At 41.9% G+C, this 71,091-nt stretch overlaps 7 protein-coding genes and 2 pseudogenes across 9 annotated transcripts in view; 4 read left to right on the top strand and 5 right to left on the bottom strand.

Moving 5' to 3' along the window:
* Nucleotides 1-4,016, top strand: part of LOC102721568 (calmodulin-binding transcription activator CBT) — a 9,199-nt gene extending 5,183 nt beyond the window's left edge. Inside the window, exons 9-13 of the mRNA XM_006658503.3 lie at nt 41-418; nt 837-1,528; nt 1,930-2,485; nt 2,653-2,970; nt 3,649-4,016. Coding sequence (XP_006658566.1) covers nt 41-418; nt 837-1,528; nt 1,930-2,485; nt 2,653-2,970; nt 3,649-3,693 — 1,989 coding nt within the window. The 3' untranslated portion in view covers nt 3,694-4,016. The remainder of the gene's footprint in view (nt 1-40; nt 419-836; nt 1,529-1,929; nt 2,486-2,652; nt 2,971-3,648) is intronic.
* A 10,387-nt stretch (nt 4,017-14,403) lies between these two features.
* On the bottom strand, nt 14,404-15,956 carry LOC102721292 (myricetin 3-O-rhamnoside 1,2-glucosyltransferase UGT709G2-like). The gene has a single exon (XM_006658502.2). It carries the CDS (start codon nt 15,940-15,942, stop codon nt 14,404-14,406), a length of 1,539 nt encoding a protein of 512 aa, XP_006658565.2. The 5' UTR covers nt 15,943-15,956.
* A 7,580-nt stretch (nt 15,957-23,536) lies between these two features.
* LOC102712646 (photosynthetic NDH subunit of subcomplex B 3, chloroplastic) lies at nt 23,537-25,497 on the bottom strand. The gene is made up of 6 exons (XM_006657647.3): nt 25,087-25,497; nt 24,872-24,982; nt 24,722-24,778; nt 24,182-24,244; nt 24,008-24,070; nt 23,537-23,746 (listed from the first exon to the last, which is right to left on the bottom strand). The coding sequence occupies exons 1-6, from the start codon at nt 25,369-25,371 to the stop codon at nt 23,693-23,695; spliced, it is 633 nt and encodes a 210-aa protein (XP_006657710.1). The 5' UTR covers nt 25,372-25,497; the 3' UTR covers nt 23,537-23,692.
* Nucleotides 25,498-27,035: 1,538 nt separating this feature from the next.
* LOC102720725 lies at nt 27,036-36,402 on the top strand (annotated as a pseudogene).
* A 3,653-nt stretch (nt 36,403-40,055) lies between these two features.
* On the top strand, nt 40,056-41,513 carry LOC121053203 (7-deoxyloganetic acid glucosyltransferase-like). The gene has a single exon (XM_040526306.1). It carries the CDS (start codon nt 40,056-40,058, stop codon nt 41,511-41,513), a length of 1,458 nt encoding a protein of 485 aa, XP_040382240.1.
* Nucleotides 41,514-45,751: 4,238 nt separating this feature from the next.
* On the bottom strand, nt 45,752-51,039 carry LOC102712372 (uncharacterized Rho GTPase-activating protein At5g61530). 2 transcript variants are annotated; one of them, XM_015839805.1, is made up of 10 exons: nt 50,794-51,039; nt 50,155-50,235; nt 49,366-49,610; nt 48,859-48,921; nt 48,753-48,771; nt 48,411-48,509; nt 48,255-48,332; nt 47,927-48,171; nt 47,146-47,302; nt 45,752-46,132 (listed from the first exon to the last, which is right to left on the bottom strand). In XM_015839805.1, exons 2-10 carry the CDS (start codon nt 50,213-50,215, stop codon nt 45,990-45,992), a joined length of 1,110 nt encoding a protein of 369 aa, XP_015695291.1. In that variant the 5' UTR covers nt 50,216-50,235; nt 50,794-51,039; the 3' UTR covers nt 45,752-45,989. The 2 variants fall into 2 exon arrangements, with proteins under 2 accessions (XP_015695291.1, XP_006657709.2); XM_006657646.3 differs by lacking the exon at nt 50,794-51,039 and adding an exon at nt 50,483-50,556.
* A 2,806-nt stretch (nt 51,040-53,845) lies between these two features.
* Nucleotides 53,846-55,041, top strand: LOC121055018 (chemocyanin-like). Its single transcript, XM_040526354.1, has one exon. The coding sequence runs from the start codon at nt 53,974-53,976 to the stop codon at nt 54,574-54,576; it is 603 nt and encodes a 200-aa protein (XP_040382288.1). The 5' UTR covers nt 53,846-53,973; the 3' UTR covers nt 54,577-55,041.
* Nucleotides 55,042-60,801: 5,760 nt separating this feature from the next.
* LOC102720445 lies at nt 60,802-62,871 on the bottom strand (annotated as a pseudogene).
* Nucleotides 62,872-67,129: 4,258 nt separating this feature from the next.
* Nucleotides 67,130-69,700, bottom strand: LOC107304623. Of its 2 annotated transcripts, none has more exons than XM_015839570.1 (3): nt 69,195-69,700; nt 68,188-68,431; nt 67,130-67,267 (listed from the first exon to the last, which is right to left on the bottom strand). In XM_015839570.1, exons 1-3 carry the CDS (start codon nt 69,597-69,599, stop codon nt 67,254-67,256), a joined length of 663 nt encoding a protein of 220 aa, XP_015695056.1. In that variant the 5' UTR covers nt 69,600-69,700; the 3' UTR covers nt 67,130-67,253. The 2 variants fall into 2 exon arrangements, with proteins under 2 accessions (XP_015695056.1, XP_015695055.1); XM_015839569.1 differs by lacking the exon at nt 67,130-67,267 and adding an exon at nt 67,342-68,075.
* Nucleotides 69,701-71,091: the final 1,391 nt, after the last annotated feature.

Below are 71,091 nucleotides of genomic sequence, written 5' to 3'. Positions count from 1 at the left end.
TTCTATTTCTGCAAACGTTTATGCACACATTTTTGCATAGGCAATACCATCATTCAATGTGGCGTCAGAAGTTTATAGTACAAATCATGGCCTTAATCAAGTAAATGAAGATCACTTCGGAGCTCTGAAGCATCAAGGAGACCAGACTCAATCTCTTCTGATGTCTGATGTAGATTCTCAATCAGATCAATTTACAAGGTCATTGGTGAAATCTCCAATGGATGGTAAAGTACCTGTTCCTAACGATGTGCCTGCTAGGCAGAACAGTCTTGGACTGTGGAAGTACTTGGATGATGAAAGTACTGGTTTAGGAGATAATCCAAGCTTAGTTACACAGAGCTTCCGTCCAGTGACCAATGGACTATTCAAGATTACTGAGATCTCCCCAGAATGGGCTTATTCTACTGAGACTACCAAGGTTTTCCTTTTCCTATCTGGCAAACTTACATGCTTTCTAGTTTTACGATACCATTATTGAACTGTTAAATTTTGATGGGAAAGTTGTGTTCCATTTTCATCTGTTTTCAGTTACAAAATTGTTGTTTTTATTATCTACTCCCTCCGTTTTACAATGTAAGACTTTCTAGTCTTGCCTAGATTCATATGGATGTTAATGAATCTAGACATATATATAAATTATATACATTTATTAATTGATAAATTTAGGCAAGGCTAGAAAGTCTTACAATATGAAAACGGAGGTAGTACAAGTTACCTCCTGGTTGGATGGTTGCTTTCATAACTGAATAGATACATGTTATGTAGGATTACGTGCATAATCCACATGTTGTATCAAATTGCAAATTGCTAAAGTATTGATGGCTGTTGAATTATAGGTCGTGGTGGTTGGAAACTTCTATGAGCAATACAAGCATCTGACTGGGTCTGCTATGTATGGTGTCTTTGGTGACCAATGTGTTGCCGGAGATATTGTTCAAACTGGTGTTTATCGTTTCATGATTGGACCACATACACCTGGACAAGTGGATTTTTATTTGACTTTGGATGGGAAAACACCAATCAGTGAGATTTGCAGTTTCACATATCATGTTATGCATGGTAGTTCCTTGGAGGGTAGGTTGCCATCATCTGAGGACGAGCACAAAAGATTAAATCTTCAGATGCAGATGAGACTAGCTCGTTTGTTGTTTGCCACAAACAAGAAAAAAATAGCACCAAAGTTGCTTGTAGAGGGTTCCAAAGTTTCCAATCTCATCTCAGCATCACCAGAGAAGGAATGGATGGATTTATGGAATATTCTTAGTGATTCAGAAGTCACAAATGTTCCTGCTACTGAAAACTTGCTTGAACTAGTTTTGCGAAATAGATTGCAAGAGTGGCTTGTTGAAATGGTAATGGAAGGCCATAAGTCTACGGGCCGTGATGATCTAGGGCAAGGAGCTATCCATCTTTGCTCTTTCCTTGGTTATACTTGGGCTATTCGATTATTTTCTTTGTCGGGATTCTCCTTGGATTTCCGTGATTCTTCTGGTTGGACAGCTTTGCACTGGGCTGCATATTACGGGAGGTACCCTCTCTCTCTCTCTCCTGATATTTCTATCCTTTATTTTGCTGAGTAACATAGACAGAATAATATAAAAAATTAAAGAACCCATTTACTGCATCAGTTCTGGCAGCTGTTATGTGTTCTGCTTATTTGTAAGTCAAACTTGATTGGTGCTGACTGATGATAAACCAATACCAGCTGTTAGACAAGATGAGCGATTTTTGTTATGACAACCTGCTACATCTGGAAGGGTCATAAAGCATGAGCAGTGTTTTCTATTGTAGTGTGATTTTAGACACGTTTGGTTCATGTTTTCTGGAGGTGACTAGTAATAGATTATCTCGGTTACACTTTTGTTGGAATAGATTGAGTCAGATTTTGATGGCTTTCTTGTGCTCAACTTTTTAAGTCTCATCTTCTAGGGAAAGAATGGTTGCTGCTCTTCTGTCTGCTGGAGCAAATCCAAGCTTAGTTACAGATCCTACTAGTCAATCCCCTGCTGGATTAACTGCTGCTGATCTTGCGGCAAGACAAGGTTACGATGGCCTGGCAGCATATCTTGCTGAGAAAGGATTGACTGCACATTTTGAGGCCATGTCACTCTCCAAGGATGCTGAGCAATCGCCGTCAAAGACGAGACTAACAAAAGTACAAAGCGAGAAGTTTGAGAACCTTAGTGAACAAGAACTTTGCTTGAAAGAATCTTTAGCAGCCTATCGTAATGCTGCTGATGCTGCCAGTAATATCCAGGCTGCACTCAGGGAGAGAACTCTTAAGCTTCAAACAAAAGCAATTCAATTGGCTAATCCTGAGCTTGAAGCATCTGAGATAGTTGCTGCTATGAAGATTCAGCATGCATTCCGGAACTACAACAGAAAGAAAGCGATGAGAGCTGCTGCACGAATACAGAGTCATTTCCGTACATGGAAGATGAGGAGGAACTTCATTAACATGCGAAGACAAGTTATCAGGATACAAGTAAGCTTCTATATCTTCTTGTTGCATGTTTTGATTTGTGGAAGGCCAAAATGATTTCATTCGACATTTCAATAATTCACTACTCTTATTTATGGAGGAAAAAAAAAAAGAAGTTTCTGTGCGTATCATGCGTATTGGACACTGTAATGACTATACTATTTGCTCAGGCTGCATACCGAGGTCATCAAGTGAGAAGGCAGTACCGAAAGGTAATATGGTCTGTTGGAATTGTGGAGAAAGCAATTTTGCGATGGAGAAAGAAGAGAAAAGGCTTGCGTGGGATTGCATCTGGAATGCCAGTAGTTATGACTGTCGATGCAGAAGCAGAACCAGCAAGTACCGCAGAAGAAGACTTCTTCCAGGCCGGCCGGCAACAAGCTGAGGACAGGTTCAATAGATCTGTGGTACGTGTTCAAGCCTTGTTCCGTTCTTACAAGGCACAACAGGAGTACCGGAGGATGAAGGTTACTCATGAGGAGGCCAAGGTAATTTTTTTAGTTTCTTCAGTAATGGCTAGCATGTGATGTGTCAACTATTGTTTCTTGTTTGAGTCATTCCATAATCCCTAATGATTTTTACATTCCCATTATATCCTTTGCAATTAGTATTGTAGGCATTCCTCACCAAATATAATTTAGTAGTTTAGGCCCTGTTTAGTTCCCAAAAATTTTTGCGTTCACGTGTCACATTAAATCTTTAGACACATGTATAGAGCATTAAATATAATTAAAAAATAATTAATTGCACAGTTTGAAAGGAATTTGCGAGGCGGACATTTTGAGTCTAACTAGTGCATGATTAGTCATAACTACTTCAGTAGCTCACATGTGCTAATAACAGATTAATTAGGCTTAAAAAATCGTCTTGTGGTTTCTTGACACCTTATGTAATTAGTTTTTTAATTAGTCGTAGAAATAGTCTTTTAACATCGGGTCGAACATTCGATGTAATATCCAAGCCAAAAATTTTCGCGAACTAACAAGCCCTTAGTTGCATGGCTTATCCCCCACCACCACTCAAAAAAGAAAAAAAAAAGTACTGCCGCGAGCCTTCCAGTGTGCTGCACACATTTACATAAATAAGTCGAATATGCTATAACACTGGCACATATTGTTGATACAATTAAACAATTTCTGAGTTGTGCTTGTCGCTGTGTTGCGCAGTTGGAGTTCAGTGAAGGGCAGCTAGGAGCAGCACGCAGGAGGTGAAATGGCTTCTAGGGACAGCTAGTTTCTCTAGTTCTTCTCTTGTACATTGGAAAGTTAGGACAACCTGCAGTTTGCCGATGCTGTACATTTTAGGACCATCTGAATTGATCTGATACTGCTTTGTTGACCCTGGCTGATGAATTTGATGTTAGCCTTGCAACTGTTCTGATTGTTTGCGTTTGGTTGGCGTTGAGCTGGGCATAAGCAGCGTCTGCTTCAAATTATATGTAGATGCAAGTACATGTCATGTTGTAAATGCTAATAAGATAGCAATAATCAGCAGCGCCCTGAGTCAGTGACAAGTGTGTGGTTTTTATCTGGTTTTTACAAACCGGGTTTCATAAGCTTTGACGGTGTCTTCTTTTAACATAAAAACAAAAATAGAAAATTGCTACGTAGCCAGAAATGCATGCATTTTGGAGTGGAAGGAGTACTAATAGCACAAGCGACATTCTCAAATCTTAACTTTCATATAGAATTAGGTGGAGTTATTTTATGCAATACAAGAGTATAAATTGCACTGGTGATACCATAACTTGATAGGTGCTAGTATATATTATCTAGTAAAACACTTGAAAAATAACCATACCAGTGTGGTTTGGTAAAAGAGAGGGTTGCATACTCCCTTCCTCATTTTTGGCCAGTCTGTCACATTTTTAGTAACTAGTCATCGTGCACGTGCAAGGCACACTGAGACCATTACAAATTAAATTGAACACATTATATATAGAGAGATGCTTACAATTAATATAAATTTATTTTTTTCAACATTACAATACGGCATAATTTTTAATATTTTATATGCCATACATTATTAGTAGAAAAACATAAGCCTAGGCCTAGGATATTTCCATAAATTAAAGCTTCATTTAAATTTGCATAATTTTAGGAAGTGTGCTGGTGGAATCCACGAAACTATTAAACCAATCATTATGATAATATTTGATAAATAGATTATCAATACATTGTCCGTCATGGGATGAGTTTGGCTAGAGACAAAAAAAAAAGCTACATACATGCTTGCAAAAAAAAAGGTATAATTATCTATTATAATTGATAAGTAAACAACATTACAGCAAGGAATAGAGGAAGAAGACCCTATATTTATATATTATAACTGATAAGTAAGCAGCATTAGAGCAAGGAATATCATTACAACAAGGAAGGGATGAAGCTGACCACCTCGTGATGAGCAATAACTAAACGTAGATCAATCAACTCTTTATTTCTCGGCTAATGATATTTGACTCATTCCAAGGGAGAAGATGGATTACATTGGGAATTGTGAAATGAAGAAATGGGACCGATCAGGCTTGGTAAGCTCTAAAAGATGAGGCATAAAAAGATTAACAGACTCATGACCTAAAACAGACAAAATAATTCATGATAACTGAGACACAAGCAAAAAATAGAACATAACATTTATGAACAGATTGAAGAACTGGCTAATGATTTGGGAAGCCTAAAAAGAAGGGTGCGTAATTCTGGGATGACGATCAGCTAAGAGCAAGTTTAATAGTAAAACCAACTTACTAGCTATAAGCTTATATTATAGTCAACACATACAATAGATTGGCTATAAAGTTGACTATAATTTTATCTCTTATCTCTTTTTTTTACCTTTGCATTTAATGTATTTTTTTAGAGTTGGTGTATAGCTGGCTCTTGCATGAGAGCCAACCCCACTCTTTTTTTATTACCTCTTTCCTCCACATCAGCTTATAGCCAACTTATAATCTACTATTATACATGCTCTAATGGTTAATTATTGGTGATACAGGATGATTTCACGTACAACCAATGTTCGTTAGTGTGGCTGCTGTGTGCGGCCGATGCAGGCAGCGGGCGTCGGCTTGGGAGCGCCGGGGGCTGCCAGCGGCAGCGGACAAGAGCGTGGGTGTGGTCGGCGGCGGACGGGATCATCGGTGTGGCCTGCGGTGGATGGGATCTGCTCGTGGGAAGAGATAGTACGAAGGACAACAGAGGGGAGGATTAATTAACGGCCTGGAGGATGCTGTTAGAGGGGTGTATCCTGGGTAGGATTGTAAGAGAGAGACATTTCTAATCATTTTAGGCCATTGGATATTTACATCTAACGGTGAAAAATCGATTTAAGTCAATCCTGTGTACATTTGTTGGGGTGGACATAGAGAAATTCTAACTTCTTCTTTTTATATTAGTATAGATTATTGCATTGAAGTTTAATTCTTGCATTGAGGTTTGGTAAAGAGGGAGACAGATGCTTTGATTTAAAAACGCAGGGAACATTTGTATGAAAGTTCGAAAAAATGAAGGACATTTTATTTAGTAGTTTTGTATTGGTATGTTAGACTCAAAATAAAGTCTTTTTGGGACATAGGGAGGATGATTTATTCTAGAGTAAAATTCGCAAAAATACATGTACTTTAACCAAACTATCATAAAACGATAGATTCAATAAGTATCTACAGATTTAATACTAAATTTATCATCAAACTATATATATTCAAGAGTAAATTGCCTGTATCAAATAATTTATTTTTGTTTTATATTATTTCTAATAATCTAGATTATAATAGCACTAAGTAGAAACAAACAGGGGTTAAGCACCCTCATTAATCGCTCATTGGTTTTTGAAATCATGTTGAAAACGTCAAGAAATACACAACCGGAGGGAGTAAAAAAAACAGAGTAAATAGGAACATACGCAATTATTGCACATGTTTGGAAGTAACGTTAACACATTTTTCCATCACCAAAAGTATACATAAATAGGGCATAGAAGTCATTTTACTTGAGTACTAATATTAGGGTGTGTTTAGTTTGCAAAAACAAAATTTTTGTGGTCACATCGAACGTTTGACCGGATTTCGAAAGGAGTTTTCAGACACGCATAAGAAAACAAATTTCACGGGTCGCTTGGAAACCACTAGACGAATCTTTTAAGCCTAATTAATCCGTCATTGACACATGTGGGTTACTGCACCACTTATGGCTAATCATGCACTAATTAGACTCAAAAGATTCGTCTTGCGATTTCTTTCGTAACTGTGCAATTAGTTTTTTTTTATTTCATCTATGTTTAATACTCCATTTAGGTGTTCGAAGATTCGATGCGATGTTTTTGAGGAAAAAAATTTGGGAACTAAACGGGGCCTAGCCAAATTTATCATTTATTTTGGGAGCATTTAACTTCTTGCCACTCTTAGAAATAACACCTAATATATTTGCCACCCGCTGTCTATAACATGTAGGCCCTCATATATCTATGACATGTGGGTCCAGTGGTAAATATATTATCACCATTTCTAACGGTGGCAAAAAGTTAATTATTCCTTTATTTTGGGACAAAAGCACTAATTGAGATGAAGTGGCTTCATAAGAAAAGAGAAGTACTCCCCCGGGTTTTCTAATTTAACATTATTGACTTTTGGATCTTCGTTTAAGCATTCATCTTATTAAAAATTTTATACATGTATGCACAATTATGATACATGTTTATAGTTCTTTAATAATAAATGAAATCATAACAATAGTTTCTTTATACATATATTTTAAAATAAAACGAATAACCAACATATAAAATAAAGAAAAAGAAGGGAGTGTAATTAATGGGTCAACGACATGGATGTATAAGAGTGAGTACAATAAGTTCTATATGCGTGTTCTAAAAATTATCATGTCATATTTATACTTACGTGGGGGAGACAAGAAATGAGAGGGAAGAAAAACGAACTATAGATTTTACAGGCAGCTACGACATAACATCCAAGACACCGTGGGTGGGTATAAAATATAGACCATATAATGAAGATATAATGCATGTAACTATTACCTAAGTTAGCTCTTAATAACATGAAAATATTTTAAAGCAAGTAATTAGCTTTTTTATTAAGCTTGCTCTAACAGTGCCTTGTAACACGATGGTCATTGAAGAAGCCAACTACGCTGATTCGTGTTGGTTGATTTATCGGTTAGCCGATATTTAGGAAAGAATATAACCACCGTAATCCTATCCGTAATCCATCTCTAACTCTGAAATTCGTAACCCTTATGGGTCGTAACTGTGATCGGTGGTTACGGGTCAGAATCGGAGTAGGAAAAGCCCCCGAGGCCCACCAGTGCTATATAAAAGAAGAGGAGCCCACGGGGACGCTCGTGTCGCTTATTCTCTAAAACCAGAAATTCGAAATCAAGCTCTCCCGATCAGAGACGCGCTGGAAGGGTTTCGTGCGGCGATTCCAGGGAAGTGCCGTTGGAGACCCGAAGGTCGGAGATTCAAATCAGATCACCGGCGAACTAATCTTGCCGGAGACGAAGGAAAGAAGCCGGAATTGAAGAAAAGAAAAGAAGGGAATCAGATGGCTTCATCTGCAGGTTTATTTAGGTTTCCGCATTTGAATTAATCGGTGACCATGTACTGATTAGGGTTTAAATTCGTAATCTATTGTTTATGATTGAATTGAATTATCTAACATTGTGGTATCAGAGCAATCCTAATCGTATTTGATCACATCAGTGATTAATTATGAATTAATCAATTATTTTGGCCTGTTGATGATCTAATCGGTGAAGGATTCAAATTAGTCACATACACTATAATTGATTCGAATTCCAAACCGAGAAAACAAAAAAAAATCTCAAACCCTAGATCGAATTGCAATCAACCAAACTATTCGATCCGGCTTCGGATTGAAGAAAGCTCACCGGAGCAATGCCGGTCGTCGCCGTCGCCGTCGGGTGGGCTTCGCCCATCCGTGCGTGCGCCGGTGCCGCCGCTATTTGTGCCGGGGATCGGCCGCCATCCACCGCCGCCGCCGCCGAGCGGGCTTCGACCCGTGCGTGGCACGCGCGCGTGCGTGGTTGCCGCGCGCCGGCGCAAGGGCGCCGCCGCCTCCGCTCTCCTCCTCTGGCCACGCCGGCTCCGCCGTGCGTGCGTCGTCACCGTCGTCGGGTCTCCGCGCCGACGGCCGGCTTGGGCTCCGCCGCCTTCGGGCGAGCTCGCCCCCCCAACCGGTGGGTGATGGTCCGCGCTTTCGGCGCGCGCCCTCCCCGCCGGACCGCCGCGCCGCCGCCTCCGCTCTCCTCCTCCAGCCACGCCGGCTCCGCCGCGCGTGCGCCGTCACCGTCGCCGGACCTCCGTGCCGACGGGAAACGGCCGGCTTGGGCGCCGCTGCCTTCGGGCGCGTTCGCCCCCCCAGCCGACGGGCGACGGGCGTGCGCCCTCCCCGCCGGACCGTCGCCGCCATCCAGCGCCGGGCGCTCGCCGCCCGCCGCTAGAGAAAGAGAGAGAGGAGTCCGAAGAGAGAAAAGCGGCTAGGGTTAGGGTTTCGGCCGCGGGGTATTTTGATCTCGTCGCACCAAATCCTGGCCGTCCGATCAGATCAGACGGCCACGGGCCGAGCGGCCTTATTCCTGGGCCGCCGCCATTATTTGGGCCGTCGGCGCTCATGGGCCGACTCGGCCGTGTGGGCCAGTGCCCCTACGCGCGCGCTGCCTAACGGGCCGGCCTCTCGTGGGCCGGCCCGGTAAATGAATAGGATAAAAAAAATCCAGAAATCAATTTATACCTTGTTTGGGCTGTTTCAAATTACAAAAAAAATGATAAAATATATTTTATTGCTCAAAAAATTATTTCTAGTCAAATGGAACCAACGGGAAGTTTGCTAAAAAGAATTTATGATGTGAAGTTATTTATTGACCAACGTTATTTATGATTTCACGTCAATTTAAATTTGATTATTTCTTCCTTGATTATTTCTGCCCAACGGTGATATAATTAAGGATTTATTTTATTTTTCTAAGTCTTTTATGCCCAACGGTGATTAGATTTGGAGAAGTATTATACACATATTATTTTATTTTTGATCAAATGTTTTATAGTATAAATTGTCATCTGCAGCTTTGTCACAGCTCAAAAGGATTGAGCCACTTGATGGGGCTAATTATGCTGAATGGAAAAACAACATGCTCCTGAATTTGGGGCTGTTGGAAAATGATCTCGCACTTAGAGAGGATCCACCCGTGGAGCCAAAATTAGCTGACTTCATGGATGAGAATGATGAGGAATACACCAATCTCAAGTGGGCTTACGATGAAAAGTGGCCCATTTGGGAGAAATCAAACAGAGTGTCCCTAATGTACATCAAGAGCAACATCTCTCCTTCCATTATAGGGGGGATTGCTGACTCTGACAATGTTAAGACGTACCTGGCAAACATTGAATCGAACTACAAGGCGTGTACCAAAACCTATGCCAGTACTCTTATCATGAAAATGGGCTCTTCTGTCTATGATGGAAACAAAGGCATCCGACAACACATCGTGGAAATGTCACACATGGCTCATCAACTAAAAACGATGGACATGGAAATTTCGGAAGCCTATCTTGTCCATTTCATCCTGAACTCACTAAACTCTGATTATGATCCGTTCAAAATTCACTACAATACTCAAAGAGAAAAGTTGACCATTTTAGAGCTTATCTCCCACGCAGTGGAAGAGGAAGAGCGTCAAAAGGCCAAAAGGCAGAAACACATTAACCAGCTCAACCTCGTCAACTCTAAGGGCAAGAGGAAGTTCCATCAAGGAGAAGCCTCTGGATCAAAGAAAAAGGGCAAGCCACCTCATCCTCCGAAACAAGGAGGGAGTAAGGCTGTTCAATCAACTGCTCAACCTTCAGCTGGGCCAAAATTCAAGAATCCTCACTGCACTTTCTGTGACAGTGATGGACATTGGCACAAAGACTGCCCCCGCTTCAAGGAGTGGTTGGCCCGTAAAGGTATAAATGAAATTAATGAAATTTCCAACGTTAATGAATCCCTATATGTTGAGTTTTCCCGGAATTCTTGGTGGGTTGACTCAGGTGCCACCGTGCACGTTACTAATTCATTACAGGGATTGAATGGCGTCCAGATGCTAAGAAAGGGGGAGCACATCCTAAGAGTAGCTGATGGAGCAGAGATTGAAGTGGAGGCTGTTGGAGACCTCGCACTCAAGCTTCCCAGTGGCTACAATTTAATACTTAATAATGTCTTAGTTGCTCCTTCCGTTAAAAGAAATCTTATTTCAGTCAGAGTCCTAGCAGAGTCAGGATATGACTGTTATTTTTCCAAGAGAACTTGTTACATTAAGCATCTAAATAAAGTAATTGGTCTTGCCTTCGTGCGAGACAAACTCTACTTGCTCTCTTTGGATCATACTGTGATGAATGTCATAAATGTCTGCAATGATAAAAATGAGACTTCATCGAAATTGTGGCACTGTCGCTTAGGCCACATTTCTAGGGGGAGAATCGAACGTCTCATTAAAGAAGAATTATTACTCCCCTTAGATTTTTCTGACGCTGATCATTGCATAGATTGCGTTAAAGGAAAATTTGCTAAATCAATTAAGAAAGGAGCCACTAGGAGCACGAGTCCACTAGAAATAATTCACACTGATATTTGTGGACCGTTCCCAGTGACATCTGTAGATGGTTTTGATTCATTCATTACATTTACGGATGATTACTCCCGTTATGGATATATTTACCCCATAAGCGATCGTTCTGAATCTCTCGAAAAATTCAAAATATTCAAAGCAGAAGTTGAAAACCAGCACAACGCGAAAATTAAAATAGTGAGGTCATACCGTGGTGGTGAGTACTATGGGAAACATGCTCCATTTGGGCAAAGTCCTGGTCCATTTGCTCAATATCTTCAGATTCATGGAATTATTGCACAATATTCCATGCCTGGAGAGCCTCAACAAAATGGAGTGGCAGAAAGACGCAACCGCACACTCATGGAGATGGTGCGGAGCATGCTTAGTCACTCCTACTTATCAAATAAATTATGGATTGAGGCATTAAAAACGGCTGCACACATACTAAACAGAGTTCAAAGCAAGTCCATGCCGAAAACTCCGTATGAACTGTGGACCGAAAGAAAACCGACATTAAATTATTTGAAAGTGTGGGGCTGCTGTACAGAAGCGAAATTATTCAACCCCCAATTAAAGAAACTAGACCCCAAGACTGTGAGCTGTCATTTTATCGGTTACCCGTCACATTCTAAGGGATATCGATTTTACTGCCCAGACCGTGTCACTAAATTTGTAAAAACCAGACACGCTGTCTTCTTGGAAAATTATGAAATGGGGAGCTCACAGGAAAGGAAAATTAATCTTGAGGAAATTCGGGTGAGTGTTTCTTCTCCTCCGAAAATCCAAGAGAATAATGTCCCTATTTTTCATAATGTACCACAAACTGTAGTTCCCACAGTTGGCGCTACGGTTACTTATTGAAACCCATGAAAATAATGAGCCTCAACAGAGTCCTGTGATACATAATGAAGAAGAGATTCCGCAACCTGATCATGAACCGTCTGTGGTCAATAATGAAAATCAAGAATTAAGACGATCACAACGGAACAGGAGATCTGTCATCCCTGATTATTATGAAATTTACATGGGTGAAGATATTGGGAAGGTAGACGACCCCACCTCATTTAAAGAAGTCATAAGCAGTAAAAATTCATCCAAGTGGGTTCAAGCAATGGAAGATGAACTCAAATCAATGAACCAAAATAAAGTGTGGGATCTAGTAGAAATTTCTAAAGGAGTAAAAACAGTAGGCTGCAAATGGGTCTACAAAACTAAATTGGACTCCAAAAGAAATATCGAACGATTCAAAGCAAGGCTTGTGGCGAAGGGTTTTTCGCAGAGAGAAGGAATTGATTACAATGAAACATTCTCTCCTGTCTCTAAGAAAGACTCATTCAGAATTGTCATGGCGCTAGTGGCACATTATGATTTAGAACTCCATCAAATGGATGTGAAAACAACATTTCTAAATGGCGACTTAAATGAAAATGTTTACATGGCTCAACCGGAAGGTTTTGTTGTGGAAGGAAAGAGCCATATGGGATGCAAACTTAAGAAATCCATCTATGGACTTAAACAGGCGTCAAGGCAATGGAACCTTAAGTTCGATGAAATTATCAAGAAATTCGAATTTAAGGAAAATAAGGTGGACAACTGCATTTATACCAAAATTAAAGGTGGGAAATTCATTATACTAGTACTCTATGTAGATGACATTTTATTAGCAAGCAGTGACAAGAATCTACTGCGAGAAACCAAGGAATTTTTGTCATCGAAATTTGATATAAAAGATCTCGGTGATGCATCATACGTTTTGGGTATTGAGATTCACCGAGACAGGTCCAAAGGGGTGCTAGGATTATCACAGAAATCATATATTTCCAGAGTATTGGAAAGATATAATATGAGCAAATGTTCGACATCACCTGCTCCAATTATGAAAGGGGACAAGTTTGGTTCATTCCAAAGTCCGAGAAATGAATTGGAAGAAAAGGAAATGACTAAGGTACCATATGCTTCAGCTGTCGGAAGCTTAATGTATGCTCAAGTTTGTACGCGACCAGACTTGGCGTTTGTAACCGGGATGCTTGGCAGATATCTGTCCAAACCAGGTATGGACCACTGGAAGGCAGTAAAGAAAGTATTGCGTTATTTGCAAGGAACTAAACATTACGTGCTCACATACAGAAAATCTGATAAGCTTGAAGTTATAGGCTATTCGGATGCTGACTTCGCAGGGTGTTTAGATACCAAGAAATCTACTTCTGGGTATATATTCACTCTTGCGGGGGAGCCATTTCATGGAAAAGTACTAAACAAACACTGACTGCATCGTCGACAATGCAGGCAGAATTTGTGGCATGTTATCACGCAACGGGGCAGGCTGTATGGCTTAAAAATTTTATCCCGGGATTACAAGTGGTTGACAGCATTGAAAGACCACTGACTATATACTGCGATAATGAGACCGCAGTTTTCTATACGAGTAACAACAAGTCAAGTGAAGCTGCCAAACACATTGACATTAAATACCATGTTGTGAAAGATAGAGTACAGGATCAAACAATCAAAATTGAATACATAAACACTAAATCAATGCTTGCGGATCCATTAACTAAAGGCTTACCTCCCAACTTGTTCAAAGAACATGTGGCCAACATGGGATTGTGTAATGACCTTGAATAAAGATCCTGGAAACCGGGGCAATTAAGTTCGATCAATACCCGCTTAATTAATCAAGGGTTTATTCGTATGATATTGTGAACTATAAGTCTTGTCGTCTCAATGATGCGAAATGTTGTTGTGACACAATGCTTTAGGGAGCTGTATTGTATGATGGACTCGTAATTAACCTCTAAATCAAGGGGAGAATGTTGGTTGATTTATCGGTTAGCCGATATTTAGGAAAGGATATAACCACCGTAATCCTATCCGTAATCCATCTCTAACTCTGAAATTCGTAACCCTTATGGGCCGTAACTGCGATCGGTGGTTACGGGTCAGAATCGGATTAGGAAAAGCCCCCGAGGCCCACCAGTGCTATATAAAAGAAGAGGAGCCCACGGGGACGCTCGTGTCGCTTATTCTCTAAAACCAGAAATTCGAAATCAAACTCTCCCGATCAGAGACGCGCTGGAAGGGTTTCGTGCGGCGATTCCAGGGCAGTGCCGTTGGAGACCCGAAGGTCGGAGATTCAAATTAGATCACCGGCGAACTAATCTTGCCGGAGACGAAGGAAAGAAGCCGGAATTGAAGAAAAGAAAAGAAGGGAATCAGATGGCTTCATCTGCAGGTTTATTTAGGTTTCCGCATTTGAATTAATCGGTCACCATGTACTGATTAGGGTTTAAATTCGTAATCTACTGTTTATGATTGAATTGAATTATCTAACAATTCGAAGTCATGTATAGCAGCACATTGGATAGGCATGGCGAGCTCCCCAATGAAGCCGACCAGCCGCTTGAGCTCTCTCGCCGACGAGCCGCCGGCGGCGACGTCCCGCCTCACCTGCCGCGCCAGTGCCTGGGTCGATGCTCTGATCTCGCCGGACTCCATCGCCAACCTGACCATCCTCTCCACCACGGCCCTGTCGCACACGTCCTTCATGTCCAGCCCCGTCCTCCACACGCCGCCAACGAACCGGCTGTTCGTCTGCTGGTCGGCGAAGAACGGCCAGCACACCATTGGTATCCCCTCGACGGCGGCCTCCAGCGTCGAGTTCCAGCCGGCGTGCGTCAGGAAGCACCCCACGGCGCGGTGGCGCAGCACGTCCCGCTGCGGCGCCCACTCCACGACGCACGCCGCCTTGCTGTTCCCTGCTGCGGCCCTGACGGCTTCTTGGACGGCGGCGTTCTGGCTCGCCGCGACCATGTCCGGCCGGAGCACCCAGAGGAAAGGGTGGCCGGCGGCGACGAGCCCGGACAAGAACTCCGTGAACTGCTCCAGCGAAATGACGGTGAGGCTCCCCAGGCTGACGTACACGACGGACCGGTCCGCCCGGGCATCCAGCCACGGCAAGCAACCGTCGTCCTCCTTCCACAAGCTGGCGGCGCTGGCCGTGGCCGGCGCCGGGGACATGGCGTGGAGAGGGCCGATGGTGTAGACGTCGCGCGCGTGCGGCGCGATGTGCGCGACCACTGGGCCCTCGAGCGACGCGGCCGTGTTGAGTATGACCGCCCGTGCCTGCTTGAAGCTCTGCGTGATGTGCTCGACCACCGGTTGCAGCATGGGGCCGACGTCGTGGTCGTCACCGTGACGGCGGAACGGACTCGGGAGATCTCGCCGGCGTAGGAATCCCTCCATGCCTGGAACGCCACGCACCGGCTCGTCGAGGTCGCCTCCCGGAGGGAAGGGCAGCTCACCGAGCTCGAAAAGCTTCGGCACGGACAGGTACGCCAAGACGCTGCACGCGCTCGTCGTGCGGAAAGCCAGCGCAGGCACGCCGAGCTCCTCGGCGATGTCGATGGCGAAGGTCAGAAGCCCATCCGCGACGACGGCGGTCACCGGCGGGAAGCAGCCACCGCCTCCCGCTCCTGTACCCGCGTCGGCGCCGCCATGGCCGCCTGGCTGCGGCTGCAGCAACGAGGCGAGCAGCGCACGGTACGCCACGCGGCCGGCGGTAGCCAGGGACCTGCCGATCTCCAGGATGTCGGCCACCGAGCGTGGGTGTTCGTCGGGAAGGCCGTCGGGGACGGACAGGAAGCGGAGCCGTGGCGAGGCCGCCGCCACGGCGCTGCCAAGGCGTCGGAGGTTGTGGTCGGTGTGGAGGAAGGTGACGTGGGCGCCGGCGCCGGCGAAGGCCACGGCGAGGTGTGCCATGGGGTTGATGTGCCCCTGCGCCGGCCACGGGAATACGAGGACGTGCACGGCCGCGCCGCCGGCCATCGGCGCCTCCTCGGTGTCCATGGAAGAAGGCAGTGTCAGTGTCACACCTTCACCAACAGCACTATTAAAATTGCGATGGGATCATGGAAAATGGACAAATGCCAGCGCACGATGAACAAGTCAGTTTTAAGAGCATTGCGGATGTTTTCTTTCTTTCTATCCACCTGCCCATGTACGAAGAAGAAGATAAAAGATTTTTTAATTTTTTGACATTGATATCTAAATGATAAGACAGATTGTTATAAAATTTAAAATTGATTTTATAAATATGAGATGATGAGATTTTATATTGATTTTTATAATAAATGCATCATTTAGCAGTTTTGAAAGTGCGCTCTCAAAAACCGAGAAAAAAATAATAACGCATCGTGTGCCAAGTGGTTAATTTGTAATCGAATATCTTTATTTTAATCTCATACCACTACACTGGCCTAATAATTGACTCATCTATCAAGGTCATCTTTAGAATAAAATAAAAAGATAGTGTTTTGTTCAGTCTCTATCAGTGTGCAATAACAGGAAAACTTACCATTTAGATAATCAATATAACTACAAGGTTCGAAGCAGATTATGAATTTCTATGAAACTAAAAATAGCTGTCGAATAGACTATTACATTTCAGGTTGTCCATGGTACAACTTCAAGTCTGTACAGAACTTTTTTGTACCTTTTGAAAACTTTCTTTATATAATTTCAGAAAATTTCTTCTCATGGGACGTGTAACGAAACACCTTTCCATATATAAATTATCAAAGTTCGGATGGACATGTTTTTTTATAAATATCCTACATTAACTTTTAATGGGTGGATTGTTTTTAATATATTGTTGTGGTTGAAACAATTGAAAAAGAAATACATCCGCATTATAGGAAAATTCAGGCAGATTTGTTCGTGGAAGTTTGCTTCACTTCCTGTAGGTACTAGTTCTATTTTTTTTAATGTTGTCCTAATGTAAGTTTAGTGATTATTTTTCTACGGAATGCAAAATACATATACCATCTGCCATGTTGTCTCCGTCGCCACGCAAAGAAAAACAGGCACGGGCGATTATTTCATCTGTCAAGTGGTCAGAGTGAAGGAAATACGGTTTACTGATTGGTTGGTCCAAACTCACGGCCTATCCGTACATATGGTCACATGGATGAGACATGATTCTTAATTGTCTTTTTTTATACGGGGAAAATGAAAACTTTTTGGGTTCGACGTATTTGTAAATAAAAAATAATTTGTAAATTATATATAAGCACAAACTTGATTTACTCAGAAAATAAATCCAACGGCTGAAATCATTTCCATCAAATCAGACGGTACATGTTGTATCTATGCTCTTTCTATTTACTAGCTACCAAAATCACGCGCACTTTATATCTATTATCCCTACATCAAATTTAATACATTAAATCTTGATTAAATATAGATCTAAAATTAAACATGTCATAAAAAAGCTAGATGGAGTATTATAAATACTACCATGTCAGATCTTGCTCAAATCTTTATCTAATCATCCATCTTTTTTAAACTTTTTATGCAAATATAGAATATTATATCTATCGTATAGTGCACAAACTTGATTTACTCATTAGACAAATTTAATGGTTGAAATTATTTTCATCTATCTTATAGTGCACAAACTTGATTTACTCGTTGGAAAAATCCAACGGCTGAAATTATTTCCATCAAATTAGACGGTCCATGTTCATTCTATCCTCCTTCTATTTACCAGATCCCTAAATCACGCGCACTTTCCATCTATTCTCCCTGCATCAAATTTAATACATTAAATCTTGGTCAAATATAGATCCAAAATTCAACGTATCATAAAAAGGCCAGAGGCCAGAGGGAGTATTACAAATACCACCCTATGAGATCTTGGTCAAATCTCCGTCTACTCGTTCACCTTTTCAAAGTTTTTATGCAAACATAGAATACTATACATCATTCTTATATTTCATTTACTAATAATGAATCAAATTTATAAATAAATATTTTTTATGTATATATATCAACACAAATGGTCAACCTTATACCCCTAAATCAACAGCTTTGGGCCGGATATTAATTAAATGATGTATTATGTATATGTAACAGTGGTATTTGTACTAATCACTCGGTGTTTTTTATATGTATATATCAACACGTACATATATTATTTATTATTTAAATTATAAACATATTTGTGTTCATATTGACTCATAGGTAATTGCGGGAGCTATTTTTTAACACAGTAGTATTTGTACTACTCAATTCGGTTTTTTAGGTGCTGTTAAAATTCGAACCTATATCGTCCTTTTGTATTTTTCAAATTTTATTGCAAATATATAATATCATAAGTCATTCGTAACAAAAATAGACAACTTATTTGGGTCCAAATTAAATTATTTATTTAATATATATGCACAGTAATCATCTAATCTACCCTACCCTATAGTGATAAAATATATTAGAAACTTTCTATAAAATATAAACTTGTAGTAGAAACTTTGTTTATGTCATGCATAGACAAAATCTTTCTATATATCATAAACTTCATATAAAATATAAATTTATATAGTATATGGCTCCTATAATTATGCTATATATATATATATATACACGCAAGATTTATGACTAATTGTATATAAGATTTTTTTATTCTGATTAGATTGTGATAAAAGAACGCTGATCATTGGGATTGTACAAATCTGCCTAAATACTTCATTTTACATGAATTATAAGATAGATCCTAATTGTATTATATTAAGGACCGAAATAGCATGGTGGATGGTACACATATATGGCCATAAAATTTATTTGGCTAAATATGTCTATGGATAGATAAAATTATGCAATGTCTAAAACATAAACTTATTTCAATTCTTTGATTTTTTTATTATTAAATATCACCCTAGGTTACATGTTAGTTTGATATATGACTTGAATTGAGTTAAGGTGCAATTACATCTATTTTGAAAAAAAATAGTTTAACTAACGAAATTAAATAATGTATGAATAAAAATATTATGGCACTGTAGTGTTAGCACGGGTATATTGCCAGTGTGTGTGTATATGTGTATATATGTATATATATATATATATATATATTCTTAGTAATCTAACAAACAATAGAAAATAAACTTCAGCGAAAAAATCTCAAAACTAACTTTAAATTTAAAGTCAAAAATTTAAATTATGGTTTATAAGCATAAGCAAAAAGATGGAGTTTTTGTTTCCTAGGATTTTATTTTTCGTCCAAAACAATTTAGTCCGAAAAAAAATTGCCAGTGAATATATATAAAACCGGACTCATTTGATGAAACATACTACTACAGTACTACCAAAGTTATATAAAACCGGACTCAGCAACCAAGCAAGATTTTTTTTTCCTGCTCCAAGGAACTACTCTGTTAGTATAAAATAATACCAAAGTTATATAAAACCGGACTCAGCAACCAAGCAAGATTTTTTTTTCCTGCTCCAAGGAACTACTCTGTTAGTAACAAATATTTGACACACACATCTTTGGTAGGGTATCCTATGCACACGGAGGTGCAGCTGCACTCATGGCACACACTCATCCATTTCGGCTTTCCATAACCTGACAATTGAATAATTATTGACTATAAATTAGGTAAAGACATCCAGTTTAATGCCTTTTTTTAGAGTCAATCAATAGTTTGGATACGCAAGAAAAATAGTTGTTATCCACGACAACGGTTTAAAGTCAATTCTTGGTATATATTTAAGAAAATTTTGTTGCATAAGGGATATTAAAAGGAAAGAAGAGTAATACAAATATATTTTGTAATATTAATAAAGAAACTATACCCGACTCTACCTTTATACATGTACTTATAAAATGAGTTAGTGATGATGGAAGAGTTAATAGTACACTTAACCTTTGAACATACCCTAAGTTAATTTAAAAGAATCTGGATGTGGATGTGACGCACATATTCATGTGAAGCTATATAGTGACAAGAGTGAAGTGCATCAGCGGTCCCTAAACTTGTAGGCACGTGTCATCTAGGTCACCGAACTCTCAAAATGTATTTTTGATCTCCGAACTTATCTGGGGTGTCATATAGGTCCAAACGGGCTCCGACCCGCTCCATCCGCTAACGTGGCATGCCACGGTGGCGCCTACATGGCGCTGACATCGCCTGGCCACCGCCTGCACCATCGTGCGCCAGCCTCTCTCGCTCGCGTGAACGCACATGTGAGAAGGGAATGAGATAGCATAGCAAAGCAGTGGAGGAATCGAGAAGGGAGAGAAAAGAATAAGAAGAGAGATATTGACACGTGGGACCCACATAACCCCACCAACATATAGGTGCCACCGTGGCACCACCAGCGGATGGAGCGGGTCGGAGCCTGTTTGGACCTATATTGACACCCCAGACAAGTTTGGGGATCAAAAAATATATTTTAAGAGTTCAGCGACCTAGATGACTATGCACACAAGTTTAGAGACCGCTGATACACTTTACTCCAGTGACAATAAATACGTGATAGCTTCATTGGTTGAGCACCACAGCCAGGGACTTGTATCTCCAGATAAGCTGCATTTGATGAGATCTAATTAACTTATGTTCCCTCGTTTTTCGCGGGCACGCTTCCCGAACTGCTAAACCGTGTATTTTTTACAGAAATTTTCTATAGAAAAGTTATTTTAAAAAATCATATTAATCTATTTTATATTTTTAATAATTAATAATTAATTAATTATGTACTAATCTATTACTTACGTACTACGTTTTCTTTGCTGGGGATAAGTTAACTTATCCATCCACGTCGAACGCGGTGAGAGGGCAAAAACTACACTGTTCAAGCGTAGCAGAGCAAGAATAGGAACCTCCCATAGAGGCTCCTTCGTGTAAGTGATGAGGGGTTTGAGAATGTTGGATGCACTAAGAGACACTTGTATAATTACTATCTAGACCTAAGAAAAAAATTAAGAATGCGGATGCTCAAATGTTTGTGGCTCAAGAGAAAGAGTCTATATAGAAAAAAATCAATTAAAAATATATTAATTTCACGTTAAATATCATACTATTTAGAAGAAAAATGCATTGTGAAGCTTGCTAAAAAAAACATTAATCAATAACGAGTTGTAAGAAAATATTTTATGCTTGTTCGTACGTGGTATGGCTAGTTAACTAAATTTTTAATTGGAGGGTATACTTGAGGTGCGTAGAGTGATCCCACCTTAATGACGGATGGTTGCCTGGAGCACTAAAAGGCTATTTGGTGAACGTCCTATGCACGTGGATACTAGTCAACCTTGTATTTTTGACATGGTTTTCTTTTTTATAAAGAAATTATACACTAAAAGTTTATACATGAAAATACATGAAAAGTTTGCATATTCATTTCGGATTCAAAATTAGGGTTCCACTGTAGAAATATTGTACAGAGAAACGTTTTAATTTCAATGTGCAATGTTTTTTATTGTACAGTTTTTATATAAAGTTTAGACGTCCGATTCGAATTCAGATAGGGTTTACGCTCCAAGCTGAAATCAATGTTTTCTATGTGATATATATATATATATATATATATATATATATATATATATATATATATATATATATATATATATATATATATATATATATATATGCAAGGCCCAAACCCTCTCCCATCTCTTCCAAAGACTCAAAACCCTTCTTCTATAGCTTGGTCAAATCTCTCTTTCGCTAGTCAAACCCGTCCTTTGACCTTTCTCCACACCTCACATTTGTCAACTACGACTATCTGAAAAGTGCAGTAACACGAAGGTAAAAAATATAGCAACATGTCTTATAAAATACAATAACAACGTCAAAATATAGTCACGACAGATCTAATTTTTTAAATCACATATTTTAACCAATGTGATAAAACGGTTTTAAAAAATAATATAAAACATATGAGATATTGCTCTAAAGATTGGGAATACAATCTTTTAGATCTCTAAACGGTTTTGCATTAGTTGTACTGTACCAACAATATACAGTCATGATGTTACTGTATTTCTATCGCGATGTTACTATACTTCTATCACAACGTTACTGTTATTGTGCTACTGAACATATATTGTGATGTTATTGCACTTCTATCACGATGTTACTGTAATTGTGCAGTAACAATACACATATTTTATAGCAGCATAGCGTTATTACTACATAGAAGGCGCATCGTTACTGCACTTATAGATATTTTTTAAGATTTTGAACTTTAAACAACTGTATCTCTCACCTCATATATTATTTTTTAAAAAACTTTTATACCATATTGTTTAAAAAATATTTTAAAAAAGTAGATCCCTCGTGAGTATATTTTGATGTTGTTACTGCAAATTAGTCGTCGTGTTACTACAAATTAGTCATTGATGTTCCCACCTTAATGACTAATTTACAGTAATAACATCAAAATATACTCACGAGGGATCTACATATTTATACATACATGTATGTATATACGAAAATATGCAATAGAAAGCATTGTATTATGCCTTTAGTTAGGTTTGGTTGTCCCACCTTATGACAACAGGTCGGATTCGGGAAGGGTAGAGCAATTACCCGCCCGTCAACTCAAAGGTCGTGGGTAAAATTTTCTACCCATACCCGTACCTATCGGGTAGCGGACGGGTATCGGGTACCCGTCGGGTATGTTTCAGATGTCAAAAACATATCAAAATAACCGTTCCAATAAATACAACAAACTAAAACATAGTGCTCATAATAAAATATTGTATCATACATGAAAAGTTCAATAATTATAATATATTGCTCATAATAAAATATTTCAACAAATACAACAAACTAATTATAGCAATAATAACATCCCATAGCACATTATATCATGTTCCGATTCAACCATTCAATATTGCATCACATGTCAAAAGTTAAAGACATAGATCACATTAAAGTTTTTAGCTAAAAGGGAGTACATCATAAATATTATTATATGAATAACATAATTAGTTTTTAGCTAAGATTCAATATGTGTGTTACACTCGGGTACCCAACGGGTTACCTGCGGGTAAAAAAAAAAACTCATGTCCATACCCGTGTTGGTTCGGGTCGGGTACTACCCACAGGTAAAAAATTGTACCTGTACCCGTCCCTGCCCCCGTCAGGTTGAGTACCCATGGGTAAAAAATTATACCCGTATCCGGATTGTCATCCCTACACCTTAATACCAGTGATGAGTATATATAACAAGGATACTCTAATGTGTGGCATGAATTTGTATTCGTCGAAATCCGACCTGGTCAACAAGATAACAACATATCTAATTTGGTATTATAAATATTTCAACACATTCGCTGTATTATAAATATTTTAACACGGTAAATGTATTTGAATATATTAGTGATTTTTCAAAGAATTAATCTTCATATGGTCCATGGGCCTAAGGCCCATATATTAATTCAACAAAATGCAAAACCTTCGCGATTGTTTTTCTTGCCAGTTTTTTTAACCCCAAACTTTGAGGCTCCTTTGCTCTATCCGTAGTCCATATTTTCATCCCTCCGTGCAAGCCACCATGTGGAGGTTCGTAGGCATACAAAATCCAGATGAAATGCAGGTGTTGCTATGGAACAATTTGCAGGGCCCTGGCTTATTAATACCCATGCATGCTGACCATCTGGTAGCTACAAGAGATGTGCATGTACATTTCTGCTCAAGGTTTTTACATGTAAGTTGGACATACAACATAGATCGTCTTCACCGTTTCTTCTCCAGGTCATGTGCTAGCTTTCTTTTCCCCCGATGATTGTGAAGTTTACTGTGTTGTTGCCATCCAGTTACGACTTATCCCACTCATGTATCTTCCACTCTGGCAATTGCTGAATCACCATCTGCATAAGCAGGGCACCAAGAACACACCGTCACTGATGTGACTCTGAAAAAACTGTAATGCATTCAACGTTCAGGTACTTGCAATTAATGTTCAGGGTCGCCTATATATTTTGCATGTAATGTTCGGAATTAATTTCGTGTGAGATCTTTGTATACAGCGTGTAAACTAAAGCTGCCAAGAAGCAACATTTGCAACATTTTTCAGATTAGCAGGGGTCTTAGATAATTATGCATACAACTTGTGAAACTACAAGACATACCTGTCCAGTTGAATCAGGACTGCCAACAGTGGCCTGGCACGCCAATCTCCATGTCTTGGGTTGCTGAAAAAGACACATAATTTTTTTTAAAAGGGTGTTTTGTGGGTCATTTGAACACACAGGAAACGAATCAAATACGCAAGATGTAAATGCAGCGGGAAGTGGTGCACAGACCCTTTTAAGCAATTCCTTCTCCACATCAGTTTTGGGAGAGAGAAGTTCACTGCCTTGAACTACCTGAGGATATTGCAATGTGGAAAAATTAAACGAATTATCCAATGCAACCCCTCAATTGTCTCATCAAGACAAGTGGCTTCCTGAATTCTGAATATACACAAGAAATTTTACAATACTCGAAGAAAAATTCCAATAGGTACCGTTTTTACACTACGAATTTTAAAATACCAAAACTACACACTAAAAAGTGCGATAATCCCATGTTTGAAAAGACTTTATTTATCTACAGCCACGTGTCTGGACGAATTTTGGATACTTGAGCTAGAGACACATGATTAGAGGTGGTAACGTACTCAACCATTTTGCCTACAAAATTTAAAGATCAGATTTAAAACGGGTTAAAAAATAAAATTATGATAGGTGCTGAACATGTGACAATCCAGAAGTATTGTCTTTCAGGTCCTGCATAATTTTCTTCCAACTCGTGGTACCATCTCATCAATACTTTTTTTTAAAAAAAACCCCGAATAGATATACCTCGACGATGCAGGTCCCGCACACTCCACCTCCGGAGCAGTTGAGCAGAAGTTTATCCTGCAGGATCGATCAGCAACGGACAAAACCATCACCACCAGCACGAAGAGCAAGAAAGCAACCTAAATCGACACGGCATGGCCGGCCACTCACGTACGGCCCGTAGAGGTCGATGAAGCCGTCGAGCATGATGTCCCGGAGCTTCTGCCCGCCGCACGCCGTCCGGTAGTGCACGTCCGGCGTCCCGTCCGGCAGCAGCCGCGGCTGCACGCGCCCGATATATCGGTCAAGATATCGCCATCCGTCGAGGAGCAGAAGAACGGAAGAGAATCAAAGGCGAGCGAGAGATCCGCTAAACAAAAACTCACGGCGACGAAGGCGAAGTCGACGCTCGGTGGCTCCTCGGGGGCGGCCGCGGCCTCGGCCTCGCCGCCGCCCGCGGTGTCCGTCTGGACGGCACGGACGAGAACCCGGCTCGGCCTCGCCTGCCGCTGCAGCCGCCGCGGCGGCAGGCGGACGCAGCAGCTGCACCTCTGCTTCCCGATGCTACAGCTGCTGGTGCTGGTGGCGGCGGCGATGGGGAAGGGGAAGGGGACGGCAGGACGAGGGGACGGGGAGGCAACGCCGACGACGAGCTGCAGGGTGGCTCCCATCGCCGACGATGGCTGCGGCTGCGGCTGCGGCTTTGTCAGGTGCGCAGCGCAGGTTTGCTTGGGCGCGATGGATGGATGCAGTGCAGTGCAGTGTGTGCGCTCGAAAGCAGAAGCGTGAATACTTTCGGCTCGCTTTATCTCCTCCTTATCCTTGGGCTACGCCTGTGGACGGGTACGAGGGCCTGCGAGTGGGACCCAGCGCCACGTCAGCTTGTACTTTTTGTGTCATGTATAGTACCTTTGTGAAGAGAGATCTTTCTAGACGATTTGGGTTTCTCCTGACAGGATTTTCCGACTCTGGTCCTTTTTAGTTCCAAAAATTTTCCAAAAAAACATCACATTAATATAAATAGAGCATTAAATATACATGAATATTAAAACTAATTACATAGTTATGGGGGAAATCGTGAGATGAATCTTTTAAGCCTAATTAATTAGTATATGATTAGACTCAAAAGATGCATTTCGCGGTTTCTAGGCAGAATCTGAAATTCGTTTTTGCCAAAATATTTTGAAAACTAAACAAGACCTCTATATTTAAATATGCTTTCTAATGGTGAGTTGGATAGAGAGGGAGAGAAGGTAGAAACAATAAAAATGAGGTGAGTAATTTGCGCAAGTTTAATTGAGTGTTAATTATTTCGACTAATGATGATTACTATGATGTTCTAAAGGAACTTTTCTGAACTTTTCTATAGAGATTGTTTCTAAACACACACTGTTTAGCAAGACAGATGTAGTCGCTACATCATATGGCTTGTATATCTATGACCATCATAGAAAGTCTTAATTCTTGAAGGAGATGTAGAAAGGGGGAATACTCTAACTACGGTTACAATGGCCTTAACGATATTTTCTTTACCATATTGTTTACAAACTTGCTAAAACACCATATTTGAGAAATAGAATTTGGGTAACTGTTGGAGTTGCTCTTAGACGACAAAAAAATGTATTTGAACCCTTAACTTTCTCCTATAGGCCAAGAAGGGCCTAAATATAAAATTTCTCATACAATTATTACATATATTACTTTATAGTTGTTAAGCATATCATGTGAACTCAAATTTGAATCAAACTATATATCAAAATAAATTCTAAACAATTTATTTTGGTATACACTTTAACTCAATCTGACTACATATGATATGTCTAAAAGTTATAAAAGCAACATCAACCAAACTGTTGGAGAAATTTTGCATTTAGATCATTTTCGGTGCTTTGGAGGGTGTTAATGTGTTGAAATGTATTTTTTCTGATCATATTGATCATGAATATAGGGCTACCATGTCATAAGATGATGTTTTTAATATAAGACGTGCTCCTAGACAGACGTATATTTCTGCAAATGTCGAAAACAAATATATGTTTTTAAATTTTCTGAAAAGTTAAAAAAATATAAATAACAAGTATTCATTCTTGCTGTCACAGTGGATAGGGCCGAATCGGTTGGGCCGGCGACGCACATGCGTATCCCCTGGGGCCTGGGCTCGGCGCACCCACTCGGCCCATTACACTTTTGCTGCAGCGGAGGTGGGTCGCGGCAGGCGTCGCACCGGGAGATCGATGGGCCTCATCAAACGGGCCTCCAGCGCGCGCCATGCAACGCAGTGATCGATTAATCCAGCACGTCTTCCTCCTCCGGCGCTGACGCCGACCCAGATCCAACGCCCCACACCCTAGGGTTTCCCCCTCGCCCTCCCTATAAAATCTAGCTACGCCGGCCACCGCGCGATCGCCCATGCACAACCGGCCGGCAAATTGAGTCGAGATCGATGCAGATCCTCGTGAAGAAGCTGACGGGGAAGTCCATCACACCTCGAGGTCGAGAGCAGCGACACCGTCGACAACGTCAAGGCCAAGATGCAGGACAAGGAAGGTTGGGTGCGTGCGCGCGTCATCTTGAAACCTCTACCTACACCAACTTTTCGTTATTTGCCTGGTCGGTCGATCGATCGTCGATATTGCCATGAACGCACGTGAGATCGATTTGATGCATATATGTTATGTTAATTGTGTTGTGTAGGGATCCCGCCGGACCAGCAGCGGCTGATCTTCGCCGGGAAGCAGCTGGAGGAAGGGCGGACGCTGGGCCGACTACAACATCCAGAAGGAGTCGACGCTGCACCTGGTGCTAGTTCCGCATCCGCGGCGGCGGCCGCCCGCAACAAGATGGAGAGGAAGATGGTCTGCCGCAGGTACGTTTATAATTAACCGTCGGTTGATCAAACCGATTGGATGCAACTATATATTTTTCTAATCTGCTGCTCCCTCGTCTGTTTAATAGACGAGGAAGTTGAATTTTTTTAAGTGTCTATTTAAAAGTCGACTGACTTTTTAGTCAATTTTTTGTGTACTGGGCTCTGCCTCCTCTTCGTACGGATGCTTGAGTTGCTCTAAGATTTGGGTTTTTTGGTCCATAAACGAAAGTATGGGCTATGTTTTAGGCTTTTGTGGCTTTTTGGACTTTGTATTTTTTTTCTTTAACTTCTGTTGTAAGCAACACCCGTCTCAAGAAAAAAAAAAAGGTTAACACGGGGGCAGCAAGTTACCATAGCAGTGGATTCGCACAAGAAGAGGAAGAATAAAAAAGAAAAGAAGAACAGATCTAGAAGGAGCGATCCCAAGAGGGTTATTTCGATAAGAACTTGATTGTTTTTTACGGGTATGAATTCTTTACAATTTATCTATTTTTTGTTATCTCTCTTAATCATCTTTTTCACTATATCGCTTCCATCTATCTGTCTTCTTCCTCCTCTCTCTTGGATCATCTAGACTCCTGTTAGATCATACAAACATAGAAATGTGTGTTAATGTTCTTAGTTTTTTTTAGATTCTGTATTCTCTGTTTCTCTAACCCATGCAAAAAATAAATGAATGAATTGTAAAGAATTCATACTCATAAAAAATATACAAAATAGGATGGAGAAGATAATTCAAAGAGACAATTAGGTTCAAAGAGACAACAAAAAATAAATGAATTGTAAAGAATTCATACTCATAAAAAACAATTAGGTTCTTATTAAAATCACCCCCTTGGGATCGCCCTTCTAGACCTGTTCTTCTCTCTTTTTTTCTTCCTCTTTCTTGTTCTTCTCTCTTTTTTTCTTCCTCTTTCTTGTGCGAATCCACTGGAGATCAACTTTTTCTCTGTTTCTATTTTTTGCAAGCACATGATATGGTAACTTGATGCCCCGTTTTCCCTTTTCTTTTTCTAAGTCGAGTGTTGCTTACGCCAGAAGTCAAAAGCCTAAAACAAAGCCCATAATTTTGTTTGTGGGCCAAAAAACCCAAATCTTATGATAACTCAAGCATCCATACGGGGAGGAGGCAGGACGCAGTAAACAAAAAATTAACTAACAGTTTAGTCAAAAGTCAGTCGACTTATGAATAGACACTCCCTTGTTACTATTTTTTCTTAGTAGTCTTAATGCATGCATGAACGTGGCATATATGCATCACGAAATTGAAATGGTTAACGCTGAATGAGTGAATGACTTCTTCTGGCAACAAGCCCAAAAATTTCATTTATTCGTTGAAACGACGTTGATTTTACTCTCTTTAACGTGCTGGTGTGTATAAAACGGACTTATTACAGTGTTATAATGATACTTTATACTAGTACAGTTTATTACGGTTAAAAGCACCAATAAATCACCACATATGCACACCAGAGCCAATGCTCTGGCTGCTGGGATGGGCCAGCTCTGAGGCCTGCATACTGGCTTGCACGAGAGCATTAACATCGCACCGGGCAAAAGGTCTTACATGCTTCCATGGTACAGCTAGTTAGCGGTGGTAATGGGTTCAACCATTTTACCTACAAAATTTAAATACCGGGTCTAAAACAGGTTAAAAATAAAATTGTATAAAGTTTTGAGCTAAAAATTTTTAAGAATTAAATAGGACGGTGAAAAAACCTAAGGGCCTTGGCCCATTATTACTCCTAGGTACACCGCATGCAGGGTAATTTGGAAATGTGTCGCATTTATGAAAATTCCACGTAGTATGAATTTGCAGTATATGTGCAGTAATTAGTCTTAACTAGCTGCCGTTATATATAACCCGTTGTAACAAATGCCAAATAAGATGTATCTTGGTAATTTTTCTCGCCACCTAAACTGTTCTCTCGTTATTTTATTATACTAACCAACAGAGAGTTTATGCATTTAATGTTATGTTATCAATGAGTCTATGCATTTAATTAATATTATGTTATCAATGAACATGATCCTCATACTAAATATATTAATATTATGTTATCTAATGAACATGATCCTCGATCATTTGTTTAAGTTTTCGTATAATACCTCCTTTTTGCCATATACCTTGACAGAATTTTTATTTTTATTTTTATTTAAAATGAATATTGCATGTAAATCGCTCTGTTAATTTCTGGCATTATACATCGTTAGTCATCCATGTTTAATCAAGCACTTTATTATATGTGGTTTTATATTTACTTTTCTATCCGCGCAGATGTTGTGTTATATATCATGTTGCTATTATATTCTTTGTTGTTGATTGCGTGATTTCTCTTATGTGTTGCTCCGTTGGTTAAAATGTTGACCAAATTAACTTAGGACGTCGATCGATCGGATTCATACCGATATAATGCCATATGCTCTCACTATAACGGGTGACATATTTATCAACACTTTTTTCATCACTTGGTTAATTATATTTATTGTATTTTCTATATCATAATCCAACCTCTACTTGAACACGTTGATATAGGTGGGAATCCATTTAGATTTTAATTGTTATAAGTGTTGTCTAGAGACTAGATTATATTTATACTTTTTACAACCTATATCCCTAAATGCAAGAGATTTTGATGATGAATCTAGATAAAATATTTTTTGATTCATTTTCAAAATATCTTATATTTAAAAATGAATGGGACATACTATACATAAATTGTAGCTATTAAATATTATATATTCTTTAATATCTCATTAACTAACAACTTACTGTTTTCTTGCACAACATTAAAATGCATATTATGGTTATGACTTACTCAATCCGTCCGCAAATAAATGATTAGAAGCTAAATTATGCGAGGGGCAAAAATATCAAGATGCCCTTATTAAAGGTTAAGGGCAGGTGAGGATAATTTTAAATTAATGAAAGGTGATAGGTTAGAGAAAGTAGCACTTCAAAGTGGTCCCTTATTTTGGAACAAATTTTAAAATCATAAGTTATCACTTATTGAGATAAAAGGAGCATGAGGATATAGTTCCAATACAAAAGGAGAATTACCCGTATTTATTACTACCTCAGTATGATGTTGTTCCTTTGCAAAGAATAACTAATACTACATCCGTCCCATAATAACGTCCCATAATAACTTTATTTTTTGATTTATGTGCTTCAACATTTGACCATTTGTCTTATTTGAAAAATTTGTATAAAAATTTTTAAAAATAGTCACGCATAAAATACTATTCATGTCAATATAAATATTAATCGCAAAAAAATTTCAAATAAGACTACTTACAAAAGATTATATCAAAAACTGAAAAATAAATTTAATTTGAGACGGAGGTAGTATTTATTACTATCTCAATTCAAAATAGAAGCAATTCAAGTTCTTTAACAAATACTATAAGGTTTAGTCAAAATGAATATGTTACATTTGAGCTACTTTAGTGGTCAAAACATAAATTTTGAATTGGTCAGATGCACTTTCGAAGCAACCAAATTGACTGTAGAATAATTGGTTGGTGTAGAAATGTTCATTAATTTGGATGTGAAAATAAATTCAAAATACAATAAACCCAGGAGGTAAGATGAAGCACCTAATAGAGCTCAAACTTTTCAAGAGAATGGACGTATGTTAAGTTTCACCCATGATCCAGATTCATTGAGCCATCTGGAAGAAATTTCTTCCCATCTCTAATCAGAGCATCCCTAACAACTCTTTTATCCCATCATCTATAAATAGAGGATGGATGGGAAAAATAGTCCATCCTTTATTTTTAGATATCATGTTCTCTCCATCATCTAAAACTCAATTGTCTCCATATTGACCACTATAAAACATAAAACAATTAAACAAATGCATGGTAGTTACATGTATCAATAAAATATAATAGACTAGAATATAGATACTCTAATACGGATGATTTGCTGGAGCACACAAATATATAGATGATGAAACTGTTAGAGGACCAAATTTAGATAAATGGTTGGAGATGCTCTTAGTTCTAAAGGTCAAAGCGGAAAAAGGCTCCTATTTAGAATTTTGCTCACACCGTTTGATATTATAAATTAGGTTGCGTTTGTCTAAATCAAATCTTTTTAAATTCGATAAAAAATATAACAATATTTTAAACACAAAATAAATATTAATTCTATATAAATATATTCAATAATATATTTAATAAAGTAATTTGGTGCTCTGAATATTAGCATATTATTTTATAAGTTTGATCGACGAAAAAGCTAAAACGACTTACTATACAAAACATTTAAAACGGAGAGACCTATAAATTTTTTTCTCGTGGAGAGAGATGGCAAGAGAGGAGGGGGAGTGGCAAGAGAGGAGGGGGAGTGGGGGATATATCTTGCACTGTTCAGGGGCGGATCTAACATAGAAACGGTGGAGGCTTGAACTCTTGCTATCCCGTTAAAGTCATGAAAGCTGTACATACATTTTAGGATAAAGATCAGAGATGAGACTCGTTTAGACCCTCTAAACCTGTTGCCTAATCCGTTTGCCGCTGGCTGCACAACTGCGAGAGTCGAACGGCACCGGTGGAAATTTATTCGTGGAGGCAGTGGCGGAAGGCAGCCGCCACCTACCGAGCTCCAACGAGTGGTGCTGCAGATCTCGCGTGTCCCCTAGCGACAACGGTTGTTTGGCTTTTTTATATGGAGCCAAGCAACATATGTATACACCAAAAGTAACTTTTAAATGAAAATTTTATTTACATATTCTTAGAAGTCTAAAAAGCTAATGCTAAAAAATAAATTATAGTAAAAAATTTTAAATAAATTTCAAATTTAAGATTAAAAATTTAAATTTTAACTTATAAGCTAAAGCGAAAAGATGAAGCCTACGCTCCGGTGCTAGACCGAGGCCTCATGGTACTTTCAAATAAATAGGATAATATACTTTTACTGGTTTATCCAAACATATAGCTAACTTTTGATATTTAACATTTATATATGCTAAAGTATAACAACGCTTTTACCGTATTGTTCACTACTAACTCGATCAGTAGTAATAATTTTCACAGAATTTCATGTATTTTTCTTAATATATGTGTCTAACATAGGAGGTAGGGTACAGTACATTACCTATTTATGACAAAAAAAAAATACAATGGCCATGCTATATATGACCGTTACAGGCCGTATTCTTTCTTAGCTTTTTCCTTGATTTTTAGTACATGCTTATGTCTTTCGTAAAGTTTTTATGCATATAAGCTAATCACATCACTTTTGTAAAATATATTTTTAACTTGTAATAGTCAATTTCATCATTTACATCGTTAAATAACAATTAGAAAATTAGAATAATCTTCCTGTTCCATCTTCAATTCCAGGCAGAAAAAATGCACATGTATCAACAACTAAAATATGTTGTCTTTAGTAGGGACTACAGCTTCTAAAACAGGTTTCTAAAAAAATCGTAATAATTGGGAGGGCCTGGAGATACGGATGACTTTATATACAATACACCGAGAAAAAAAATACGGAGTAGTAACAAATATAATAATGATGGAAATGTTTTTGATGTGTCAATTTTCTCGGCGATTCCAGAAATTGGCGGGCAGATATCTACAGAATTGCCAAAAAAAAAATGTAGAGAACTTAGTTAATAAGGTGAATCTAACTAATCATTTTACCTGGATTGCCACACCTTCTAAGCTCTCATTTTGGTTTGATAATTCGTATCATCTCAGATGATAGCACGGGCTTCTAAATCTATCTTTGACTATGGTTTTTTTATTAAAATATGTACCATAAATAAATTAATGTTTACTTTTATTAAAATATTATTTACAACTTATCTACTTATATTGTCTTAGTTTTCTTAAATTAAATATTTTAAAAGTTATTAATAGTAAAAGTTTAGAAGTTCAATCACACTCTTATACAAAAGGCCAAGAATTATGATACGTACTATTACCATATTTCAAAAGGTCACTATGGGCGCGTTCGAGAAAGGATATGCAGTCTACTAACTGCCTCTTTTTCCACGCGTACGCTTTCAATACTGATAAATCGGTACATTTTTTTACTAAAATGTTTATAAGAAAGTTTTTAAAAAAATCAGATTAATTCATTTTTATAGTTTAGATTAGTTAATACTTAACTAATCATATACTAATGATATTTCTCATTCCGCGTGTGCCATTAATTCCAACCTCTACCCCTCCTCTCGAACGCGCCCTATATGTGGGTCTGCCGAGCTATTTGTAAGGCTTCAATTCCTAAATTTTAATTTTGGAGTAAAACTGCAAAGTAGAGCTACAAAACTAACCAATCCTCTCTCCAGCTCTCTGGTTCTTTTAAGATCAATCAAGTCTACTCCACTTTATTTATTGGAGTTAAGCTCAAAGAATTAGGAGATGGAATTTCATCTGTCGACGAAATATTTATTAAATTCACTTCTTTCATATGTCACCTAAATATTTATTAAATAGTTTAAAAAATTAATAAGATGAATTAATATAAAGTATATCACTCTGCAAACATACTTTAAATTTAACTTCTACGTAGTACAAACTATAAAAAAATAAAATAAAACTGTATATGCACATTCATAATTACATTTAATATTTTTTTAGAATCTATAGAAGTGAAATTTAAACTAGCATTCTTGTGTAGTGATATATCTTGTATTATTCTATTTTGTCAACTTTTAAAGTTTTATAATAATTATTTAGTTGACATGGAAGAAAGCCTCAATATGTAGTCGAGTGATGAAACTACTTTTTCAGATCGAAATATGAATATGCGAGGTGCATCACATAGGGGTTGTTTAGTTCCCAAAAACTTTTTTCCTAAAAACATCACATCGAATTTTTAGACACTTAAATGAAGCATTAAACATAGATGAAAAATAAAAACTAATTGCACAGTTATAAGGGAAATCATACGACAAATCTTTTGAGCCTAATTAGTGTATGATTAGCCATAAGTACTACAGTAACCAACGACGGATTAATTAGGCTTAAAAGATTTGTCTCGCGGTTTTCAGGTCAGCTGTGAAATTCATATTTATATTTATGTCCAAAAACCCCTTTCGATATCCGATTAAACGTTCGATGTGACTTTTTTGCCAAAATTTTTAGCAACTAATCAAGGCCTATATATGCCGTCATGGTTTAGCAGCCCGGCGCGAGCGAACGAACATGGCGTCGACGGCGGCGCACGTGCTCGTCTTCCCGGCCCCGGCGCAGGGCCACATCAACTGCATGATGCACTTCGCCACCGGCCTCCTCGCCGCCGGCCTGCACGTCACCTTCCTCCACTCCGAGCACAACCTCCGCCGCCTTCGTGCCGCCGTGGCCAAGCTGGCCGCCGACTCGCCGCGGCTGCGGTTCGTGTCCAATCCCGGACGGCTTCCCCGACGACAGCGCGCGCGCCGTGGGCGATTTCCTGGAGTTCATGGAGTCGATCCGGAGCAAGGGCGGCCTCGCGTACCGCTCCTTGCTCACCTCGCTTGCTCGAGCCGGTGGCAGCAGCGCCAGCGCCGGCTTCCCTCCGGTGACGTGCGTCGTCGCTGACGGCATCATGCCTTTCGCCATCGACATCGCGGAGGAGATCGGCGTCCCGGCTCTAGCGTTTCGCACGATCAGCGCCAGCAGTTTGCTTGCCTACATGTCGATCCCAAGGATGATCGAGCTCGGCGAGGTGCCGTTCCCGGCCGGCGGCGACCTCGACGAGCCGGTGCGCGGCGTTCCGGGCATGGAAACCTTCCTGCGCAGACGGGACCTTCCGAGCTTTCTTCGAGGCGGCGCCGAGAACCATAACGATCCCCTGATGAAACTGCTCGACGAGGTCACCGCGCACAGCCGCAAGGCACGGGCGCTCGTGCTCAACACGGCCACGTCCATGGAGGCGCCGGCGCTCGCGCACGTCGCGCAGCACATGCGCGACGTCTTCGCCATCGGCCCTCTCCACGCCATGTCCCCGGCGCCCGCGCCCGCGGCCAGCCTATGGCGCGCGGACGACGGCTGCATGCCGTGGCTCGACGGCCACGCGGACCGGTCCGTCTTGTACGTGAGCCTGGGGAGCCTCACCATCATGACGCACGAGCAGTTCACGGAGTTCCTGTCCGGGCTCGTCGCCGCCGGCTACGACTTCCTGTCGGTGCTCCGGCCGGACATGGTCGGGGCGAGCCAGGGCGCCGCCCTCCGGGAAGCCGTCGCGGCGGCGGGGGACCGCAGGGCGCGCGTCGTGGAGTGGGCGCCGCAGCGCGACGTGCTGCGCCACCGCGCCGTCGGGTGCTTCCTGACGCACGCCGGGTGGAACTCGACGGTGGAGGCCGCTGTCGAGGGGATACCAATGGTGTGCTGGCCGTTCTTCGCCGACCAGCAGACGAACAGCCGGTTCGTGGGCGGCGTGTGGAGGACGGGGCTGGACATGAAGGACGTGTGCGACAGGGCCGTGGTGGAGAGGATGGTCAGGGAGGCGATGGAGTCCGGCGAGATGAGAGCGTCGGCTCAGGCGCTGGCGCGGCGGCTGTGGCGTGACGTCGCCGCCGGCTCGTCGGCGGTGGAGTTCGAGCGGCTCGTCGGGCTCATCAAGGAGCTGAGCACGATCGCTTTCATCAATAACCAGGGATAGCGCCGTGCCGTTCGGCAGCTGTACTCAGGCACGCATTCATCATTCATTCAGTGATTCAGACGTGCAGACCCTGCGGCCGGTGCATGTATGTTCTTCGTGAGATCAAACTAGATCTTGGCTTTGAATGTGTTACCAGCGACCGACAGAGAATCAACGATGTGATTGTTTGGGAACCAATGACATATTTGTAAACAAAAAATAATTTATGAATAAAAATTTTATATACGTATTCTTCACGATCTAAAACCAATTCTGAATAATAAAGTTCGGTAGAAAAAAACTTAAAATCAACTATACATTTATGCTTGAAAATTCAAATTTTATATTATGTGCATAGGTAAAAGCGAAAAGATGGAGGTGAATGAGTTTGGGAACAATAACTTAGGCAGTAGTAGCTATAGTCCTTAGATACATCGATCGAACGGTCTAGATTAGTGATCATTGTATTTATCGTTGGAAATATGGTTATTAATCGACATATTTTAGTCCAGAGAGACATCTACCAATATCGACCTTGCAATCGTGCTGAGCATGGGTATACTAATAAAAGTAAAAGCATGTTTAACACTGGAGTAATAGAGAAATTATACGTACCTGGACAATGTGTCCGTTCTTGAGCTCGGTGAGGCGTTGTTGTTGATGACGCCTCCTTTGTTGCCGTTATCATTGCCAATGCCTCTACTGCCGCCATTGTCGTTGTTGTTATCGCCGCTGTTGTTTTGCCACCACAAAGGCCACTGCCAATATCGTTGTCGGTGGACATAGTATCATGAAGACGAGGGTGACAAAGACCAAAGCTTGGAGCAAAAGCACCGAGAGCCAAAACAGAGCTGTGGGTTTTAAGACACGACGAGAGTAGTCGGGCCAAGATGTTCACCAAAAACTTGACCGTCCGTCTACTTGTGCAGGTACGTTGACGGACAGAGTTTTAGAGGCCTGCTTGTTTCAAACCCCTGTGCGTGTAGGTGAAAAGAACCGGGGAGGAACAAGTGTGGCAACACAAGAACAAATTGATCTATTCTTCCAGGAATGTTCTGGAGTGTATATGTATATGGAAAAAGAGAAGTCTCCACAAGCACAATAGAATGAGTCATTGACTTGCCAACTGTTACCCCGTAATGGATGGATCCATGACATGATTAGCATGCCCATCAGTTATGCATTTCCTAATCACTTGGGATAAACTTCGAGTAGTTCTTAACCACTCAGATTCCCTCCTTTATCCTCATCCACACTACGCGCACACGCCTCGTGTCCTTGGGACATGCCTTGACCCTAGGTTTCGGTATACACCCTAGCCTCAAGGCACCCTGGACTCGGATCACTCCCAGCCCTTAAGACCCCAAGGAACGACCTAGTTGGTACTTCTAGTTCACTCTCAAGACCCCGGGACATGACTTGACTTGGGATCCTAGGACCCGATCTGACTCCTGAATCATGTCTTGGCCTAGGGACCCCGTCCCATCCTTTGGACCCGATAGCATTCCTTGGTAAACAACACTGTGTGTGTAGCTCTGTTTTTCATGTGAACCAATCAATAAAAACTTTCACACTAGTATAACATTGATTGGGAGCCAATAAAATTTACTTAGAATAAAATTGTTCTAATCAATTTATTCCAACATTTATAGCACTGTAGCACAAATTACCATAGAGTGATGATGGTACTGTAGCATCAGATCCACTACACCGTTGATATCACAAATAGACACCAGAAATTACGTGTGACATGCATTTACGGTAGTGACGACATTTGATCTGAATCCATGTGTTTGGCCCGTTCGCAGTTGCCATTGACACAGATAGAAGACATACGTAACAGTTATTTTTTCAGTAAAAAACTACTGAGAATACTTTCCGTTGCAGAACAGCAGAAGAGTGTAAACTCATTTTACATCTCTAGATTGGATTTTTTTCGTGGAAGTTTAAAATTCATACGAAGGCCTGCCGTTTGCAGGGAAAAGAGGAAGACCACAGAGTGGAAATAAGGGGCTGCGTTGGCTGACAAGTGATTCGTTGCATTGCCATTCAATGTGTGTTAATTGCTGATTGACTGTCAAATGTATTACTAATAATTGAATGGTTTTATTACTTCCACTTATCTATCCAACATTTTAAAAATATCAATCTCGCCAAATTTTTTACTAATTGAATGGTGTTGTTCCATCCTTCATCTATCAATCATTTTAAAAATAACGATGTCACTATCGTCCGATCAATAGTAACACTACATATTCTTTCAAAAAAAAAAACCACAGTGGTAATGGTCAATCTGTCTCCACGATGCCCACCATAGGATTATATAACATGTGGCTTCCAAGGCTGACTGTGTTTTTTCTCGGCTTAGGGCTTATTCGGATTGGAGGATTAAAAAAAACATTGGATAGAAAAATTACAGGAATAGGAAAGGAATTCATGTGGAAAACAAAAGGAATGGAAAACACCAAAAACAAGAAGGACGAATCATTTGGATGGACATTGGAACAAACTTAGGAAATGTTCAAAGGAAATGAAAACAGAGCTTGGAGTGGATGGAATTTTCATGTGTTTTTCCTGTGAAAAAAGGGCTATCTAGTTTGCTAAGTTTGTCCAGCCAAACTAAGACCAAATCAAGCTGCATCTATAAATCTCAGTCTCCCTTACCCATTTAGTAAGTTTTGCAAAAATATTCTCTTCATATTTTGATCGTCTCTAACGATCTCTCAATATACTTTCCAAATTTAGAAGGTCTCACATGTCACATGAGAGTCTGGTGGCCGAGGAGAGAGAGGTGGTGAGACCCACATTTAGTAAGGCTCAATGGTTTGCTTCTAATTTGCCAAATATAGCAATTGAGGAGAGTAATTTGGTAAGCTGGATGGCAAGACAACTTATTTGGTAAGTTTGTAGGAGCCTAAAGTTTTTTCTCACGTTTATCAAAATTTACTACACAGAGGCATATTGGATGTCCGTTGGAGTTGCTCAACTGGCCATTAATCTTTATCTTCATTCATTTACTATTGTGATTCACATAAAATTATTAACTAGGTATAATATGATTTAGCTAGTCTCTTGAAATGCATGAGAAATATGGCTAATTAATTTTATACCATAGATCATTTAATTAGTAAAATTTGACTAGCCTACTAGAGATGCTCTTAATCAACCAAACCTGAGTATATCTCCTAGTCTTCCAAGCCAACAATGTGGGCTAGATTCCCCTTATCCTCTAATTATACTCCCACTGCTTATAATTAGAGCATTTTTTAAATTTAAATTTATCATACAAAGAGTACATTTGTGGAGTACTAGTCATCCAATCACCCACCTCATATTCAAATATCTTTCATTTTTCTCCTACCTGCCTTTTATTCCGATCTTCTTATTTAATGAGAGTTTTTAAGACATTTATTCATGTAACTAATTTGTCTTTAATGTTATAAATGCATTTAGGGCAGGTACAAAAGTACTTATTAGCTGACTCTCTTAATCACTACGTAAGCAAATTTAGTGATGTGGAGAAAAAAAAATAGAGAAAAATTATTATCATGCATGACACAGTAAACAAAACTTTGTTGTATTAGGGTAGATAAAAAAGAAAGTACTGTAATAAAAATATTTTATTATATTAATAAAAAAACTATACTTATTCTATTTTTATACGCATTATTGTAAAATAATTTTTTTACCGACGTAGATCATATAAGAATCCATGTTGAGCTAGCTTTCAATATGTCATTATACTGACACCGAGAGAGCGGAAGTTGTAAGCTTCAATAATTGCCACAAATGAGTGAGCAGAGAACGTACGCCTTATAATTATTGCCAATCGCTAAAATTTTCATCTGCTAACACAGTCTGCAGCCTGCAGATTACAGCTGCTACCGCGCGTACGGACGGACATGGCCGCGGCGGCGTCGGCGCCGCACGTGCTCGTCTTCCCGTGGCCAGTGCAGGGCCACATCAACTGCATGCTCCACTTCTCCACCGGCCTCCTCGCCGCCGGCCTCTATGTGACCTTTGTTCACAGCGACCAGACCCTCCCCGCCGGCGGGGGACAACCGCTGCTCGCCGCCGCCACCTCGCCGCGGCTCCGGTATGTCTCCTTACCCGACGGTCTCCCCGATGGCCACCCGCGGAACGCGGACGGCGTCGTGCAGCTCATGGAGTCGGCGCAGGCCAAGGCCAGCGCGTACCGCTCCCTCCTCGCGAAGCTGGTGCGTCCGGGTGACGGCGCCGGTGGTGGCTTCCCTCCGGTGACCTGCGTCGTCGCCGACGGCCTCTTGCCGTTCGCCGTTGACATCGCCGAGGAGATCGGCGTCCCGGCGCTCAGCTTCCGGACGGCAAGCGCGTGCAGCTTCCTGGCTTACCTGTCCCTGCCCAGGCTGTTCGAGCTCGGCGAGCTCCCCTTCCCGGCGGGCCACAGCCTCGACGAGCCGGTGCGCGGCGTCCCGGGCATGGAGAGCTTCCTGCGCCGACGAGATCTTCCAAGCCAGTGCCGCAATTGCACCGAGTTTCAGAACGACCCGCTCCTGGAGAAGGTGATTGAGTTCACAGCCCGCAGCCGGAACGCGCGGGCGCTCGTGCTGAACACGGCGGCGTCGATGGAGCGCGCGGCGCTCGACAACATCGCGCCTCACATGTGCGACGTCTTCGCCATCGGGCCCCTCCACGCCATGTCCCCTGCGCCGGCCGCTGCCGCCGCCGCCGGTAGCCAGTGGCGGGAGGATGACGGCTGCTTGGCCTGGCTGGACGGCCAGGCGGACCGCTCCGTCGTGTACGTCAGCTTGGGGAGCCTCACCGTCATCTCGCTCGAGCAGTTCACGATGTTGCTGTCCGGGCTCGCCGCCGCTGGGTACCCCTTCCTCTGGGTGCTCCGGCCGGACATGGTAGTGGACAGCCAGAGCGCCGCTCTCCGGGAAGCCCTCACGGCGGCGGGGCCCAGCAAGGCGCACGTCGTGGAGTGGGCGCCGCAGCGGGACGTGCTGCGCCACCGCGCCGTGGGGTGCTTCCTGACGCACGCCGGCTGGAACTCGACGGTGGAGGCCACCGTGGAGGGCGTGCCGATGGTGTGCTGGCCGTTCTTCGTCGACCAGCAGATGAACAGCCGGTTCGTGGGCGCCGTGTGGAGGACGGGGCTGGACATGAAGGACGTGCGCGACGCGGCCGTCGTGGAGAAGACGGTCAGGGAGGCAATGGAGTGCCCCGAGATCAGGGCGTCGGCTCGGGCTCTGTCACAGCGGGTGAGACAGGACGTCGCCGGCGGCGGCTCGTCGGCGGCGGAGTTCAAGCGGCTCGTGGAGTTCATCGTGCAGCTCAGCACGACGAACAGAGCGGCAGCTGTGGCGATCGAAGGATGAGGAATTACTAGCTCAGCACGACTCGTATCGATCACTGATTTCGCAAAAAAACAAAAAACAAAATGCTGTATCTCCTCTTCATCTTTTTTGTGCTGAATTCATCTGTTGTTTGATGTAATCTTTTGGTGAGACACGTAATGCAATGAGCACACAAAACAAAACGGCATTTGGAAAACGAAGAAATGTTGCATCGAACTGTTCAGTTCCCGTTAGTACGACGATATCGTATTCATGCGATCGCTTCTACTTTTAATTAAGCTAGAATTTAAATTTTAAAACTTTAGTTTAGAGTTGATTTTAAGTTTTTTCTTTGTATTTTTTGTTTTGTTTTTTCTTTTAAATAATTAAGAACATCTTATGTAGTAGTTATTCACAAATAATTTTCGCTTATAAATATACAAACAGTAACCCTACAATTTTTCTTCCTTTACCTGATTGGACCAGATGCGACTACCCCAGAACAATCGAAGAACTAATTAACGTGCTCAGGCGATGGAGCGGTTGGGTCTAGTAAGAGACAAAACGTTGTCGATTCGTAAGTAGACGATACGATTCCGATTTAGTGTGGCAGGGTATGAATTAAGATATTCAGATCACATGAGACACGAGGTGTTCTGCCTCCTCTTGAAAATTACTCCCTCCTCCGTGTGCAAATATAACACGTTAGCTAGTTAAAAATAAATTAGCCAATATCTTATAAAAAAGTTAGGAGGGAGTACTAGTTAGCCGTACTCGCGGACGAGTGAGGATAGCTTTTAAATACATTTATTTATTTTACCATTTTATATAAACCTTTGTGATTTTTATCTTCGTAAGAATTCAGTCAGAAAAGAAATGGAACACACACTAGCTACCAAGAGAAACTTTCTACACGCTACCAAGAAAATGGAACACATGTTTCGCTAGAATACTATCCCAAATTTTGGCTTCATTGTATTGTCATTATCAATCATTTTATACACGCTATAATACCATTCTAGACAAAATTACCCATGCAGTTGTCTTCTTCCTCCCTCTGTCCTCGCCGGCCTGCCATGGCCACACAGCCAGCCAGTGCCGCCGATCGAAAGCTGCACCCGCGTGCCGCGGCCATCACCGAGCAAAAGGAGGAGGGAAGGCGGGTCGTGTGCCATGGCGGGCGTGCGGGTGTCATTTTGCCTTAGGCCACCGCGCCCGCTGCTCGATCTCCCCCTCTCGCTGCGCGGTGCGAAGGCGAGGAAGCGGACTGCGCGGTGCGAAGCGGACGCGTCGTGCCATGGCAGCGCGCGGGTGGCAGCTTCCGGTGGCGAGGCTTGGCAGCCGAGAAATGCGGTGGCGGCGGTGTGGACGTGCTCCATGGCTACGGCGAGGCCTGGCAACCGAGTGACGCGGCGGTGACGTGCGGGTGGAGGAAGCGCAGCACTGCTAGTGCGGCACCGGCCGTCTCTCGTCATTTAAAGAAAGAAAATCGAACTAAGTATTTACTAATAAAAGATAATTTATAAATAAAACTTTTATATACGTGTTTTTAGCGACATAAAAATAAAGGCGGGAAAGGAAATTACGGTGAGAAATGTAAATTTTTCACGGTCTACCCATTTCACAAAGAAATTTCACAAATAAACCATTTTAGAATCATTATAAAAAATAAACTCTTTTCTCAACGCCAATTAATACGACGCAGAGGTACAACAGCTCGGCGCTACGATGCATGGTGTCGAGGTGGAGTTGATTGGTCTAACTCCATGCTAACCCTGTCTCGGCGTATACTATATCTCAATCATTTTATCTCAATCATTTTAAAGGTTGCTAGATGGAGGATTAATTCATGGCGCTCACAGAGAGCATTATCAAAGTCTTTCACTTTGAAATTTGTTCCTATCAACCCCTCTTCCCTCCTAATTGTAACAGCTGGCTGGCCAACAAACTAGCATATTCAAAGATAGTAAGGGTATGATAGGTGCTAATCTCAAAAAACGAGGGCAAAATCAATATTATGTTACTCAATGAATTTATGCATCACTCGACTACAAAACTAGATATACAAAATCTCTCAACTATCCCCATCGGTGCAAACCAAGTCCCTCAGCGGTTTGAATAATCTTTTCATAGTACGTGGTAGCCCTATTCAACGTTAGCCCAGCCTAGCCCACCCTAGCCTAGCTGGCTAGACCTGAAAAAGCTCGAGCCCTTTTTTAAAACCCGAAAACGCAAAAAAACCCTTTTTTAAAAATCCGAGAAAGCCCCAAAAAGCCTATCCTGACCCAAAAAAGCCCGGGGGTCGGGCTGGGCCGGGCTATATTTTTGTGAAGACAGTCCGGCTTGAGCCTGAGTTTTTTGACCTGGCTTTTTCCAGGCTCGAGTTAGGTTTTGAACATGCCTATTGCGTGTCATCTACATACATGGCACACTGACTAGTCTTGACTTGACTTGACATGTGTGTAATTGCAGTGAGATGTACGAAAAAATCAAAAAAAATATAGAACCCACATATCAATGACACATAAGAACATATCTACTCTTTATCTTCCCCTCTCCCTCCCGCCCTTTGGTGAGTTTCCTCATCTACCGACGACCCCAAACTAGCTCCAACTATCGCCAGCCCTTGATGAGCTTCCCCCAGCGTCGCCAACCACCGTTGCTACAAGCCCGAATAGAGTGGTTAGCTCTCCCCATCATTGACTTGTCCAACTCGCCATTGCTTCTACTTCTTCTCCTCGCCTTTACCGCAATGGGCGCGTTACTGGATCTAGGACAAGTGATGCAAGGAGGAGTGGATCCAACAGTGCATCATCAAGATCAAGCGCCACCGACAGTAGACACAACCAGTGAAAGTGGCTCGACGCTGGTGGGCTTCAGGCAGCAGACCAAATTAGATCTAGAGGTCATTGAGCGTCCCTCCTTCGTTGACACCTTTGTTGCCATATGCAACTTGCCAGCTTTCCTCAACACCAGGTCCACCCCCCCCCCCTCTCCCTTTTCCATAAGATGGACTGGTGGATCCAGTATGAACTAAGGTAGATGCCCATTTTCTCTAAAAAGTTACGGCTCTTTAAATAGTCTAGATTTTTATTAGATTTACACCATTTTCACTTCTGTTTACGCTGATTGATCAAAATTTATATTTTCAATCTTAAATTTAGAGTTTATTTTGAAGTATTTTTTATCTTAGTTTATTTTTTAGCCTTGACCTTTAGATCGCTAATATTATATATATAAGTTTTATTCATAAATTATTTATACTTTTACAAATATGTTATTTGATTTTTCTCCTTTAGATAATCTATAGTTATAGAATCCATAATCCCATCAACTGACGGAAAATTTAACCTTTTGTCACTCTTACGAGCGGCCAAAACAGACTTGTCACTCGCTGTCTATGACATGTGGACCCTCGTGAGTCTATGACAGGTGGGTCTAGTGGTAAATCTGTTATGAATATCCGTAAGAGTGGAAAAAAGTTAAATGCCCCTCAACTGACTGTTAACAATCTGATTCTCATAATCTCAAACTGACTGTCGTGACCTCGTTATTCTGGAGTTTGCCGGCGGTCTTCGGAGGTGCTCATAGGGGTAGGTTTTGCGTCGTTCTCAGGGGAGTGTGCGTGCGTTGTGAGTGTCTGCGTTGTACTGTGTTTTTAAAAAAAATTGTAAAGCACTTATAGAAGTTCTTAAAAGATATTTTTATAAGTATCGGAAACAATCCATAACAATACCTTCTTCTTTATGGAAGCGGTCTCAGTACGCTGAAAGAGTTTCTATTTTTGTAAATTTAACTATTCAACAAGTTTATAACTTTAATATGCGATGTTGATAGGAATTAGAAATTTAAAATTTTATATATAGCTACAAATAAAAACGGTTGAAAACCATATCACTATTCTGAAAAGGTCATGTTACCTACAAATGTTATAGTTTTCGACCGTTTTTATTTTAGTTTGGGGTCAGGCTATCCAGATCGCGGGTAAGGACGATGGCAGTGGCACCACCTTTTTCATTACGGTAATCGATTCAACACGACTCTTCAATACTAGGAAGTTGCACTGATTCTCTTTATTAAAGAAAACCCCACAATTCTACAACAACCGACTGCTTCTCAGATAGGATTTCAAAAGACCAATGATTTCCAATAACATTTTATCATCACTGCAGCTCATACAATGGTATAATTTGCTCATAAGAACATGAGTTTTGAAGGCTCACGTGCAGGGATGCAGCTCTACGGAATGCGTTAAACAGCACAACACATCATATCATTTCTACCATGTTTACAGCCAAAACAATAAGGCTGCAGAAAAAGCTTTATTGATCATACGTGCCAGGGCCCTACAAATAGATTCCTCCTGTCGAGAATTAATACTAGTGTATATACAAATCTATTTAACGAAGTATTTCGACCAAAATGTGCCTCCCTGACGACAATGTGGAGTACTCAATCCTACCTGGAACTTGCACATCGCACGAGCTAATAACACCAGTGAAATCCTAACGGTACTGGCTATCTCCATACGGTCTCATTTGCATCAGTGAAAATGGCATTGTGATGCTCAATCAGAGATTGGATGACCTCAATTGAGCTGTAATCTGGGGGCAAAGCGTCATCCAAGGGGATTTGGGAAGAAGCATCCCCATCATCCTCATCTGCAATCATTCAGGCAAATCGGAAAGTCAAACAAGGAACAACAGACCCCTGATAGAATAAAGTTGGTCCTAGTATGCTATAGAGAAACTTGCGAACAGTCTGAGCAACCTTTTTATGGTAAAACAAAACAAGGACCATCAAAACGGTCTCCAGTACAGGAATTATCGAACTGCAATAGTGTTCTCACATAAAGATGTAACTGACCCATTCAATTCAAGCAGCCTAAGTTTGTACCGGTAAAATCATAAGCTGAAATCTGAGTAGTGTGTTTTCATTTTGTCATAAATATCTACTATATATGTCTAGTACTATAGTAAACATATGCAAATGTACTTAGTTGACAGAGCCGCATGCACAGATACGTATGCCTTTTGGTTTACTATGAGCAGCCTAAGTTTGTACCGGTAAAATCATAAGCTGAAATCTGAGTAGTGTGTTTTCATTTTGTCATAAATATCTACTATATATGTCTAGTACTATAGTAAACATATGCAAATGTACTTAGTTGACAGAGCCACATGCACAGATACGTATGCCTTTTGGTTTACTATGAGCAGCCTAAGTTTGTACCGGTAAAATCATAAGCTGAAATCTGAGTAGTGTGTTTTCATTTTGTCATAAATATCTACTATATATGTCTAGTACTATAGTAAACATATGCAAATGTACTTAGTTGACAGAGCCGCATGCACAGATACGTATGCCTTTTGGTTTACTATGAGCACCCAACACTGCTATAGGAACAAATGTCAACCATTCATTCATACAAGACCACAGGCATTCACAATAAAAATGCAACCAAATATTGGAGGGAAGTGCCTTTGCTTGGCACCATGGCCCAAGAACGAGCTCAATTGCTCATACCAAATTAGGTACAAACAACACCAGTGGTTTTTCTAAAAAAAACTTGTGGCTTTTGCTGATTGAGGGTACACATGAAGCTTGTAGTTTTACTATTACAAAAATTTGCTAAGTGGTCAGCAATGAAATAAACAGAGTAGAATTTACATACCTAGCAGATCCCAGTCAGTGGTATTTGATGTTGTATCCACAATTTTTGGAGGTGCTTTTAGGGTAAATCTAAGATGATTCCGCAGATCTGTTCCAGAATCACCTTGCTGCCACATGATCAATGGTGCAAATTCCACCGCAAGGCTACGAGAGTCCATCTGCATTTGAACAAAACCTCATGTAAATTGTTCAATGGAAACTACTTTACTGTATTAGATCAAATATCACCATAATAAGAGCAAAGATATCAACTACATAAACACAGGTGCTTAGTTAAATATACATGAAAATGAGACTTGGAACCTCGATAATTACTTATTAAACTTATTGCTGCTAGCTGTTGTTTTGAATCTGAGCGGGATAGGAAGTGGATGTCATATATATCGAACATTGAATAAACTTATTGTTTTAAGTCAATGGAAGCAGTGCAAACAGGACGAGTTAATCAATGTAAGAAGCTTAGACTTTTTATTCTGTTTTCAAAATATAAGATTCAAACTATAAAAACAGGTGCTTAATGCGGTAAGCGTTTGAAAGTATTTGCGAACTTTGGATTATTCTGCATTCTAAACTCAACTACACCTTTTATTCTGTCCAAGAATAAAAAAGATAAAAAAAAAAAGAATCTCAGCATTGCTCAATAAAGATGCAAGGCTTGCTCAGACATCCACAATATGGACCAGTTCCAGTTGAAGAAAAAGGAGTTGTGATTGATGCTGATGTCATCGGAGACCCTCAGAAACCAGAATAGAATGAAGAGGTAAAATAGGAATAAGATATACCTTGTTAAGTGATGATTTACGGCTTACTCTAAGTAGCAGAGCTGTAACAAACTCTAGTGTCATGTAGTTCACATTTGGAAGCTTCTTCAATATATTTCTTAAATCTGCAATGCTAACCCGTGCATCTCTAAGCTCGCCATAAAGAGCAAATGTGGTGAGCGGCTCAGGGATGCTGGCAAGATAGCACTTTATCAGTGCAGCCACATCAATGGGATTTGCACCTTCAGGCAAAAGTGCACCTGAATCTGCAAAACAACAATAAGCGTACAAGGCTCACATAAATGAATCAAGATTACAAAAGCTAGGACATGATGAATGGAAATCGTACCTTCATTGTAAAGAGAAACTAATTGCTGAAGAACTTTTCTTTCGCCTTCTGATTTGAATAAGTACTCAGTACTCAAACCTAATAAAAGCAGCTTCAAATGTCAGTATGAAAAGTGTAGTAACAAAAACACCTCCTATTGAATTTCAGCAATTGTACCTGATATAACCAGATAATCTGCACACCTCACAAGTACCAGGGGCACAGCTTTACCGGATTGCTCTCGCTGCACAGTGGCTTCAATGGGAACACCGAAGACTGAAATGCCACAAGAAAAAGTAATTGGCCAAATAGTCTAAATTTCAATCAGTACTCATCAGGAGACAGCAAAACATGCAGGAAGTATCACAGAAAAATTTTCCAAACTAAACTAACCAAAGAGTCACACACTCATCAAGTAGCTAACTGCTACATGCTTAGAGTTGTAGAGTTGCAATTATGATGCAATAAACTTTAGCTGCCTTAATGATGATTATATATGTGGATTCTGGGTAAACTCACCATCAGTGCTGGCGACTCCCTGAAACAAGGAAGCAGAAGAAACTAAGTTCAGCAACCTACTCCAGAAAAGCACAGTAGTACCATTAACAAAGTTCAAATCACAAACCTTCTGCCAGCGTTCAATATTGTTCAAAATAGTCTTGCTTTTATCTGCAGTTTTTTTAGCAGCCTGCAATGAAGTGACAAAACCACAAAATTCAATCTCATTAAACACAACATAACCACAATCATAAGGCAATGATCAAGCCCCAATGAGCAAACAAATATCAAAGGATATGTTCTCGGTTTAAGGACATGTCTTTTGAACATTACTATGGATTAAAAGATGTGGCCATAAAAGAAGTCCTAATTATACCCTCAAATGCCAACAACTAAGATGCACTTTATTTTTGGGGAGAGGTATCTATTGTTCTGCTATCTGAGGTATTCTTTCTGTTAACATGATGCATGTCATGCTGCAGATCAACTAATAAACGTACTAATTACTTTTTCATGGAATTGAATCTTGATTCAAACAGTAGGTTATACATGTAGAAGCTTCATACTTAATGCTACAACTTAACAACTGAGCAAAAGCAACTCGAATTAGGTTTTTTTTAAAAAAATCTCACACCTCTTCAACTTTGACCTTTCCCACTGCAACTTTCTCCTTCGTCTCTGAAATACCCTTCCTCAGAAGCACCCCAGTATTGGCAGCAGCAGAGATAAAACGATCTTGCACAGTCTCGCCTGGTGGTGGTCGTCGCTGCCGAGCCTCCTGGAAGACAGCCCACCGATTCTTAACCACTGAACCAACCTTGCCAGCAACATCAGCTATATTGTCCCCTGCAGATTGCCCTGCCTGCTTCAGCTTGAAGCCTGGCCCAGAGTATCCACATAAGTTTCAGCACTGGAGCTAAAGTGGGCAGAACAATCATTTGCTTACATTGAAACCCAAAGAAATGAAAAAAAAATGGTCACGCTCTTGGAATTGCATGGTGCTAACAACTGCTTGGTGTAATTCAGAATATGCAAATTCCTTTCTTGGAATGGCATTTTTTTCAAGACCAAACAAGAAGATGAAATCTCTTCCGTTTCTTAATTACGAACTAAATAAATTATTCAGGGTTCGGTAAGTAAAAAAGGCTGTAGAAAGCTAGTATACCACTACCTACAAACAAAAACCAAGGGATGCAGGAACAGCAAAATTACCTGACAGACAGTTGCTGGGTTTCACAAAAGAACTTGCCTAGATGCAATGCCTTAGTCCTAATGAGTAGGTTTAGTTCCTATATGTTTGCTTAAGACAAGGCATGACAGCAATAGCACCAACAGTAAATCAATAAACTAGTACAGGACAATTAGGCATGACAGCAACTACATGATCTACAGTAAACCAAGAGGGGGTTACTGGTGAACGTACTGGAGGAAGAGAAGAAATCCGTGGCCTTCTGGTGCCACTGAGGCGATTCCGGAAGCGGCATCGCCGCCTTCTCAGGACAACCTACACATTAAACCAATCACAACGGGTCATTAACACACAACAACAGCATCAAACAAAGGACCTCGAGCACGCCACACATCAAATCCGTACCACCTTTCACTTCGCAAACCGGTAAAGGTAGAAACAACAGACAGAAAGAACAAAATCCACGAGGTGGTTGTCGATTGCTAAACCACCCCTAAACTACAGCATGTAAGCAACACGGCCCCCCGAGCAAAGCTAAACCCCCGAATTCGGATCAACCCACCTGATGTACAGTCACCGAAGAAAAATCGCATTCAATTCTATCCCCGCCCCCCTCCTCCCAATTCACGAGTCGACAGGACTCCGCAGGCGCGGAACCCTAATCGGACAAGACATGAAACCAACCAACCGCCCGCCCCCACAAGCAGCTGCTGCTACTAATCCATCCGGAGCGAGGCCAAGCGCTGACCACCCCAGAAAAATAACCCAAAAAATAGAAGGAAAAAAAAACACTAGATACGAACTGAACTGCATGCGAACCAGTCAACCCCACGCCCGCAACCCTCGTCGATCGGAGCTTCGGAGGAGCCATACCTCTCTCTTCCTCGGATCGAACCTTTCCTCGGATCGAACCGGCGGCGGAGCGGAGGAGCGGGGGAGAGAGAAAGCGAGAGGACTCGGGCGGCGGCGGCGGCTGTTGGTTTCCGCGAGTTTGAAAAAAAAAAGGGAAGAGAAGAGAAGCGAGAGGAGACGGGATCTCTCTTGGATTTCGATGGGATTTTCGTTTCGGTGAAGCGAGCGAGCGGAGCGGAGTGTGGGATGAGCGAATGGAAGAAAGGAAAGAGAGAAGAGTCAACGGCGGTGACGGTTTGGGATTTCCCGTTCCCGTTGCGGGTTGGGCGGGGGCGGCCGTAGTGCCGTCTCTGTCTGGCTCTCACGCCGACACGTGGGCCCGTGGGCAGTACCGGTTTTCTAGAAGCGTCCGCGTCTGCGGGGGCCAAGGGGTTGGGTGGGACTCGACGGGACTCGGAATGGATTAGTGGATGATTGGCAGCGGCGGATGGGCTGCGTGGAGTGGAGTTTGACGACTCGGAGGAATTGCGTGGAGTTAGAGACCGAGGAAACAACTCGCTTTCATATTATACAAGCAGTAAGTAATTAAGGTTCAATTGCCTCAACACCACTGGTAAAGCGGGTACTCTCCAGAACATCATTAGTAAAGTGAACACTCTCCGAAACACCACTAGTAAACATGATATTCATGTCAAAATGCCAAAATTTACATATTAGCCCGTTTTAAATGAAAACAATATTAAAGTGACCATTCTACCCCTAAGCCTCCTAGCCTACCAGTAGCAGCAGGGAGCCCGCGGCTCACGCGTCGCGCCGCGCTAGGGAGCCTGTGTCTCCCGTGCCCCCGGTGCCACCCGTGCCGCCCCGCCCTGGGAGCCTGGCCGCGCCGCGCCGCCCGCGCCACCCGCGCCGCCCCGGGAGCCTGCGCCTGGCCGCCCCCTCCTCGCCGCCGGCTAGGGTTCTAGAAGAGGGAAGACAAGAATTAAAGTGAGGGCAAAAGAGTCACTGTTTCCTAGTAAAAGGCAAGAAAAATGAAAATGGTAGAATGAAACAGACAATGGCTAAATGAGTGGTGGTCTGGAGATGTCCACTTTACTAATGGCGTTCTGGAAAGTGCCCACTTTACCAGTGGTGTTCTGGCAATTAACCCAGTAATAAAAGGGTTATTTAGATAGGGCTAAACTTTTTAGTCTTATGTCACATCGGATATTTGGACACTAATTTGAAGCATTAAATATAGACTAATAAAAAAACTAATTTCATAAATGAAAGCTAATCTGCAAGACGAATTCTTTGAGCCTAATTAATCCATAATTAGCAAATATTTACTATAGCATTACATAGGCTAATCGTGGATTAATTAGGCTCGTTAGATTTGTCTCGTGAATTAGTCCAGATTATAGATGGGTTTTATTAATAGTCTACGTTTACTATTTATAATAAGTGTTTAAACATCCGATGTGAATTTAGCCCCCAGAAACAAACATCCCTAAGATGTTTTAGTCGGCATAAAGTTATACGCAAATTAATATATATTTAATATATACATTGAGAGAATCTACTCCACGTAATTGAGTTTATCACAATTCAGTAATTTACTATTGACATTTCCACTTTCTGTAATATATAAGTTTATCGATTGTTTTACACTATGTCATTATTCGACCTAATAATTGTTTTTAAAACACTCAAAATACCCTCATATATATACAAGGTTAATGATTGACTACTTCCTTAGAAGATTCAAATATATGAAATTTAGCTTCCTTGCGCGACATGTAAGTTTGTGTATATACTTCAATATGTTATTCAACAAAAGTATATAGTTTGTTGTATCTAATTGATAAATTATATTTTATAAATAAAAATAAATACATAAATCATGAAACTCATACATAAACTTCTATGTCATGGAAAAAGGCTACACACAACTTTTTATACTTTTTAAAGCTTATGCGGATATAAATTAGTCATTAACCTTGCATATATATATATATATATATATATATATATATATAGGCATTTTGAGTATATTTTTAAAATATTTTTGGTCTAATGGCATATTATATAACAATAAACTCATGGCATATTACATTTATGTTGGGTCGATTTTCTTACTGGCTATGCTTCCACAATAAGCCGATATTCTTTTTAGGTCGTTCGTTGTATCACCATGAGTCCTTCAGTCATAGAATGTCACGTCCACGGTAGGTTCATGTGCGACGCGACGTGCCTATCTCACGAACATTGACATGCACTCACACAAACACGATCACTTTGTGGACCGAGCAATTACTCTACTTTGGTACTTCGGTAGGCTACAACATTGGTGGCTTGATGGATGGACCCATGGACCGGAATATGACATGACAACATGGCATTAGATCATGCAATTAGTATTGGACCGTGTTTAGGCCGGTACGGCTCAAACAAGTCCGACATACGTTTAATTAGGTTGTGTGTGGGCCGTGATATCATCCTCACGTGCCGACCCTGCACGGCCGTGCTGGCCAGCACAACTCATTTTGACACGGGTTGGTTGCTGATAAAAACGAAAAGGATGGAGCTAGGTGGTAGCTGATCAAAGACGATCGAGTTCCCTAAATTTTAATTCGTCACCTGACTACGTAATTATAACGTATGGGTGTAAGACCAAGTCTTCTGTTGAATGATTTATATATATCCCTGCGTTACACCATATATATATAGAAGCAGAGACGCCACCTGCTAGCTGCAGATTAACGTAATTTATACTAGCTCAACTAGTGATGGAATTCGTCCACGCGTCTAATTGTGCACCCGCCAAGTAAGTGCAGGTATAAGCCATCTATAAGTATATTTTAAAGAGATAACAGGAGAGGGAGAAAAGAGATGGACTACTAATTTATAACCAGCTGCAGCACGGGTTTCAAGACACAGTGTGTGTGACAGGTAGGATATGTTAGTATATGTTTTGTAGATAAATATTATATAAATTGGCTATTAAATTAATTATGGATAAATTCTCTAAGCCAATAAGACCATGTCACACTTGCACAGCCCAGACTACTACACTCCATCGATCCCTATATATTCCACCAACCACGCACAATTACTCGAACTACCATCAAAAGCTAGCTTAATTATCACCTTTAATTCATTGATCAAGATCAGCTAGCAAGCAGAAGCAGCAGCCTCCTTGATCTTCTGCGAGAATTGAAGATGATGGTAGCAGCTAGCTTATCATCTCTGCTCGCCGCGGTCGCGATCATGGCGTCGGCGGCGTCCGCCGGAGGCACCAGCTACACCGTTGGCGAGCCCGGTGGCGCGTGGGACCTGGGCACCAACCTCACCGCCTGGGCTTCCGCCGTCGACGGCGACCTCCACCCGGGCGACCAGCTCGTGTTCCGGTACGACGCGTCGGCGCACGACGTGGTGGAGGTGACCCTGGCCGGGTACCGCTCCTGCTCGGCCGCGGCGAGCAGCGCCGTCTCCGCCGCCGCGCTCCGGACAGGCAGCGACGCCGTCCGGCTCGACGGCACCGGGACGCGCTACTTCATCTGCAGCGTGCCGGGGCACTGCGGCGCCGGGATGAAGCTGCGGGTCAGGGTGGTCACGGACGGCGCCGGGTGCAACAGCTCGTTGCCGTCGCTGGCGCCGGCGCCACCCGGCGCGCCGGCGCCGGCCATCACGATCTGCCCGGGCGGCCCGCCGACGGTCATCATGACCCCCGGCGTCATCTCCTACAGCGCAGCGCCGAGGTCTTCGGACAATCTCAGCTCCGTACTTGTCGCCATGGCGTCTCTGCTGCTTGGCGTCGTCTGAGGGCATCTTGACTCGTATGATTTTTATATAATTAAATGAGTTGTTAAGTAAGATAACAGATTATGTGGCAAGTGATTAAGTAAAGAAAAAAAAGAAAATCATATATATCTTATACTACACAGTACACAAGACATGATGAGAGATGAATATTATTAAAATTTATATATAAATTAATAGTGTTTGCATTGTAAAAGTAGTATTTAAGTAATAGTTTATTTACAACATAGAGGATATAGGAATTACGAGTAATGTCTTGCACTCTAACTAATCGTTTCATTCATCTGCGACAGCTTAGCGATTCCTTAAGCACCGTCTGTTGAACCTATAAATCTCTGTTCCAGATATTCAAGCAGATAATTGGCTTGTAACACACAAATGACTGAATTTGTGATACTTTGTTTGAACACAAATATATTCACGGGGTGCACATAACCCGCAAACACTCATCTTTATGAATACACATGTCTTTATGAATACACATATCCTATAAGCACTTTGCGGCGTGTATATATACTCGCTCTATAAACACATACGCTCACATCATATGAGCACCTGGATGACTGAACCAGCGTATATATTTTAAAATTGACGTAGTCAACTTGACTCAACTAGATAAGTATAACTTGTATAAAAAAACTAAACTTGAAATAAACATGATACCACCAACGTTTATAACACGAGTATACTCACCTCTATCAATATACACACACATCCTATCAGCAACTCGAAGTGTACATGCCTATCTCTCTATAAACGCATTAATGCGCATCCTAAGAGCACATCTAAGATTGGGCCAGCATATATATCTCAAGGATGGATAAAGTCGTTGTGTGTGGCACCCTACCCCTACGAGCATATCAAAGATTGGAACTACATATATCTTAGGATTGATAAAGTCATCATGGATGCCACCCTGCCCTTATAAGCACATTCGAAGATTGAACCATGGATGCCTCTCCATCGATGGGTACTTCACGTATCAATGAAAGAACAATTAACCATAGATATAAGCATTTATGTCAAATCTAGAACTTGGACTGGGATAGGTAGGTTTCACCGTAGGGAGCTTAACCAACCAGAGTTACATTAAGTTTACTTATGACACTGTTAAATAACATATGTTGGCACAACATAAATGTCCGCTGGCATGGAATGTGCTTGGATCGTGATGTTAATGGTATGCATGCGTGCAGGAATAGGAAGGAAAGATGATTATTGTATTTGTTCTGTACTTATTTGGCCAAGGCAAATTAATAACATGCTTAGTCTTTTTTTACCGGTTAAAAATAGAAGGCCAAAACTTCAATTGTCAAGTACCATTTACCAAGAGTTCTTCACCGTTAGAAGGTAAGATAGAGCACCGTAAAAATATCCTTAAGTCATTTACGGTACAAACCACTGAGTGATCTTAGTGTGCCATGTAGATAAAGCTACCTCTAAAAATACTACTTTCCTAATGCGGGCCATTCTAAATGAACCCACCTAAATTTTATATTTCAGCTCCCACCGTTCGCTCTCTCTCTCACCCTCTCTCCTCACCCCGTCGACCGTGCCGCTCCCTCTCCTATCCCCCTCCACTGGCAGGCGGTGGCATCCCCTCCCATCCCCGACCGAGGCGGCGGCGGAGCTCAGGCAACGAAGGTGGGGGCGGCGAGCGATGCTTTGGGCAGCAGAGGCGGCGGCAGTCTAGGCAGCGCGGATCGACGCTGCGGTGGCCGGCAACTCTCGGGGACGGCGAAGCAAGTTGGGGCTTGGGGGACCGTGCGCGAGCATTCCATGAGCGGCGCCTCTGACGAAAAATATGTGCCTTCTGCCAGGCACGAGTTGCTTCGCAGGGACGCTGTCCCATCCTGAAGTTAGAAACTTGAGGTTTATTTTTGGATTTTTGCTGATAGGCGAACTGAACTACTGGAGGGATTTGTGGTCCAACCTAATGCTCCATCCCTTCCCTCCGTCCCCGGATAGAACAATAAGCATTAATCAATCAAGCAATCAAAGATGAAACGTAGCGGTAGCTCGCTCAATTGACAACCAGGTTGGTGCAGGGGCAGCATCAGCACTGCAGGCTCCAAAAATATTTCAAATTGTCTGTCTAATAATCCTACGGCAGGCCCTACATATGGAGACGCAACGCCTCTGACTTAATAAGAGGGATATACATGGGTGGCTGACAGTGGGCCCAACCGCTCATGGGCCATATGTCAGCCACTCTAACTTAAGTAAGTCAGAGGAGCCTGTTCCTACATATGGAAGGCAATGGCTGCGCCCTCTCCCTCCGGCTCGGCTATGCATTTGAACTGGCCAATACACACATTTTCTGAAAACTTTTATCGGAAAATTTTTCATCCAAAAACTTCATATGAAGGGGGTAGCTGTGGTAAATATCAATTCTAGGCGTCTGTGAGTTAACTGGGGTTACCCACTCACCTATTACCTTTATTCTAGTAGTAATGTGTCCGTGGCAGCTAGAATATGGTTGATAACCTCATCCAAAAAAAAGAATATGGTTGATAATAAACTATTACAAATATGTATTAGTGAAATTAATTTTTATATAACAAATCCAATCAAGCTTTAAATTGATGTATGTAACATATCAAATATAATTGATGCAAAGTACAATAGTGTAATCTACCATATAAACTTAGTACCATCAACCATAGCATATATGTGAACAATATATGTCCATATAAAAAAGAATGATATAATGCTATTACATTAACTTTTAGATATAAAATGAACATGACAAATGTGTAACTTTCAAACAATACATGACTCAGTGATGTAATCTTTTGGTGAGATTTAAATCATATTCGTTGCATCTTCTTATATTACATATAAATAGACAACTAATAACTCTTTTGTCACTACAGTGTTAAATATTTTGATAGAAGAAGCTTTTACTTTTTATAGCATGTTCATGTTTAGCACAATGACAAGATCATTTTTATTAGATGTCTTGCTTAGTTTTTCTTTCCTTTGGATTAAAATATGCCAATTTATGACAATATTTCTAATAGATGCATTATAGGGTAGACTAGCTGAATACTTTTTTATTACCACAGGATTTTTTTAAAAAAAACCTACAGAACTCCACTTCACACTTAACCCCCCCCCCCACCCCTCAAAAAACAAAACAAAATAAAATAAATCCCATTGTTAGCTTAGATCATATATGTTACTACTATTTTGTACGCGAAGGTTTCTAAGTTGTGATTGTCTAGAAAAATGATTAATATACTTCACGTTTGATACTTGAGTATGAGCTAGAATAATCACTGGGTGATTGTTTGATGGCATAGTTGCAAACAAAAATTAATTCATGAGTAAAACATATATATATATATATATATATATATTATATATATATATATAGAGCAAGACTAATACGCGCACCCCTTTAGTATAAGCTATTCTATACCCCTCACTTACAAGGCCTCCCAAGGCCCATCCTACCTCCCACCCCTCTTTTCTAGGTCTAAAAATTATCCCCACCTTAATTAAAGGTTGGTCAAAGAGTTTTTCACGTGGGTCAACCCCTTATGGGCTTCCCCTCTTGTCTATCTAAGCTCAACCCTCGTCTCCCAAGAATTTTGTAGTAATACGAAAGAAAAAATACAGTAACACGATAACTAATTCACAGTAACAATGTCGAAACATACCCATGAGGGATCTACTTTTTTGAAAACACTTTTTTCTAACAATTCGGTAGAAACGTTTTTAAAAAATAATATATGAGGTGAGAGATAAAGTTCTTTAAAGTTTGGAATCTTAAGAAATATCTATAGAATTTGTATTAGTATACACTAATGTTATGGCAATAGCTACAGTAACGCTATACATTCTATGTAGCAATAACACCATGTTAATATAAAATATGAGTATTGTTACTATAATTATGTAGTAACATAGCGGTATAAGTGCAGTAACACGTGCGTTGTTACTGCATAATTATAGTAACGTTGTGATATAAGTATAATAACATCATGATCGAAGAACAGTAACACGAGGTGTGACTGTATACTATTGCTACAATACAATTAATACATGTGGAAGAGCTAAAAAGTTGTATTTCTAATCTTTAGAGATCAATATCTCATGTGTCTTATATTATTTTTTAAAACCGTCTTCACTACCGTGATTAAAAAATATGATTTAAAAAACTAGATCCGTCATGATGTTGTTACTGTATTTTATAAGACATGTTACTGTATTTTTGCCTTCGTGTTACTGTACTTTTCAGACAGACGGGACTGGACAAATGTGAGGTGTGGAGGAAGGTCAAAGGATAGGTTTGACCGACGTGGGAGAGCTTTGACCAGACTAGGAGAGAGGTTTTGGGCCATTAGAAGGTGGTGGGAGGTGGGTTTGGGCCTTATGAGAGGAGTGGGACATAGAATAACTTATTCTATTGGGGTGCACATATTAGTTTTGGTATATATATATATATGTGTGTATATTAATATGTTGTTAGTTATTTAAAAGTTAAAGCTGGAAAATAAACTTTAATGAGAAAAATCTAAATTTAAGTTTAATTTTTTGAATTTTGGGATATAAGTATAAGCCGAAGCGGAAAAAATAGAATGACTAATCCAAAAGATACATGTTGAAGATGAATATGACGACTGAGGCCATACTCAATGTAAGTTTTATGGACACGATTACCTAGAGTCACATGTCATCTAAAAAGTTTGAAATTGGGATAAAACATCACTCTCTCAATGCATTCATCTATTGTTGTTTTCTAGATTACATGTAAGACACAAGCTATCTAGGTAACAGTGCGCTGAAGGTTTTATCTCCATGAAACTCATTTCATCTCTCTTCATTAATATTTTGTCACATCATTAAAAATATCTACATGAAACCCTATTTATTGTCTATGAAACTCCCATTAAGATTGGCCTAAGCTTTTTTTTTTGGTACTACCAACAAAAGCTTTGTTTTTTATTGGACATGAGCTCTATGTAGAGGCTTTAGATTAGGAAAGATACAAAAGTCTACCTGTCGTACTGTCTAAGGGCCCCACGTGATAAGGGCTCACAATCAATATTGGTGTATTTTGCAGGAGTTTATATGTTTACCAATCTTTTAGTTTTATTAATTGGCCTTGCATTGGGCCACGTTGTGTTCACGTCCGGCTGTGTACGTGATGAACCAGCCGCCTTTTTCCCGTGGGGCAGGGGCAGGGATGTTTTCGTCCCACACGGACTCGGGGCCGAGGCCCGGTTTGGATCAGGTTCGGGGGCAGGGGAGGTTTTCACCCGCGGGAAACTTGTGGGGACCCGAGAATGTCTTTTAAACTACATACAAGACCCAAATGGCTAAAAGACTAAAAAGAAAGAGAAAACCTTAACCACTGCACAGAGTACACGCTCCCTCGCTGGCTCTCTCGTCTCTCCCTCTCTCACCTTCCAGGCGACAGCGTGGCTGCGCGGCGGGGCGGGGCGGCGGCGCAAAGGCTCGGCGGCAGCGAGGGGGCAAGGCTGCATGGCGGCCCTATGGCGGCACGATGGCCCGGCGATGGCGAGGTGGCGAGGCTGCATGGCTACATGGTGACCTAGCAGCATGACGGTAGCACGGTGGTCCGGCGCCAGCGCGATGTGGCTGTGCGGTGGCTCGGCAGAGGTGTGGTGGCGACGACGCGACCCCGGCGTCTTCACCTCCCTCTCCGACAACGGACCGACGGTGAGTCTCCTTTTCTTTCTCTGTGCACATTTTCTTGGGGAACTGAGGCCCCATCCAAGTCCAGGGATTCGTCGGGGTCGGGGTCAGGGGACAATTTCATCCTTTTTTCCTTTTTGGGGCGGGGGTCAGGGCAGTGGCGATCCTATGTGTTGTTACCTAGGGTCCTCGGACCCCGGGTAAATTATCTAATTCTTACTAAATTATATCATATTAATTAGTGTATAAGTAAAAAAATAGATAATTAGTACATATTGGACCCCTGGTAATTTCTGTTCTAGATTCGCCACTGGGTCAGGGCTAGGCCCGTTCTGACCCAACCTAGCTCCGTCCCGTCCTGTTGCCAACCCTAGTCGCCTCGCCTGCGACGGATCATAGGTTTAAAGACTAAATTGTACGTCAGATGTTTCAATTGCGGAGCCGGTGTTACTATACCAAACCGTCTTAGGGCTAGGCTTGGCAACGGAAAACCGGTGTTACTATTTAAATAGACCAAAAGCTTAATAAATTTATTAACAATGTATAATGGGCAATGGACTAAGATTTTTTTTTACAAACTCTGGTCCCCGTGGGTTCTTCCGCTGGCCCTGTCCCCAAAACCCTGCATGGGTAAATTTAGCCCCGACCCGGCCCTGTTGGGGCGTGTCCCCGTGAGCATAAGTTTAAAAGTTCAAGGCTATATTAAAATATGAAGAAAACTTTTTCCAACTGTACCTTTCTTAGCAGTCCGTTCCGCATAGTACAGTGTATTATGAGTTATGGTGGACCGGAACGCGGGGAGAAAAAGGCCTATCGACCGAGTGACCGACTGACCGTGGCAGCGGCGATTGGTTATCTCGTCAGTGTCACGCCGGCCGTAAATTTGCTTTCTTTCAATCAAATGCAGTAGAAGGGTCACACAAAACACATCGATTCTTTTGCAGACACCGGTAGCAATTCAATTCAAGGCCACTGGCTTCTGTGTCGCGCGCACCAGAGGACATGCCACAGACCCACAAATTCACAATTCAGAGGAAGAGCGACTCTACGCAAGATGCATCATGATGGAAAAAAGAATAATAGTGAGAACTGAAAATATTTCTCTGCAACCTTCGGACCGAATTTTAACTCATCTTTTCATTATTGTCTGAATTCTGAGTGCTTGAGTGCGGCTGATGAACACCATGCTTGCCGTCCGTGCTGAGCTCCTTGATGAACCCGACCAGCCGCTCGAACTCCGCCGCCGACGAGCCGCCGGCGGCGACGTCCCGCCTCACCTGCCGCGCCAGCGCCTGGGCCGACGCTCTGATCTCGGCGGACTCCATCGCCTCCCTGACCATCCTCTCCACCACGGCCCTGTCGCACACGTCCTTCATGTCCAGCCCCGTCCTCCACACGCCGCCCACGAACCGGCTGTTCATCTGCTGGTCGGAGAAGAACGGCCAGCACACCGTCGGCACGCCCTCGGCGGCGACCTCCTGCGTCGAGTTCCACCCGGCGTGCGTCAGGAAGCACCCCACGGCGCGGTGGCGCAGCACGTCCCGCTGCGGCGCCCACTCCACGACGCGCGCCCTGCTGTTCCCTCCTGCAGCCCTGACGGCTTTCTTGGATGGCGGCGTTCTGGCTCGCTCCGACCATGTCCGGCCGGAGCACCCAGAGGAACGGGTACCCGGCGGCGATGAGGCCGGACAGGAGCTCCGTGAACTGCTGGTGCGAGATGGTGGCGAAGCTGCCCATGCTCACGTACACGACCGACCGGTCAGCCTGGCCGTCGAGCCATGCCGTGCATCCGTCGTCCGCGCGCCATAGGCTGGCCGCGGCCGCCGGCGCCCGGGACATGGCGTGGACAGGACTGACGGCGAAGACGTCGCGCATATGCGACGCTATGTGAGTGACGGCCGGCCCCTCCATGGACGCGGCCGTGTTGAGCACCACCGCCCGTGCTCTGCGGCTGCACGCGGTGATCTCTGTGAGCAGTTGCAGCGAGGGATCGATCTGGTTGTCGGTGGGCATGCGGAAATGGCTCGGAAGATCCCGTCGGCGGAGTAAGCTCTCCATGCCCGGAACGCCGCGCACGGGTTCGTCGAGGTCGCCGCCGGCCGGGAAGGGGAGCTCACCGAGCTCCAAAAGCTTCGGCACGGACAGGTACGCCAAGACGCTACAAGCGCTCGCCGTGCGGATCGAAAGCCAGCACGGGCACGCCGAGCTCCTCGGCGATGTCGACGGCGAACGGCATGATGGCATCGGCGACGACGCAGGTCACCGGAGGGAAGCCGGCGCCATCACCTGCACGCACAAGCCTAGTGAGCAAGGAGCGGTACGCGACGCTGCCTTTGGTCCGCAGCGACTCCAGGAGCTCGAGGATGTCGCCGACGGCGCGCGCGTGGTCGTCGGGGAGGCCGTCGGGGATGGACAAGAACCGGAGCCGCCGCGGCGATGCGGCGGAGGCTTTGGTCGGTGTGAAGGAACGTGACGTGCAGGCCGGCGGCGGCGAGGCCGGTGGCGAAGTGCGTCATGCAGTTGATGTGGCCCTGCGCCGGGCCCGGGAAGACGAGCACGTGAGCCGCCATGTCCGTCCGCTCGCGCTCCGGGCGCGGCTAGCATCCGCTCTGCTCTAGTATTGCCGACAGACGAGGGATATTCCCCTAGGAGCAAGTTTAATAAAAAGCCAACTTACTAGCAATATATCTCTTATCTATTTTTCTTAACTTTGTATTAAATTTTTTTAGTTGATGTATAGCTGGCTCTCGCATGAGAACCAACTCCACTTCTTTTTCATTATCTCTTTCATCCACATCAGCTTATAGCCAACTTATAGTCTACTATTATACTTGCTCTAAGGGTACCCACAATGTACTAAATAACTACTATCTCCGTCCTTAAATATTTAACGTCGTTAACTTTTTAATACATGTTTGACCATTTGTCTTATTTATAAATTTTACATAATTACTAATTATTTTTATATCATTTTATTTACTATTAAGTATAGTTTTATACATATATATATATCTTTATATATTTTAAAAAAATTAAATAAAACGAATAATCAAACGTGTATAAAAAAAGTTAATGGTGTTAAATATTTATGGACGGGGTAGTAGGTAGGAAGCATTTAGTATGTTCCTACTGCCCAGTAATAAGTACTACGAAGATAGGAAACGACAAATACCAATCACAGGCTTATGACCGGAAGTAAGCAAATAAAGAATCTTAGTTTTACTGTGGTTGTGGTTCTTACAAGAGTAGGATGTCATAGAGACAGCTATTGGTGTTTCTTTTTAAACAGGTCCTACGCTAATACCCACAGTCATGTTTATACATTGTACAACCGGTCAAATGTTAATGTCTCTTGCTGCTGGACCCACGCTAGTGTGGTAAACAAACATTGAGATGCCATAAGAGGCTAAGAATTTAAAATACTTTTCCCAATATATATACATATATATATATATAGACGGACATAAAAAATGGAAAAAACAAATTAAAACCAATAAGAAAAGATACTAATAAGAGAGTTATAAAAAATTACATGTATGTATAGGGAGATTTAACAATCACATTGTGAAAGAAAGTGACTGAAATCAAGAAAAAAAAATGTGGCACCATTTGTTCAACAAAACTATCTTGGTGCTGACATTGGCATCTTCCCACGTGAGACTGAAGCCATAGCCATGCGTAAGCCAATCAAAGGGGATGTTAATATGTTAATTAACTTAAGTCGTATGTGGGTTGGAAGATCGTTTTTGTATTTATGACAAGTTGACAACTACTTCCGAACTTTACAGTATTTTTTTAGGAACTAATTTATGTCCTTCAAGATTTCGATAAAAATACTCTAAGAACAGGTACAATAGCAAACTATAAGCTGGCTGTAACTATATTTTAATGAGATAAGAGATGAGAAAGAAGAACACCGGGCTACAGATTTGTAGCTAGCTGTAGTACGAATTTCGAGACGTAGCGTGTGTATGATAGGTGAGATATAGTAGCATGTGTTTTATAGCTAACTATTATATGAATTGGCTATTAGATTGGTTATAGATGAATTGGAGCCAGTAGTTATCAATACTGAGTAGACGACCCTTAAAGATTAGGCAGTTGAATGGTTACTATTCTTAATTTAGAAACTGAGTAAAAAGATTAACATAATAAAAATGTTAATTAATTAATGTCAGATGCGATTGTATTTCCAGGCTCTAAATGAAATCTAACCAGCCTCTGATTCCCATCCGGGATCCGGCTCGACACGTGAAGCTTGCTGCAGATTGCCATACTAATTACTCCTAATCAAATTAATAGTCTCTCCATATATATGATCCTATCCCCCATTTGCTACCTGATCCTCTTTGGAAATAAACATAACGAAAATAGTAAAGTGCACCAGCGGTTTCTAAACTTGTATGTATGTGTCATTTAGATCTCTGAACTCTCAAAATATATTTTTGCATCCCGAACTTGTCTGGGGTGTCATATAGGTACAAACAAGCTCCGACCCGCCACATCCGCTGACGTGGCATGCCACGGAGGCGCCTATGTATTGGTGGGGTCATGTAGGTTCCACATGTCAGTATCTCTCTTCTCATTATTCTTTTCTCTCCCTTCTCGATTCCTCCACTCTTTTGTTGTGCTATCCCGTTCCCTTGTCACATGTGTGCGAGCGGTGGTCGTGCGATGTCCACGCAACGCAGCGGCGTGGGAGAGGTGGCAGTGGGGATGGAAAGGGAGGCGTGGTGACCGGGCAACGTCAGCGCAACGCTGTGGCACGGCCGAGGCGATGGTTGCGCGGCGGCGCATATGCGGGGTCAGCGTGGCCGTGTGCGTGCCAGTTTGCTAGAAGAAAAAGAAAAGGATTTTTTAGTGGGCCCACTTGTCAGTTGGTCCCTACCCTTGTGTGGGACCACCGATAATCCACCATGGCATGTCATGTTGGCACGTGGGGGCGGGTTAAGACCCGTTTGGACTAGTGATGGCACCCAAAACAAGTTGAAGGACCTAAAAATATATCTTAAGAGTTTGGGGACCTATATGACACACCTAGACAAGTTAAAGGACCATCCATGTACTCACTCAATAAATACTATATGTCCACGTGAGCATAGAACGTATATTAGAGGGTTAGTTTCAACAGACGAAAAAAAGGTAAAAACTCTACTATCTGTACCACTTTCACTTAGGCATCAAACACCAAAACATTATATAAGGGTAAAAGTATAAATAGTAAGGAAACATAACAAGTATATAAGAACCACACAAGTCTTATAAACCTCAAAGGAAAGAGGTCAACATAATATATCGGTGTTCCATAGAGACTAAATAAGATAAATCTCAATAAAGGCATTAGTTTTAAGATAGCACAACGACACTACGGCCCAAAAGAGGCAACAATTGTGATGCTCCAATATGGTGTTTCTAGCAAGGGAGTCCGACCCTTTTGTGTATTAATGCCAATCGTCAAGGGAGCGTCATTGATAAGAGTAAGGTCTTGTTTAATTGCCAAAAGTTTTTGGCAAAAGGATCATGTCAAATGTTTGACCGGATGTCGGTCGAGGTTTTTGGATAAGAATAAAAAAACAAATTTCACAGCTCGCCTGGAAACCGCAAGAGTAATGTTTTGAGCCTAATTAATTCGTCATTGCACATGTTGATTACGGTAACACTTATGGCTAATCATGCATTAATTAGGCTCAAAAGATTCGTCTTACGATTTCCCCATAACTGTGCAATTAGTTTTTATTTTTACCTATGTTTAATGCTCTATTTAAGTGTCCAAAGATTCGATGTGATGTTTTTAGAAAAAGTTTTTAGAAACTAAACTGGGCCTAAGACTAGGGGAAACAAAATTTTGTGGGACATTCGTCTTACGCTTATAAAGGCTTCATCACTTTCTTGTGTGACACCTAGCAGCACTAATATCATAGCAGCAAGCCTCTATTCTCTCCGGTTCATGTTGTTCCTCTCCTCTGCGTCAGAGTGCATTACCAATATGGCGGCAATGCTTAGGGGGTGTTTGTTTCTAGGGGCTAAACTTTAGCCCCTAGTCACATTAGATGTTTTGACACTTATTCCCATCCATAATTTTGGACTAATTCGCGAGACGAATCTAATGAGCCTAATTAATCCATGATTAGCATATGTGGTGCTATCATAAATATTTGCTAATTATGGATTAATTAGGCTCGAAAAATTTGTCTCGTGGATTAGCTCTCATTTTATGAAATTAGTTTTTTTATTACTCTATGTTTAATACTTTAAATTAGTGTCCAAACATCCGATGTAACATGGGGCTAAAAAGTTTAGCCCCATCTAAAACAACCCCTTAGTCCTCATCACTGCACGTGGACCTCAGCGGTGAGGTTAGGGGCATTAGGCAGAGGCAATAGATATCAAGGGAGACGTGTCGGCGGTGTCACTTGCTCTGGGGTGAGAAACGTGGCTAAGGTTAGAGCGGATAGTACACCATGTAAGTGGGCCGGCTCGTCAACCCAAGTTATCTACTTAATTGGCTTATAATTGGATTCGTGGGCTGGTCCACTTATACCTCTAGATAGTACCTTGGTCGCATCATTGCAAGGAGACTGCCACCATTGTCGTCGCGGTTCTTGTTGTCATCATCCCCACGAGGTTCTTGTACTCCGGCCACCATTACCGCACCTCCTCCACCACTACCGAATCAAGACCTTCTTAAATCTCTGTACCTTAGGTTTTCACATGGGGCAGTATCAGTCTTCAGAGAGATTTAGCATTTCTGAATCCCGATTATCGTCGAATTAATGAGCAAAGAAGTGCTGTTGTTGAAGATGTGAATTAGGTCAAGACCTGCGACGTTACTACCCATGTGTGCTTGAAAAATTGCATGCAGAGATTTAAACAAGCAGATGTTCTAGTATCTTCCAATAGTATTATCAAATAGCAAATATAGGGTGACGTTATAGCATTATATATGGTCTGATTAACCAGTGGCCCCTCAAATGTTGAATTCTGACATTGAAGCTTCAAACCATGCGACGGAACTATAGAAAGCAAACTGAAAAAAAAGATTAGCACAGTTCAGGACTTAACCGTTAACATTCAAAAGAAATTTAATTGGAGGCCTAGTTTAACATCCTAATCCTACATGCATTCATTCGTGTTACTCAACGGATGATCCTTTGCGTGAAAATATCTGAGGAAGGCTCCAACGCTTCAAAAGTAACATGCTTACAGAATGCACACAAGAGAAGTAGAGAACACATAGAAAAACGTTTGGTCATGGCATGTTGACACTCATATATATATAGAGAGCCAATTCAACTATCACTTGATCAAGTGTATTCCTGGAACACTCAGGGAAGTGAAGGCATCAAGGCAACACCAATCTACCTACTTCTCATCTACAGAAGAAAAACCTAAGGTGATGTTCCTCTCAAACAAGCACACACGCCAAAGAGTTTGGTAGCAACGAGAATCGTCTGCGAGGATCCGAGCAGGGAATGAAGTGGCCGCACAGGGAGCTCTCAGCATGATGCCTGGTTGGGGGAGTTCACTCCAGAGAGCGTATCGGTTCGGTCTTCGGTGGTGTCAGCTGGAGTCAGCGCGGGTGTAGGTAGGAAGGCAAAACTTGTCAGGTTGTTTCTGGTGTCGGCGAGGGTTAGCACTAGCAGCGAACATCTGGCGTCAGTGGTCGAAGAAAACTGAACAAGAACGCGCACACGTTGCAGATCTCAGCAGCAGAGAAAATCATCTGGTGTCAGTAGCAGGAGGAAACATCAGGAGCACGCGCGTCTTGCAGAAGTTAGTAAAGTCAGTAATGCTTGGTGACTGGGACTTGAGGGGTCAGTACGCAAAGCTGTAATCTGCGGATGGCATTGCCACACCACCGGCATCATCACATGAACTCATCAAAATCTGCAGGAAACTAGCGAAGGGAAGAACAGAGATGGGATCTCGTAAGGGACAGACGCGTACCCGTGTAACCACATCCGATATTGCTTCGGCTCTCCAGGCACCGAGTAAGAAAAGCCTCCTTGGATTCTAGCAGCGCAGCCAGGAAGCCTTCCTGCGCATTCTTCTTCTCGTTGAGCATGAACCAGTTCGCATTCCAGTAGGCCACTTGGGACAAAACATCGAGCGTCTTGCTTTCCCTCCTCGCTTTCTTCGACAACTTGCGCTTCGGAGCTGCAACCTCACCCTCAGGAATATCTTCACCGCTCTGTTCAAAGTGATCAAATCAAACTTTAGTCAACAGATATCTCACTCAGCGGCACACCTCCCACCAAAATCTAGCATCAAATTTAGTACCAAATGTAATATCAAATGAAATCATGACTAGGAGTTCAGAGTCTTCAGACCATGGACCTCCCGTGTTAAAATCGGATCAGATAGGTCAGACGAACTGCCCTATTGACATCAGATCAGCGCAAAATTAGACAAGAGCTCTAACTACCGCATGAAATTAGCCTGGAATCAACATCAAATCAAATCGGGGTTAGGAACTTGTCCTATGGAAATCAATCAGGACTAGGAGTTCAGACCATGGACCTCCCCTGTTAAAATCGGATCAGATCGGTGCGACGAACTCCCCTATTAACACCAGATCAGCACAAAATTGGCCAGGAGTTCTGACTACCGCACGAAATCAACCTGGGATCGGCGCTAGAACCACCACTATTGCATATAATTGGCACGAACTAGCACTGAAACGCAAAGGTTAACGGATGAACAAAACTACTCAACAAATCTCACATAAGGACCGCAAATCCCATAAAACTGAAGCTAAATTCTAAACCCAGAGTTTAACAAATGAACAAAAAAACTCATCAATTTGCACATATGGATAGAAATCCCAGAGAAATCCCGCTGACATTGCGCGAAATTTTTCCCGCCGACATTGCGCGAAATTTTTGCAATAATGGTAGCATAAACCCTGTCCGCACATTGATTCGACACAGATTGGCATTAGATTCCGAACTCACCTTGTAGATCACTTGCTGGAAGGGGAGAGAACGGCGGTTGTTGGAAGCCCGCGCCCTAATAGCGTCCCTGTCAAGATTCAGATTCGCTTCGACCTCCAAAATCTTCCGCTCTGTCCGCTGGATTTTGGTCCTGAGCTTCTCCTCGCTCCTCTCCACCCGAGCGATTGCGCCGCGCAGACCGGCATCCGCCTCCACCTTGCGACGAAGCACCTCGGGGTTGTGGAGCTCGAACGCCATGGTCCGATCGCCCGGGCGCATGCGAAGGTTCATGGAGATGGCGTCGGTGACGGCGGCTTTCGGGTCGACGTAGAGCTGGACTCTGTGCGGACTCTCCGTGACGGAGTCGACTGACTCCATAGAGGACACTAACAGCATACGGAGCCTCTTGCGGTTGGAGGAGGCCATGGATGAGAGGAGGCGGCGGTGGAGGGTGGTGACTGGTGAGATTTTGGTGCGTTTCCGGCGAGGAATTCGAACAGAAGAGGGAAGCCGCGGCTTCCCCTTCCCGGCGAGGCGAGCGATTTGAAAGTGAAATCGAAATGGAGCGGGCCTTTTATAACGGCCCTATTCTGTATCGCGGTATCTTGGGCTGCAAGTTTGTGTTGCATATTACTAGCCCACAAGCTTTTCTGCCATTTGTATCTTGCGCTGCACGATTTCGTTTTCCTTTGGAAAAAGTTCACTTGGACTCCATATGTAGCAGACACCGTTTGGTTGATTGCACTTACATGAGCTGCACTAATTAAACTGGATACTGTCTAGATGATACATTTTCTGTCCATGGAAGTATAGTATACCTTCTTTCTAGCAAAAGCAAAACATTAATAATTAAATAGCAGTATTGAACCATTTCTGGTTAGTACTAAACCACACTTAATTAAGCCCAACCAACTATGTCTTGTGGTTTAGCACAATATCAACGGCATTAATATTGTGCTAAACCACACGGTGCCAGCTTAATCCATCTATCTTAACAAATTTTAATCATATTCATTTAATTATAAAAATAGTGAAACTAATCATGACGAATCTCATTCGATTGCCTATAGCCGCGGGCACAGCTGTTTAAAAAGTTCTTCTCTGATCAGAGGTAGACATATTAACCCACAAGATATAGTCTCACGTATGTACCCGAACGTCGATACGTCACCACAATATCCCATAAAGAGGTTATGACAAGACCATTCACACAACCTACCCCTAACCATTCACACCACATAGAAGTTGTATTTTGCACACTCACTTGGGTTGGGAAGCTAACCTCTTGTGCTACGATAGATCTAACAGACGATCAATCTATTTCCAGACCGACCCAACTCTTTCATGCTTATCCTCGTCTGTGTGCCTAGGAGAGAAAAAAAAACTATATGTCCATGGAATTTATTATAATTAAGGCCTAGCCCATTAATCTAACATACAATAGTTATGTCATAATCAGCTCCTTTATTGCAGTCTTTGCTCATATCCATCATGACCGCCTCTCGAATACTTCTTCTACACTGACGCAATATCTTGGAAGGAAGAGAGTTGGCCGAGGATGTAGAGAGTAAGGCCTTGTTTAGTTCCTAAATTTTTTTCTAAAAACATCACATCAAATTTTTGGACATATAAATGAAGCATTAAATATAAATGAACTAAAAAACTAATTGCACAGTTACGAAAGAAATCTTGAGACGAATCTTTTGAGCCTAGTTAGTCCATGATTAACCATAAGTGCTACCGTAACCAACATGTGCTAATGACGGATTAATTATTAGGTTCAAAAGATTTGTCTCGCGGTTTCTAGGCTAGCCGTGAAATTCGTTTTTTCATTCGTGTCTGAAAACCCCTTCCAACATTCGGTTAAATATTTGACGTAACACTTCTCCCAAAAATTTTTCCAGTCTAAACACCCCCT

This window comes from Oryza brachyantha, chromosome 7 (assembly GCF_000231095.2).
Source record: "Oryza brachyantha chromosome 7, ObraRS2, whole genome shotgun sequence".
NCBI lineage: Eukaryota > Viridiplantae > Streptophyta > Magnoliopsida > Poales > Poaceae > Oryza > Oryza brachyantha.
Note: the sequence above shows the minus strand (reverse complement) of the source record. Positions and strands in the feature narration are given on the sequence as shown.

Bases quoted from the DNA above. Each gene is read 5' to 3' on its own strand.
- LOC102712646 (XM_006657647.3), bottom strand. From the start codon at position 25,371: ATGGGAGCCACCCTGCAGCTCGTCGTCGGCGTTGCCTCCCCGTCCCCT. The intron at 24,779-24,871 runs GTGAGTGGCCGG...TCGATCCTGCAG, and splicing joins TCGACCTCTACGGGCCGTAC to GATAAACTTCTGCTCAACTG. The intron at 24,071-24,181 runs GTCTGTGCACCA...TGTCTTTTTCAG, and splicing joins AGAAGGAATTGCTTAAAAGG to CAACCCAAGACATGGAGATT.
- LOC121055018 (XM_040526354.1), top strand. From the start codon at position 53,974: ATGATGGTAGCAGCTAGCTTATCATCTCTGCTCGCCGCGGTCGCGATC.
- LOC102712372 (XM_006657646.3), bottom strand. From the start codon at position 50,513: ATGCGATTTTTCTTCGGTGACTGTACATCAG. The intron at 48,922-49,365 runs GTGTGAGATTTT...ACTTCATTGCAG, and splicing joins GAAAGGTCAAAGTTGAAGAG to GCTGCTAAAAAAACTGCAGA. The intron at 46,133-47,145 runs GTATGTAAATTC...GAATGATTGCAG, and splicing joins CACTGACTGGGATCTGCTAG to ATGAGGATGATGGGGATGCT.
- LOC102721292 (XM_006658502.2), bottom strand. From the start codon at position 15,942: ATGGACACCGAGGAGGCGCCGATGGCCGGCGGCGCGGCCGTGCACGTC.
- LOC121053203 (XM_040526306.1), top strand. From the start codon at position 40,056: ATGGCCGCGGCGGCGTCGGCGCCGCACGTGCTCGTCTTCCCGTGGCCA.
- LOC107304623 (XM_015839569.1), bottom strand. From the start codon at position 69,599: ATGGCCTCCTCCAACCGCAAGAGGCTCCGTATGCTGTTAGTGTCCTCT. The intron at 68,432-69,194 runs GTGAGTTCGGAA...CACTTTGAACAG, and splicing joins TCCAGCAAGTGATCTACAAG to AGCGGTGAAGATATTCCTGA. The intron at 68,076-68,187 runs GTACGCGTCTGT...TGCCATCCGCAG, and splicing joins TATCGGATGTGGTTACACGG to ATTACAGCTTTGCGTACTGA.